This window comes from Phalangium opilio, unplaced genomic scaffold (genome assembly GCF_054372755.1).
Source record: "Phalangium opilio isolate 3A_F unplaced genomic scaffold, DU_Popi_V2 ptg000026l_1, whole genome shotgun sequence".
NCBI classification, from domain to species: domain Eukaryota; kingdom Metazoa; phylum Arthropoda; class Arachnida; order Opiliones; family Phalangiidae; genus Phalangium; species Phalangium opilio.
This window is the reverse complement of record NW_028324157.1, coordinates 555791-627879: the sequence shown is the minus strand read 5'-3', so window position 1 is coordinate 627879 and position 72089 is coordinate 555791. Positions and strand designations below refer to the sequence as shown.

At 37.1% G+C, this 72089-nt stretch overlaps 3 protein-coding genes and 1 long non-coding RNA gene across 4 annotated transcripts; 2 read left to right on the top strand and 2 right to left on the bottom strand.

Moving 5' to 3' along the window:
- The first annotated feature begins 11970 nt into the window (after positions 1 to 11970).
- Positions 11971 to 12581, top strand: LOC149690976 (uncharacterized). The gene is made up of 2 exons (XR_016383575.1): positions 11971 to 12272; positions 12357 to 12581. It is a non-coding gene; the product is annotated as an uncharacterized LOC149690976 (long non-coding RNA).
- An 8535-nt stretch (positions 12582 to 21116) lies between these two features.
- Positions 21117 to 21887, bottom strand: LOC149690975 (uncharacterized protein F54H12.2-like). Its single transcript, XM_089869456.1, has one exon. It carries the CDS (start codon positions 21885 to 21887, stop codon positions 21117 to 21119), a length of 771 nt encoding a protein of 256 aa, XP_089725582.1.
- A 7076-nt stretch (positions 21888 to 28963) lies between these two features.
- LOC149690974 (uncharacterized) lies at positions 28964 to 33619 on the top strand. The gene is made up of 3 exons (XM_089869455.1): positions 28964 to 28975; positions 29039 to 29186; positions 32643 to 33619. Exons 1-3 carry the CDS (start codon positions 28964 to 28966, stop codon positions 33617 to 33619), a joined length of 1137 nt encoding a protein of 378 aa, XP_089725581.1.
- A 30323-nt stretch (positions 33620 to 63942) lies between these two features.
- On the bottom strand, positions 63943 to 64770 carry LOC149690973 (uncharacterized). Its single transcript, XM_089869453.1, has one exon. It carries the CDS (start codon positions 64768 to 64770, stop codon positions 63943 to 63945), a length of 828 nt encoding a protein of 275 aa, XP_089725579.1.
- Positions 64771 to 72089: the final 7319 nt, after the last annotated feature.

Genomic DNA, 72089 nt, shown 5'->3' with positions numbered 1-72089 from the left:
CTTTTAAGAGAGCACTGTTGCAGTCTGTTGTATCTTCGTTACTCAACTGAGGTAAAAGTTTTATATATTCCTGGCAATTATCCGTATCTTCATCTTTAAAACATGATGTAAAATGGTTGATAATCTCGGTGAATAATTCTTTCTGGTTAGTGGTTTCTTCTCCATTTCCGCTTCTGATACTCGTAATTTTTTCAATTTGGTTTTGTTCTAGTCTTAATAACTTTTTGGATGGATATCTGGTTGCGACTGAGTTATTAATCTTTGTCCTGGTAAGTATGCCTTCTATTTTCTTGGTTTCTATTTCCTCGAGTCTTTTTAACAGAAGAATTTTTTCATTTTCTGGTATATAGTTCCCGCTTAGCAACCTTTCAGAAATGCGCCTGGATTCTTCTTTTTGGTTTTTACTATTGCTAGCTGAATACTCTTTGGTCATTCCCTTTAGCAAGAATTTAGTTTTTTCCCACCATGAGACCATATTGTCTTCATGTTGAGGTAATGTTTTTATACGGTTTTCCCAAAAGTATTTAAAGATATTCTCGTAATGGGGGTCATTTAACAGCGAGTTATTAAAGCACCAAGTGTCACTTATGTTATTACTGTGTACTTGTTTAATTTCTAGTTCTAAAATTACCGGTGTGTGATCAGAGTTCGGGAAGTCTTGGATTATTTTTATGCCTTTTACCATTGACCAAATGGTAGGCGAAACATAAAAACGGTCATGTCGAGCTTTTTGGTCTTGATCGGACTGGCTTTGCCAAGTCGTTTCGCGGCCATCGGGGTGCAGTTTGCGGTATACGTCTATTAAATTATAAGCTTCTACCAAGTTTTTTAGTTTCATTACTAATTGTGTACGCCTTTCGGCTGTATTAATTCTATCTAGTTTAAAATCTAATGTACAGTTAAAATCGCCTAGTAAAATAATATTTAAAACGTCGTTGTTTTCAATATGAGCAGTTATTTTCTCTATTAGTTCAATGGCTTTAAGGTTTGATTGTGGCATGTAAATATTGTAAATGGAAATTCTAAAATTTAAAAGTGTAAAGTTTAAAACAGCGTATTGTAGATATCCTTGTATAATTATCTCGGTTTCTATTAGAACAGCTTTGGTATTAAAAAAACTGGTGTTATACGTTGTTGAAACACCTGCTTGGTGGTTTGATAATCCATTAAAATTATGAGAATATTTGTTTAAAAAATAATTTGGGAAAATGTTTCTGGTTAAGTAGGTTTCTTGCCAAAAGGCTAAAATAGAGTTTGTGTTTTCAATTAAATTACATTCTTTAAGGTATTTTAAGTTATTATTTAGTCCTTTAATATTATTTATTTATTTATTTATTTATTTATTTATTTATTTATTTATTTATTTATTTATTTATTTATTTATTTATTTATTTATTTATTTATTTATTTATTTATTTATTTATTTATTTATTTATTTATTTATTTATTTATTTATTTATTTATTTATTTATTTATTTATTTATTTATTTATTTATTTATTTATTTATTTATTTATTTATTTATTTATTTATTTATTTATTTATTTATTTATTTATTTATTTATTTATTTATTTATTTATTTATTTATTTATTTATTTATTTATTTATTTATTTATTTATTTATTTATTTATTTATTTATTTATTTATTTATTTATTTATTTATTTATTTATTTATTTATTTATTTATTTATTTATTTATTTATTTATTTATTTATTTATTTATTTATTTATTTATTTATTTATTTATTTATTTATTTATTTATTTATTTATTTATTTATTTATTTATTTATTTATTTATTTATTTATTTATTTATTTATTTATTTATTTATTTATTTATTTATTTATTTATTTATTTATTTATTTATTTATTTATTTATTTATTTATTTATTTATTTATTTATTTATTTATTTATTTATTTATTTATTTATTTATTTATTTATTTATTTATTTATTTATTTATTTATTTATTTATTTATTTATTTATTTATTTATTTATTTATTTATTTATTTATTTATTTATTTATTTATTTATTTATTTATTTATTTATTTATTTATTTATTTATTTTAGTCAGTCCCGGTGATATTTATTTAGTCAGCATGTATATAAAGTCTAGCCATATTGTTTTTTGATCAATATTATCAATTAGTCATTTTCGTCTCGGTGAAATGTCCTGTGATTAACTAATTTTTTCGTCAATGCTTCCTTAAATATCCCATGTATTTTCGAAATTGCAATATTTCATTTTCGTGTCGATCTCTTCTATATATATATATATATATATATATATATATATATATACAAACACTTTACAATCTTTATCTCATTAGTTCGTTGAAAGTCAAAGTGTAAGGTCATGTATCCTTTCTACCATCCTTTTAACATGGTGATAGCAGGCCCGTCTCAAAGCGGGAAAACTCAATTAGTTTTAAAAATATTAGAGAACAGGGAAGCCATGTTTTCCCCTAATATAAGCGAAATACATTGGTTCTACGGTGAATGGCAACCTTTTTTCGAAAGTTTGAGAAAATTTGTGGTTTTCAAACAAGGTATGCCAGATTTATCAGAATATTCCGGCGGTAAGCCTTGCCTTTTAATCATTGATGACTTGATGACCGAGAACAAAGGAGAAGTTGGTTCTCTTTTTACCAAGGGAACGCATCATCGCAACTTGAGTGTAATTTATATCGTCCAAAACGTATTCCATCGATCCAAAGACTCTAGAGATGTTTCTTTGAACGCTCATTATCTTATTCTTATGAAATCTCCTAGAGACAAATTGCAAAGTTCAATAATAGCTAGACAAATGTTTGCCGATAAATGGCGTTTCGCTGTCGACGCCTACCGTGACGCTACTAGTTTACCTTTCGGATATTTATTATTCGATCTACACCAAAGATGCCCCGAGAATCATAGACTTAGGACAGGAATATTTCCCGACAACCCTTGCGAAGTTTACATCCCCAAATAATTATAATAGTAGCTGGGTGTTTAGCCATCTCTTCATTTAGTCACTATGCCTTATGCCGTTCGGTCACAAAGAAATTTGCTCTCCGTTATTGCCAAATCCCCTCGAAAACAACGTAGGATCATATTACGTAACGCCAAGAAACCCTTAATTGACGCAATCGCAGAGTGTGTTGAAAATACTTTACACGGTAACGTTAAATTAAATAAAAGTCAGAAAGCTAGATTAGCTAGGCATTCAGCAAAACTTAGAAAAATTGCTAATAAGAGAATATCTTGGAAAACAAAACGTGATATACTAGTTCAGGAGGGCGGTAGTTTCTTTTCTTTCCTTTTCCCTCTCGTTTCCTCAATTATCGGAGCCATAACCGGAGGTAGTCAGTAAAAAATGCAGTACGCTCAGAAAATGGTCCTTGTCCCTAGCTCTACCTTTAAAAACGACCCGTTCCCACACCCCCAACAACAAGTAGTTTCGGAATTGGACAATGAGATGAATGTTATTTTAGCTCGTAAAGATTTAGACGAAGCTTCAAAATGGCGCTTATACGAACAGACTGTACAGAGATATAATAATTTACATAATATCGCTAGGCAACCTATACCTACGGCCCCCCCAACCGACCTCCAACTATTATAACTTGGCTTGGTTAGACGATATCCCCCTTAAATATATAGGGCATGTACAAAGTATCGTTGATCAGTTGTCCACTACCCCTGAAAAGCTTAGGTGGACAGATAGTGGGGAAGTTATAGTTAATGATGCAATAATACCCGGCTCGAATATTAGAGATATAGCTTTAGAATTTGTCAAGCCTTCCTCTAACAAAGACCCAAAACCTAGAGGTTTTTACGCATTTACAAACCTACTTTCTAGTTTTTCCCCTCTAGCCTCGTATACAATACCCCAACAAATTAAAATCAAAAGAACTAGAGCTCCTAAAGTTAGTGTCAAGTCAGCAGCTAAAAAACTTAAAACCGAGTCTCCGAGATGGGCAGCGTACGTAAAATCTCCAAAATTTTAGAAGGTATCTACTTTAACCCTTCCCACCCTGCCAGTTTCGGGGGTGCTGAAAAATTATATTTAGCAGTAAAATTAAAGGGGATTAGTAAGAAACAAGTACTAGATTGGTTAAAGGGAAAAGACGCGTACACTTTACATAAGAGAGTTTTTAGAAAGTTTAAAAGAAACAAGGTGGTTGTAACTAACATAGGAGATCAATATCAGGCGGATTTGAACGATATGCGTTCTTTGAGTCAGTACAACGACGGGTACAAATACATATTAACCGTAATAGATTGCTTTAGCAGAAGAGCCTTGGCCGTACCTTTAAAATCCAAAAGCGGTGTTGAAACGGTTGAGGCTTTTAAGTCTGTCTTTAGAGAGAGGGTTCCTAGGAAACTACAAACAGATAAAGGTACTGAATTTAGAAATTCCCAATTACAAGGATACTTGAAGGAGAAAGGGGTTATATTTTTCACAACTGAGAATGACGATATAAAAGCGTGTATGGTGGAAAGATTAAATCAAACTCTAAAGTCACGCATGTACAGGTATTTTACAGAAAAGAATACCAATAGATATATAGATGTTTTAGATGACCTGGTAAATGCTTACAATAACTCGGTGCATTCCGCGATAAAAATGACTCCTTTGGAAGTTACTGGCACCAATGTCCTTCAGGTTTTTAAAAATGTATACGGAAAGTACTTTAGCGAAAAGAAAGTTTACGGGAAAAAATTAAAGGTGGGCGAATACGTCCGAGTAAGTAGAAATAAGATGATTTTTGAAAAAGGGTACGAGCGAACTTAGACAATAGAGGTTTTTAAAATAGTGGGGAAAATTGACAGACGCCCTCCTGTATTCAAACTAGAAGATTTAAACGGGGAACCAATAAAGGGGGTGTTTTACGGGATGGAACTTCAGTCGGTAGCTAGACCCGAGACGTACAAGATCGAGAAAGTAATTCGTAAGCGGACTAGGAGAGGACAAAAGGAGCTCTTTGTAAAGTGGCTAGGCTATCCCCCTTCTATGAATTCTTGGATTCCGGCTAAAGATGCAGTCTCCCTTTTACCTAACGCTACCAAGCAACGCTAGCATGAAAATTTATGACAACAACAAGACGTCTTCGTACACTACCAAGTTGCCCCAGGCTATAGAGCTGATCGGGGATGACTGGGAGGTTGCTCTAGTAGAAGTTTTGTACCCAATGTCCTTTTTTAACATACCCAGTGAGGAAGGTCATGTGCAGGTGGTCTCGCATGAAAATAAAAAAGGTCGGGACGGAAAATCACAGCCTATTGTTAAAGCCGAGGCCTTTATAGTTCCCGGGGGTTATTACAAATCATTAGAAGCCCTACTTAAACAAATAGCTTCAGGGTTAAACGGCTTTCAATACGGTTCAAAGTTTAAATTTGATTCGGATCCCCTCTCTGATTACATTTCTTTAACTATTCAACCTAACGGTATCTTGGCTCTTTCTCCCACTTTGAAAAGGATATTAGGATTTAAAACCCCAAAAGGCCAAAGTACGTCTTTCTCTTGCCCTTCAGACAAAACCAGCCAATCGTATAGAAGCTCTGTTCCCGCTAATTTAAATTATTATATTCCCGACCAATTGTTTATTTATTCCGATATAGTAGCTAATGAATTTATAGGCGATACGGTAGCCCCGCTACTTCGTATAGTAGGCGTAGACAGCGAAAAACCTCACGGTTCGACTATAACTAAATCATTTAACTCTCCCCATTACGTTAAAGTTGCTAAACGTTACTTTGATACTATAGACATTGATATAAGGAATAGTTTAGGCCAAGCCGCGTCATTCGAGTTTGGAACGTCGACCTGTAAACTACACTTTAGACCATGCCAAAACCCCAAACATTAGAGCAGTGTTTCCACTTTGCGGCGAAAAAGTCCGTTTTCGGCGAAAATCTAGTCTCTGAGCACCAAAATATTGAAAAGCGGCGAAAAGGCGAAAATGCGGCGAAAACCATTTAAAACGGCGAAAAAAGCGGCGAAAACTTTATTTAAAATTTTTTTATGGTTTAGTTCTTTTCATCACACATTTTTGCTCAGTTTTTATAATATCTAGTAGGCTATGGGCTCAGGGTCTGATTAGGCTCACATAGGTGGTAGTGATTGGTGAATTTGGTGCCATTGCTTGGCGGTCTTAAATTATAATGGGACGCAACAAGCGTGATCGATTTGGCTCAACTTGGCTACGCTTTGTGTTTCTCTCAAGCACAGCCAACTCCATCGCGCTATAAAAGCCCCTTCAAACAATTTTTCCTATGTAAATGCGCGTATCAGGAATTTTCGGCTTTTTAGCTCGAAAAATAAAAGGAGTCAGCTTTTAACATGATCGTCTATGGGAGGAACACCATTTTTTGACCCTTATTTTAAAAATTTGGTTCATATTTCTTGAAATTTAAATGAGATGTGAAAATTAAAAGCGCAAATTGCTGATCTGGGCTTTTACATAGCGTTTGCAGCCTAACCCTATAGAGTGGGCTGTGGTTGGACCAATAAAAAGAGAAAAAAATTACGGGATTTTTTGCGGCGAAAATCTACTACAGATGGGGCGAAAAACAGCACTTTTGCACCTAAAATGGGCGAAAATCCTAACCTTCGAGTGGAAACACTGCATTAGAGTCTCGTTGCGAGTATAGGAGGTATTATTTAGATCAGGTAGGGGGTGGAGGGGTGTCAAAAGTATTTGTCGGGACACCACACCAAAAAGGACACGGAATAGGAAGCGCCCTGAAAGGGTTATTTAGATGGGCACGCCCCTTATTAATTAGAGGTGCAAAGTATCTGGCACCTAGAGCCATTAGTACGGGACAAAAGATTCTTGGTGACGTAATGCAAGGTCAGAATGTGAAAAGTGCAGCGAAAAAGAGATTGCAGGAAACTTATGAGAACATGACTGCTGCTCAGCAAGGTTCAGGATTAAAGATAAAGAGACGCAAAGTTAAACGCCTGTCAGTTTATCACCGTCATTCAAAGCAGACGCCACGCGATATATTTAGCTCCTGAAAAAATCATGTTTTCTCTCCAAGCTCTTAAGAGTGAATTGGACATTTTTGCCCCTGTGCCGATTCAAACTAGTGTCGAACATGCTCAAGGTGTATGGGCCAAACCCTTGGCGGCCATTGGTGATAGCTCTACCCTCGAATACCTCATCTCGGGCAATGGAGATAACTACATCGATGTAGCCCACACCATGCATTACAACAAAGTCAAAATCACCAACGAAGATGGAAGTGATCTTCCTGATGCCGCCGTGGTAGCTTTCGTGAACAATGCTGGCCACGCATTGTGGAGAACTTGCGATGTTTTCTTGAACAATACCCGAGTTTCTTCAGCCGCTCAAAACTACGCCTTCACTTCTTTTATCGAAACTGTCTCAAATTACGGACCCGCGGCTAAATAATCTCACCTCATGATGGCCGGATGGGAAAAGGACGAAGCCGGAAAGTTCGACGACTTTTCAAATAAAGGTTTCGTCGCCCGAATGGCTAAAACTGCTAAATCGGCCGTGATTGAATTTTTTACACCAGTGTTTAGTGACGTGTTTAATATTCCCGAATATCTCTTAAACGGTGTGGACCTTAAAGTCGTGTTTACTCGCAACAAGGACGAGTTTGCCTTAATGTGCCAAGAAACAGCCACTCTCAAAAACTGTAAAGTCAAGATACTAGACGCAGCACTAGCGGTACGTAAAGTTAAGCTCAGTCCTAAAATATTGTTAGCGCATGAAGCCGCGCTTAATAACGGTACTGCCAAATATAATTTTACGCGCACCGAACTTAAAACTAAAACTATCTCTACCGGAAGTAGCACCGAGAGTTTTAACAATATATATCTAGGCCCTCAGCCTAATCGCGTCATTATTGGAATAGTTTCCAACGCGGCGTTCAAGGGCAGTTACGCTCTGAATCCCTTTAACTTTAAAACTTTTTTGTCTCTGTAAAGGTCAATCGAATTTAATGTGCTTTACTTTTTAAATGCGAATTTGGTAGCTTCTCTAAAACAAATAATGGTCTACTTCACGAATGCAGAGTATTCAGATATGCATCTGATGTACGGATTGGCTCAAGGCAATGGGGTTGAAGCTCGGCGCTTGTACCAGGAGCACTTTCCTGAACGACAAGTCCCGAATCGGCAAACGTTTAGTGCTGTTGACAGACGTTTGAGAGAAACCGGTAAGCTACAACCGTCAGGCCCTGAAGTTCGCCCGCAGATTGTACCCGAGGACATTGAAGACAATGTACTAACTATTTTTGAGGAAGATCCTACAACCAGCACCAGGATCATTGGCCGCCAATTAGGTGTAAATCATGTACTCGTTTGGAAAATCCTTCGTGGACACCAGTTCCACCCATACCATTTACAAAAAGTACAAGCTTTAAACGAAGGTGACTGTCCAAGAAGAGTAGCTTTCTGCCAGTGGTTTTTGGCACAAGTAATAGACTTGGACTTTCCACGTATTTTGCTGGTCTCTGACGAAGCCAATTTTTCGCGTGGCGGTGTAATTAATTTGCACAACCAGCACGAGTGGAGCCAAAGAAACCCACACGCGACACGCGTAAGGGCACATCAGGTGCAGTTTAGTTTGAACGTGTGGTGCGGAATTGTAGGCGATTGGTTAATTGGACCCTTTTTTATGCAACCAAGGTTAAATGGGGAGGCATACTTGAGATTTTTGCAGGACAATTTACCAGACCTTCTCGAAGACGTACCGTTGGACCTCCGACAAAGAATGTGGTTCATGCACGATGGGGCACCGCCACACTTTAGCCTTCGAGTAAGACAGCATCTTGATGTCGAATTCCCTTTGAGGTGGATAGGTCGAGGCGGAGCTATTGATTGGCCAGCAAGATCGCCGGATCTCAACCCATGTGATTTTTTCCTGTGGGGCCATTTGAAAGACTTGGTGTACCGTAGTGAAGTTCGAGATGTCCAGGACTTAAGACAAAGAATAATTGATGGGTGTGATAACATCCGCAACACGCCAGGAATCTTCGAACGTGTTCGCGAGTCGTTTAAAAGACGCGCGCAAGTTTGCTTAAACGTTGAAGGAGGTCATTTTGAACAATTTTTGTAAATGCTGATGTTTTGTAACCGAAGGAACATAAAACAAAAAGTCTAATTAAGCAAGTAACTGGCGTTTAAGGTGCAATAAATTTGTTTGGGATTATTATTTTTGTAAAAACGTTATTAATACGAGAACGAATAATGTTAGCGGCCCTTTAAACCACTTCACTAGCTGTTAATTTCTTCGTACATAAGCTTATGGTAAATTAGAAAACAATTTGTCCAAAGGCATAATACCAGTTCCACATATCGGCAAAATTCCATTGTTTTAAGGCCAACTTTGGAGAGTACATAACTCTGAAACGGGGGGCTTTCACCCAAAAGTTCATAGAACATTTTTGACTTCTTTTGACCCGAAGAACACGCCTGTTAATTTGTGCCAGACTTCTCCGAAACACCCTGTATAATCTGATGAATATGAGGAAAATGAAGTTCGTGGACATGGAGTGAACAATTTTGGTGAATTTATAGTTTTCTTTAATATTAATAGTGAATTTCTTAATTTTCTAATTTAAATAATTTGTAGATAATCCACCATCTGATGAATATGAGAAAAATGAAGTTCGTGGAGATGCTGTGATAAATTTAGGTGAATTTATAGTTTTCTAATATTTTTGCATTAACATTATTAGGAATTTCTTTAAAAATGGTAAATTTGAATAATTTATCTTAAAGGCAATTTATACATGGGTGAACGCGTGGAACCTCAAATTCATGAAGATGCCATTATTGACAAAGACTTTTCATCTCAACTTGGTGATGACAGCGAAGAAGAATCAATTGAAGGTTAGCTTTTGGAAATTAGCTAAATAAATAATGCATTATTGGCTGTAATTTGTTCATTTCTAAATATTTTTAGAAAAACATCGTAAGCTACAAAATAAGTATGAGCGGCTACCCCAGTAGCACTGCCGACGTAGGGCCTACATGGTCGGCTTTGTGTGTTACCGACGAGTTGGTAAAAAGTCACTAATAAGTCGGGAGAGTAATGGTTTGAAAGTCGAAATGTCCGCCTGGAGGGACGATGGCCCGCCGGTTTTCCTACTGTTTTGAGGCTACTATAAAACGACTGTTGGCCGACTATATGTCGGCGTCATTATGCCTACCTAAAGCCGCGCTCAATCCGACGATTTCCCGGCTATTTAGTATAGGAACGGTAAATCGTCGGTAAAGGGCTGGTAGAGTAAGGGTTTGAGAGTCGAAATGTCCGCCCGGCGGGACGACGGCCCGCCGGTTTTCAGACTGTTATGAGGCGACTATAAAACGACTGTTGGCCGACTATAGGTCGGCGTCATTATGCCTACCTAAAGCCGCGCTCAATCCGACGATTTCCCGGCTATTTAGTATAGGAACGGTAAATCGTCGGTAAAGGGCTGGTAGAGTAAGGGTTTGAGAATCGAAATGTCCGCCCGGTGGGACGACGGCCCACTGGTTTACCGACTGTTACGACACGAATGAAATACGACCCTCATCCAGCACGTTTGAGAGTCGACTTAACCGCCTGTCAGCAAGAGGTCCGACGCTTTTGCGACGATCAAACCTTAACTCGAGGCTTGATTCGCTTATAGTAAAGGATACTGATACCAAGTATTGAAATTTCTTTAATACATTTTGCGGAATAGTAAAAGTAAAAAAAACCGTCCCACGGAAAAAGAAGGCCTATACAACAACTTCGTTTTTCATTTTACTCTTTTATAACGTGACCATACCGACTAGCGGGAAGGAGTTGGTAATCAATTGGCAAAAGTGGGTTTCGTGTTTAGGACGGTAGGCAAGCCTACTTCAAACCACCACAGTTGCAACAGCCGGATAAATGTCGGTTACTAAACGGCCTAAGAATAACTTTGCTTTTAATTTTACTCGTCTTAAACGTCACAATAACGACTAGCGCGAGGGAGTTGGTAATCAATTGGCAAAAAATGTGTTGGAATTCTTTAGACGGTAGGCAAGCCTACTTTAAACCATCTCAGTTCCAACTGTCGGATAAATGTCGGTTACTAAACGGCCTAAGCATAACTTTGCTTTTAATTTTACTCTTCTTAAACTTCACAATACCGACTAGCGCGAGAGAGTCGGTAATCAATTGGCAAAAAATAAGTTGAAATTTTCTAGACGGTAGGCAAGCCTACTTTAAACCATCTCTGTTCCAACTGACAGATAGATGTCGGCATTGCCAACTAAAAGAAGTAGTCGGCTTCATGAGTCGGAAATGTATCGAAATAAGCATGGTACAGCTGACTGGACCGTAAACCGACTATTCGACCTTTAACCGACTGTTATGCGGAAGGTTTGTGCTACTGGGGTAATGAAACGTTCTCTTGAAATCAGAAGAGAAGTTTTAGAACTTAAAAAGGCAGGGCCTAGTAAAACGTGCAAGTGCCAAGGTATGTCAACAACAGTATTAATGCTCATTTCATCCATTCATTAAGAGACTAGAGAAATTAAAGTGATAGAAAATGCAGGGACGCTGCCTATACATAGTACTCAGACTAGGAGGATTCATGCCTTTACATTAGGAAGCTACGCTATGTAGTGTCTGGAAAAGCGTTTGCTTTCACACACTACATGGCGTGGCCTCCTAATGTATGAATCCTGCTAGTCTAAGTACTATGAATTTCAAAAGTTCCTTTGATCGAATTGTGCTCTATTTCAAGTGTAATTGAGAATGCACTGATAATGCCACGAAATTCTCATATGCCCAGTTGAGCTCAATGTGTTGAAATATAAATTTGAAATAAGCCCCGCCCTGGCATAAGTTAGTGTACATCCCTTTAAATTCCAAGTCCCTTTTTTCCTGTTTCAGATTGTGAATTCACCCAGTAATATTTATAATAAATAATAACGTCATCCTTTTTTAGAAAACAAGTCCGAGCGATCTTTTCTGGGTGAAGAAAATGGGGAGGTTAGTTACTAGGAAATTTCTTACGAATCGTTGGAATGGCTTTAAATTTCCGTTTTATTTAACGTCTTTTTGTTACATTTTTAATTAAGGTTCATTTGGGAAATAGCGTTATGATTTCAAAAAGCAAGTGGGATGTTTGCTTGAGTCAAACAAACGAGTCAAAGTTTACAAAAACGTTAGCTGTATGCATTTGGGGGACACCAACTTTGGCAATGAAAAGCTTGGATGGGAAGGTAGGGAACCGCACACCAAATGCACCTCCAAGGCCACCTTTAACCCCCGTTAAAGTTTTATCTATAAAAAGTTAGTTATATAACGTTTATTTTAATTTTTCTTTATGTCAACATGTAAAAATTTATAAAAAGCACAACTTAAATATATCTTTAGGTTGTGTGCGTTACTACACTCAAAGGAAAGGAAAGTCATTGGACGTCCAGGATTTGGCAGTTAAAAGAGTTCACCATTTTCTTACAGAAAAGATTTCGGATGCTCGGGGAAGTTTAGGGTTACGGGAAAAAAGTAGGGCCAAAAAAGTTCAAAATCCGAATATTTAAAAGTGCTACTTTATTAAATAAAATGATTTTTAAACAGTTTAATAAATGTTTTCTTTTTTCCATTAAAGTCTGGGGTTATAAATATTGGGTTTCGTCTGTTGGGCTCCTATTGGGTTCATTCTGTTGGCTATCTATTGGGAACCGATTGGGTATAGCCTATTGGCAACCTATTGGGTTGCATTTATTAGGAACCAATTGGGTTTAGTCTATTGTCCACCTATTGGGTTTAGTCTATTGGCCACCTATTGGGTTTAGTCTATTGGCCACCTATTGGGTTGAGTCTATTGGCCACCTATTGGGCTTTGTCTATTGGCCACCTATTGGGCTTTGTCTATTGGCCACCTATTGGGCTTTGTCTATTGGCCACCTATTGGGCTTTGTCTATTGGCCACCTATTGGGTTTTGTCTATTGGCCACCTATTGGGTTTTGTCTATTGGAAATTAATTGGTTTTGTGCATACATCACCTCTTGGAAATCTATTGGGTACTAAATGGAGTTTACATTGGTCGCTTATTGGACTTTTCTATTGGTCGCCTATTGGACTTTTCTATTGGTCGCCTATTGGACTTTTCTATTGGTCGCTAATTGGACTTTTCTATTGGTCGCCTATTGGACTTTTCTATTGGTCGCCTATTGGACTTTTCTATTGGTCGCCTATTGGACTTTTCTATTGGTCGCTAATTGGAACATATTATTGGTAAAACGTTCCAAAAACCAATAGATTTCCAATTAGTATCTGATTGGACCATTCCCAACCAGTTTCCTATTGGTTTTTTCGTAAGGGGAGTGGCGCAGTTGAAACGTGCAAGGACAAAACCCCACATGTCCATGAATCAAAACCACGCTCTATTAAATTAATGAACAAGTTGGGAAACCAAAATAAACCTCTCCGAGCCGAGACGAATTTACTTTTCAAACACCGGTCCGCCAGCCAATGAGACAAACCGGAAATACATAGTTCTAACCGGCAAGATATTGCAATGATCATTTGTAAAGTTTAAAGCGTTTAATAATTTCCTGCGTATCCTCAATGATTCTAAAGAGGACCTAATAAGTAGGTAAAAAGTGGGGCATCCAACTCACCCGGGAGTCGGGAGTCCAGGTTATTTCTATGGGGAGTCGGGAGTTAATGTTATTTCTATGGGGAGTCACGACTCCCGGGTGAGTTGGATGCCCCACTTTGGTATACTATCTCTAAGGAGTTAATGTTATTTCTATGGGGAGTCTTTTTCTATGGGGAGTCAAGAGTTATAATGTTATTTCCATGGGGAGTCACGACTCCTACGAGTTGGATGCCCCACTTAGGTATACTATCCCTAAGGAGAGGAGGGGAGGGGGGGTCAGACGGGGGGACACACAGGTGGTAATATACTTCCGCGTTCTACTAGAGATTGAGTGTCCATAGGTGTATACTTTGCGTACGATCGAACAACATCTGTTTTAATAGGGGGGGGAATGTTGTCTGGAAATATATTTCCCCTGTAAGAGTGATAACAGTTGTTCTAATAAGAGTCTGATGATGGATAACATTATTGAGGGGTGTTTTAATTTGGAAGGAAGAATTTCTAGGGATGTCAAAGTTTTATTATAATGTTTTCCAGTTGATTACAATAGGTTTTTTGATCACACTACATTTTGAATTCTTGAATTTCGTTCTGTTCCTTGTGAGGATGTAACTTGGTGATAATTCGGAATTATTTAGTGCATCATCGAATAACTTTAATGGTGATTTACTGGTTTCATTCGTTTTTCCTGCTTTAATTTTAGGCTTTCGAGACACGTTGAGTGATTTTTTCCCCTTTTTCTTTTTTAAAGCTGTTTCAGATGTCGGAGTTCTTGTTACAGCGTTGTTATTAGGTGGGGTTGCCGTCTGTGGCTTAACATTGGGTATTATGTTTAGATTTGGTGGATGTGGTGATTGTGTTGTAGCGGCCGGAATCTGGGATGGAAGGTTATCGACATGAACTACATCTGGTTGCATTTTGCTTTTATTATGTAGGAAATTTTCTAGCAGGTTCATGTATCGTTTAGCCTTTTCCTGGGAGGACATTCCTGTCTCCCTCAATATATCATACATGTCACGATCTAACGCTGTCATTCGATTATCCAACACACTCTTGTTTGACTCCAATTGTCCATATGGTACTAAAACCATAGGTCGCGAGGATGTCATTTTACACCGAGTAGGGCTGATATCCCGTTTACAATGGAGGGTAACAAAGAGCTCAGTAATGGGAGAAAACCCCCGTTTTGTGATTTAGAAAGTTATTTCCGTTTGTCCTTTAGTGAAACTCTCCCCTTTGACAATTTTCTAATTAGGTTTTTATACCGCTTAAATCTATTTTTTACTTTCACTGGAAGAACAACGTTCCCATTCGTTATATTTAAGCAGATTTCACACACGGATTTTATTTGAGGGTTAGAAAGAGGATGAGAAATATCCCTCAAAGGGTGACCGTCTAAGGTGCTGTACCGTCTCATACTGCTGATTATTTAGAAAAACCACCGTCATTTATGTAAAATATCATCGACTCTTTCTCTAGAAAATTAGTTCTCAGCCTAAGCAGATCGGGTGTTTCTTGACGGGTATCTATGATAAGATAGGAGTAAGGTTTCGAAGTAGCGTGGTGAAATGCACTGGTTAAATGTTTGGGGTTGTGGCTATACATTTGATTCGCTAAATATTTTGTTTGCCCCTGATCCCTAGGATTCCGCATTAAAATTATGTAATGGGAGTTCAAAGAAACATCACGCATGATTTTCCCATTTTTGAATAAATTTTGAGAAAGCAATATGACTGATAAACTATTATGATGACAACCTCTAATAAATAAATTTCCGATGTTAACATTATCTTTGGACTCGTTAATTAAATCATCTATTATTATTAAATTGTTAATAGACGGATCGAAAAAGTCATCTAGATTTTCAGGGAGTCCATTGTGAAATTCTACAAGGGGTTCCACTTTCCTCAATTCCTCGAATTTACTCTGATAGGCCCCGTAATAATTGCAAACTCGTTGTATTTTAGGCGTGATGCTGTTCTCAAGGTTTCTTAAGATTTTGAAAACGAATTCCGACTTCCCACTTTGCGAACTCCCTGTAACTAACCAAGCTGAGGGGTGGATAAATTTCAAATACCACGTATCCATTTCATGACCCATAGACGAATGACATGGATTTGAGAGGTACCTATGCTTTTGTAACCTCGTTACTAAAAATCCAAGAATTGAAAGATTCGGGGTAACCCAACCATTTAACGTATAATTGAACACCATTCTTTGTTTTTCTTTTCCTTAAAACCTTCTCGATTTTAAACGTGCAGTTCTAAAGATCTTTCCCAACTTTCTGAATTTCATTTTCATAAAAAATTCCCTCAATTTTATCCTCGTTTTAATCTTTTAACCGGTATACAGGCGGGGTCCTAGGGATACGTTCAATTATTCTAAAACGTTCTTCTGACCAAAATGGTAGATAGCGCTTATCAAACACCCCTCTAGTCTTACTAATCCGTACAATGTCACCAACATCAAACTGATAATCGGTTGGTGGGGAAAAGTCATGATCGCCGTACAAGTTTAACCACACCTCTTTCGAATTTTTAGAGGATACCATTATTGGCTTCATCTTAATTGCTCTGTGACGCGAGTTATTATAGGCGAAAGTAAGTTTATCTAAGATATGAAAGAATATCCTTGAACCCGATTTCGTAAAATATCTATACGTACGTGCCTTTAACGTTCTTATCAATCTCTCACAAATTGATGCCTTTGTATCTGTACTTGTAGAGTACAATTTCATTTTTCGAGAATGGATGAATTTCTTAAAAGTTTGGTTGTAGAATTCACTCCCCCTGTCTACGTGAATGAGACGTGGGACTCTATTGTTAGAATTGGAAAGTATGCACTTAAATGCCTTAACAAGCGTCACGCCTTTCTTATTTTTCAACGCCTTTAAAAATGCGTATTTACTGAAAGTGTCAACACATACTAAGATGTAATTGTTACCCCTGTTTTCGCGTGATAGGTTTCTTAGATCCATTAAGTCTAATTGCCAAATTTCATCTATTCCAAACACTAAAGTACGATTTCGCTTAAATTTGTGAACAACTGGTTTATGAAGGGTATACACATCATTGTGCTTCAAACAATCCTTCACGTTTTTTAGAGTTACTTTTATCCCATTATCCTTAGCGGATCTATATAGTTGGTTTACACCAGCGTAGCTTCCGGCGTTTGCTATATCATGGTAGAGTTTCTCGAGTTCAGGAAAATTCTTCATTTATGATTTCTTCTAGTTTTATGTAAAATACGAGGTGTTTTTGAACTTAATGTTCTTAATAAGGACTTATAAGAATCCAAAGAAATACCCTTCACCCCTCTACGTTTTCTAGTTTTTCTAGCTGCTTCTAACCTTTCCACGACTTCAAGAGGAATGACTAACGTTCGCCTCATGCTCCTCCCATGAAATGCGTCCCACAACTAATTACTATCACATTATATACAAGATTCCTAGAACTAATTACCATAGCGTTATATACAACTACATTAAAATATGACAAGTGATTTTTTTCTCAAAACAAGAAATAAACCATATTTTATTAATGATCCATAATTTCATATATTTTCCTTTAACCATTTTTTTTACATTTTCCAGCGAATCATCGCAATCAGAATTTCGCCATTCATGACAAGGACACTCGCCCCTAATTGTATATTTGAACCCTCCACAGTGTTCGCAAACGTTTCTCACATCCAACAGTCGACGGGATGTAGCTCGCGTGGCCATCCAAACCACCTTTTTCGTCTGGCTTAAAACGCATCGTCGAAATTTCACGCAGTTCCGAGTGGTGCAGAAATAATCTAACTGGCCGTCACCAGGCATATGTTTAAGTCCCCCCTCGCAGTGAGGGCAGAGGAGACTACCTGTTCGAGGAAGAGGCGCGAATCCATGTTTTTTCAGGGTTTCAAGAGTGTCATTATCATTTTCCATGGTCCTGAAACTAGATTAATAAAAATTCCAACACCACCACCACCATCAGAAACTACAATAACCTGGTCAAGTTTGAAATAGTGTTATTTCTAAAGAGGGGGGGGGATTTAGTTTACAGAGAAAATGGGACTAAAGGTGGAGGAATAGCGAATGAACCACCTCCGAATTAATAATCCGCGAATTCATCCGTAATTTTATAATGGCCAAATGCTAACGTCGTAATTCCGTCCTTTAAAACATATCGTTTTGAATCAAAGGAATTTAAGCATTGTTTTTTTTGATGGATTGTAAAAAGTTTGTTTTTGGCTCGTTATGCGAATAATGTCCGTCGTAGTGTTTTTTCTTAAAAAGAAGCACTTTTTGTAATCCTCTTGACGTACATGCCTTTGAATCATTCTTTTACATATACCTTTAGCTGTTTTCTTTTCACCCGCGAGGGATTTAATGCTATACATTTTTGGTGTAAGACCGCAGAAGGAAATTATTGGGATGGAATTTAATTCATCTTTAAACACACCCAACCTCTTCTTATTAGACTCACTGAATAAGAAGTGGTTTTTTGGATAATCGGAGGTGTCCAATTTATCCATATGTTCCTTAAAATCCCGATATACATCCTCAGTTTGAATAGAATACAATAAGGAATCTGTATTTAAGTTTTTGATTTTCCACCCTGACCCCTGATTTTCAAACGCTTCCATTGAGTTTAAAATTTTTAATATACATCTCGTTAATTGACCGTGGATTGCATCCATCATCATAGTAGTTTGGGTTAAACTGCGGAAATATGGTTCACACTCTACTTCATCAGTCGAGTTCGCTAATTGTCTATAAAATTTGACTTTAGCAACTAAATACCACTTAATTCCCTTTTTCTCCTTTAAATGTTTTTTTAGATAGTTAATTATTTCCCCTCTGTACTCGTTTATCAGAGATGTAAAGTCGAGCGCGTCATTACCGTCAAAACGCGCCAAGAAAGCAGCACCCCCTAAAACGTTCATTGTTTCTATTCGAGGGTCGGTGTTCAGCTGTGTATTCGAGTTTTGTTGGGAGGTACTAGGAATAGGGGAAGAGGGGTGGGAAGACGTTTCTGTTACAGGTGCATCCGCTGTTACCGACTGTGAAGTTCTCGATGTAAATGGTACCGAGGGTGTTGCAGGGGTAGATAAATTTGAGACTTCGGGGTGTTTTTTCATGTGCCTTGTAAAAAGATAGTGCCGTTTAAAAGTTTCCCCGCAAATTTGGCAAACTAAAGACGTCTTTTGATGAGTTTCTCGCTCATGCCGTAGACGGTTACAGTTTTTGGTGAAAGGTTTCCCACAAATGGTGCAGGCGAATTTCTCCATTTTTTTTCCTCCAGTGTTTTGAATACAGGCTTACCTATATCCATCCATTATAATATCACGTGGTTCATTTCTATTTTCCCGGTTAGGGCGATTGTGGAAACAGAGGGACTAATGAAAATGTGAGACATACCTTAGGTTGGATGCTGTGGGATTCCCGGATGGTTTGCAGGATATAAATAATTAAGGGGAGCTGAATTCGATTATATAGGAAAAACTGATTAATCAATCAACGTCAACTACATCAAAGTACTTGATTCACGTGTGCAATAGACAAAGTATTGGATTATATCCCCACCCCGTATTAGTATATACACCCAAACTCCCCCTTTCATTAAACGTCTGACGTAATTATTACCCTGAAAATAAACGATCGGGAAAAACCAAAAAAAAATAATAATAATAATAAAACAGATCCACAAAAATGGCTGGTTCGTGTAACACCTGACAAAATTAGGTTGTGTGAGTATAGAAGAATTAGGATACTATACAAGATGAAAATTAAGTAAAACGGGATTTGAAGGGGCCATGTTTACACGCAAAACATATTTGTTTACTTCATATAACTATGTTAAGGGAAACAACGCGACAAAATTTGGAGGATTGATGTTTAGACGCGGAAACATATTTGATTCTTTCATATAGCACCTGGCAAATTATATTAGGTTACTGTAGAGGGAACAGAATTAAATGAAGCAGTGAAATACAATTCGAGAGGGGGGGTTACTAGCAAAACATGTTTGGTTCCATCCTATAGCTGGTGATAACGTGTTACTATAGAAGATGGGAATTAAGAAAAAGAACAAAACAGAAATTCAACGTTCATTCTTTCAATTAGCACCTGTCAATTTTGTTATAAATATACAATAAAGACATCGAAAGTTGGGGAACTTCGAATACACCCATCAAAACATAACATCCTTAGTATAATTTTTATTTAATTCAATCCTTAATAGTTACTTAGAGCCTCAATGTTCGTGAAACACATGTGGGGATAAATAATATATCATATTATACAAGCCGTGGATATTTTGTATATAAATACGGAACTTTGGGTAATAAAATCATAAGCGCAAAATGACTAGTACGGAGACGAAAGCCAGTTTAATCTACTCTTGGTTCGGGGCTAAGCGTCCCGAGTTAAATTTCACCTACCAGGAAATAGTTAACACCATACAGGTCATGCACAACATGTTCTTCAATGAAATGGTATGCATGGAGGAAAGAGGTGTTGTGGAGGTGCAACTCCCATACTTCCCGAATGTAAGGAAACTGAGGGAAAAATTCTGCAATTGCGGCGGGGTGATGGAGGTGAGTAATATAAGAAACTTTTATTTATAAATAAAGAGAATGAAAATTTGATAAATATGTATGTGTGTGTGTGTGTGTGTGTGCGTGCGTTAGGTGCAGTTAAGGGACCCGAGAATCTCCACTGAGAACCGAGCGCGCGGGGAGATGTTCCTAAACCTTTTCGGAGGATCGATGGATGTAGCCACATCATCCCTGTCCGTAGTTCCTGTTGCACCTCCCCAACCTCAGGAATTCGCAGTCGCCGTACCACCAATGGCACCACCACCACCAACTCAACCGCCACCCCTAAGACGGTCTAGGGCTCAAAAAAGGCCAAGATTCCAACAACCAACGGAGGACTCTAGACCGTCCCTTGAGGATGGATTGGTGGACGGTGACGGTTTTTCAAGTTTTTTTTTAAAGAAAAATTAAATAAAATAAAAACAAATTAAGAAAATAAATATTTTCCCGATGGGATAAAAAATCAGTACTTGTTTAAGAATATTTATTTACTAGAGGCATACATTTTCTTTTCCTATTTAATTCCCGGTAAATATGCAAAGTTATCATAATATCATTTAACATAGTATTATTACAATAGGTATTAATAATTTTTTTAAAGGCCACCCTTTAGACATTAGTAACAGGAAATATATTACGTGTAAACCGCAGACTTTAGTAGATACATTTTGCAGGTGATATTTCTGGTATTCGAAATGTTTGGTTAGTTTTCTTATAAAGCTTAGTTCATACACTTCAGGTGATAATCCGAAACTGTCGAAGAAAGTTGTTTTCCCATTTTTTACGTATAGTCCTAACCAGTGACTTCAGGGTTTCGCGCAATCCTCGTTGTTAAGACACAACCCGTATTCTTTAAGGTTACACTTGGGTATATGATTAGAGGGAAAAACACCGATCGCGCGTTTACCGACAGTACATTTTAAAATGTTTCTTATTTCATTTGAATTCATCCCTGTTCGTAAATAACACCACGATCCCGAGATATTTGTAGGAGTGATTCAAATTCAGCGAAGAGAATGACGGATAGGTTATGAGCTACTGGAGAGTTAAATTTCATATGCAAACGTAATTTCCCAGTTCGAACTGGTTCTCTATGACTTTCGCCCGATAATTGATCTGGAGTTAAGTCGATAACGTAAAGGGTGTTCCCGTTTATATAGTCATCGAATGTTATATTATTGCCACTGTCCTTCTTATAATTATTCAATCCCTCAGTCAAGCTCAAGTACTCCCTCTTACACATATTTTGCGCGAATGATGGTCTGAAACCCTCGTTAGGGAATCTCTGATTACCGATAGTCACCTCTAAGTAATTTAAACCTAAATGTTCAAATGCGAGAGGGTTTTGATGGTAGTGACCATTGAAAGCTGATGAGCGCCCAATTCCTATGGTCAGTCTTTGAGGGAGTTTACCCATATATAAATTGTCACGTAGGGTCTCCATGGAACCGGTGGGAATTGTAAACAGTTTACATTCTATTCGATTCAACAGGTATTTAGCTGTTGTTTTCTCTAAGGCCATTAAGTGGCCGAGTACTATATCCGGATTAATTTTAACCCTTCTGATATACAGTGTGCTGTCTATGATATTTATTTTATAACTCTTTGTATTATTAGTTGGAGTTAAGAGTGCTAATGCGGGATTACTTCTACTGAATTTCAATCTCAATGATACCCCGTTCAATAGAAATTTATCAGAGTTAAAGATTATCACCATTTTCCTCGGTAACTTTAACAACAATTTCTATTAAAGATTGAGCTAAAGCTAAATAATAATCCGAGGTGCCATGAACTAAATACTCGATGGGTGCACCTGTTGTCGATAAATTACCTAACGGTTTGAATAAAACAGTCTCCGATTGTTCAATGCAGTGATTGGTAATCGGTTCGTTGAAAAAATCTAAATTAGACATCAAAAGTGCCATTGCTTAATCTAAGTAATCTTTTTTCCGTCTGACCCGCTCTTGTTTCACGTTAGAAATGTACTCCTTAGTCTTTCGTCGTCTCTTTAAATGTCTTCCTTTCCCTGATTGGAGTCCACTGATTATTTTGGTTCCTGCATTCTTGAGTCGAGTTTTAGCGCTCTCCTTAAAATTAGCACCTTCAGCCAAATCCGATAATACGTTTGCTGAAGCTTTCAGAGCCTCGTTTTTAAGTAAACGTCCGGCGGGTGCAAATATTGGTTTCAGATAAGAAAATATATTTTTGAAAATGGAACCAAACCCGGCACCGGAATGTGTAGGTGGGGAGGAGAAATTAGGTAGATCAACCCCGACTTGGGAGAAATGTATAACATATGGGTTATTTTCCATCCTTGTTCCGTCTCCGTATGTGCACTTTTGCTATGGTCTGTCCGCGGTGAAATGCCAGGAAACTCCCATCGCTAGTTCTTATATTGACTTCAACCGATTCAATTATATTCGACTTGAGTTTAAAATAATCAGGTTCATTATATTCCAAAGACATGATTTCACGATGTTTCCCCACATTATTAAATGGGATGATTTTTAATATTGGGGCATATGTATCGCCGACAGGTGTTTCCTCAACTAATGATGAATAGACGAATAAATTTTGAACACCTTTCGCGATGTCGGGGATACCTCTAGATTTAACAGAGCCGGTTAATCTTATACCGATTTGGTTCCCTGTAAAACCTAAAATATTTCCTAGCTCGGGAGAATCCGCGGGAAATTCAATAGAATAATTTGAATTAACTCTCATCAGTGTTCGTCCGTCCAATTTTTTCTCGAAGTGTATCTGATTTTTGATATTGTCCGGTAATTTACTCTTAATATTATTGAACAGATCTTCAATAGTTCTATAGTATCCCTTATCAATATTAAGGTTGATTACTGTTGCCTCCTCTTTCTTTATACTATTAACGTGAATAACGTTTGACGCTTTCATAAAGTCATATTTCTCACCGAATGGTTTTAAAAACATGAACTGTAAGTGCTTTGATTTGGAATTTCCCGTTAGCAACTCCTCTCTGAAACCTATGAAGTCGGCTAGTTGTTTGTCTAATTGAAGTTCTATATTCGGCTTTAACTCAATCTTCAGTTTCCTCTTTTTTTCATCACCATGGTCAATTATGTTAACGGTTCCGTCATCCCCCAAATGGAAAACCAAACTATTTGCGATTAAATAATAAATATCTAAACCTTGATGGTGGTACGCTATCACCCCACTCGGAATAAGGTAACTCGAAAGTCCTTATTTTCCTACGATTAACAGGGTGTTTATTATTTAAAGATATTTAAATCATTTTATTTACTTTCACTCGCATTAAGGTTTACAAATTTACAATCAGGACTTTATATGATTTACATAGGAGTCGATAATTCTAGGGGAAATACCCCACTCAGTTGATTCCTGATTTAGGATATCAGCTTTAAGTTTACCAGATGAAAGAAAAGTTTTTACAATAGTCGAAACATCTACGAATGAACGAGCAGCTTCGGCTGTTCTATTCAGGGCATGCTGATAAAAATATATAACGTCGTATATTCCCTCTAACTCTAAGGACTCTTTGGCTGGTTCGAAGTAAAGTCGGACCTTAGTAGCCCAATCATTGGTGATACAGGGGTGTCCAAGTTGATTCCCCATCTGCAGTTGACAACCATTACACTCGTTCGACGCGATTTTATTGATAGCGGCCTTTAAATAATATGTTAGAGTTTCCCTAATCTCAAAATTCTTCATGAGACTGCCATGGTTGTAGAGAAATTCTATGGTGTTGATGGACTGAGAAAGGGCTTCCCACTCTTTCAGAGTTAAAGTTATCCCGGAAACACTTGATGAGTCCTTCTTACGACGTAGTAATAGCACCTGATCTTCCTCCAATTCATCGAGTACAGTCGCCCACGCATCGTTTGATAGAAAATTTTCCGACAAAGAAAACATTCTCTCCTTTGGGGTTATACTTTGACGAAACCCGAAAGTTTCAATGGACAAACTACTCGTCAATTTAACTAGACCATTGACATGAAATTTAGTTAACACAACCCCCTCCATAGTTGGTAAATATTTTTTTAAGGGGAGTGAATATCTAAAAACTCTTATGTTCAGAAATAATTCATTCGTGCAACGTCGACTGTTGATAGTTATAAATTTCGTCGTAGTAATCCACCTTTTTGTAGGGGTCAACAAGAGGTTCCTTATATATTAAATCAAACCCGTTTGCCATTGGAGATGTGTTAGCTGATACGTCATTACTAAAAAGGTGTTTCTTTCAATGTAATAATAACTTAAAAAATCGCGAATAATTTCAGCAGGCTAACAAACTTACCTCTCCATTTCAGCAGTGTTTTCCCCGGATTCTGACATCTTTTCAACAACTTATCCGACTGTTAAATGCAAAACTAGTCACATTTTCACTCTTTTATATACTAACGGTGATGGGATTATTTACCTCGAATTAAATGAAAACATTTCATACACCCTCCCCCCTTATTATTAGGTGAAACAAACGACATTCCTCCTCAATGATTTGGGATCATCCCCCCCCCTATTATAACAGATGTTGTTCGATCGTACGCAAAGTATACACCTATGGACACTCATTCTCTAGTAGACCGCGGAAGTATATTACCACCTGTCTGTCCCCCTGGCTGACCCCCTCCCTATCCTTAGGGATAGTATACCTAAGTGGGGCATCCAACTCGTAGGAGTCGTGACTCCCCATAGAAATAACATTATAACTTTTGACTCCCCATAGAAGAAGACTCCCCATAGAAATAACATTATAACTCTTGACTCCCCATAGAAGAAGACTCCCCATAGAAATAACATTAACTCCTTAGAGATAGTATACCAAAGTGGGGCATCCAGCTCACCTGGGAGTCGTGACTCCCCATAGAAATAACATTAACTCCCGACTCCCCATAGAAATAACCTGGACTCCCGACTCCCCATAGAAATAACCTGGACTCCCGACTCCCCATAGAAATAACCTGGACTCCCGACTCCCCATAGAAATAACCTGGACTCCCGACTCCCGGGTGAGCTGGATGCCCCACTTTTTACCTACTGCTGTGGCATAGGAGCTAGCCAGCCACCACCCCTCTATGCATTGTAAAGGGACCCACCTATAAACAAGCCACAGGCTTAGTGTGGAAAACCCTTCATAGACAAAGCTTAGTAGATCTAGCTAATTGAATTCCCCCTTTCCCACAGAGAAGGTCTGAAATTTAAATCACTTGGCAAGACTAGAGGTCGTTAACGTTTAGTTACAGACTCTCAATGGGTATTTTAAAAACTAGGTTTCATTAAAATTGAAATTCCAAATTATAATTAAATACTTTTTGTTTGATACGTTCTGGGGTTGGCAACCAGTCTGGTTGAGTATGGGGCTAAACTTTACTTTAGCTCGCGCATTTTAAATACAGTTTTTTCAATAAATATCATTTATTCAAGGTTATTTTTAGGCTAATTTAGTAATTTGTTAAAATTTAGGTGCGGAAACTAATTAAAATATCTAAACTTTACTTTAGCTCGCGCATTTTAAATACAGTTTTTTCAATAAATATCATTTATTCAAGGTTAATTATAGGCTAATTTGTTAAAATTAAGGTGCGGAAACTAATTAAAATATATATTTTCCATGTTTTCTAATATTTTACCCTTTATCTTTTGGTTAGATTATTTGAGTTTTCCAAATAATATCACACCTTTTTCATAATATTGTTGTTTATCTTCATTTACTTCCCAAATAATATTACGCCTTTTTCAAGATATTGTTTATTTTCATTTACTTACCAAATAATATTATGCATTTTCCAAAATATTGTATTTTGTTATCTTCATTTAAGTTCCGAAATAATATTGCCCCTTTTCCAAAATTTTGATTTGGTTTAGGTTAGGTTAGGTTAAGGTTTGGTTTGGTTAGGTTCAGGTTTGGCCATAATTTAAGGGTTATATTTTCAGAAATCCTTCTAATAAACTCTGCCGATATGTACGACAAAAGCTATGAAAATATTGATTAAAATAGTTTCCGCAACTTAAATGTAATTAATTAACATAAAACTGGGTGCTACGGTCCATTACATTCAATTCTGGCCGTGTCTGGGTACATTTGTCAACAGAAAAATTTGACATGCTAATATCGCACATCCTGTGAACGCTGGCCAACATTTCCTATAACTGGTTCATTTTCAGCTTCAGAGCAAATCTCTTCATCTAACAATACATCATCAGCTTCAGATGTAGAGTCTAAATTACGAAATACCAAAGAGTTTCAAAATAAGCTAATAATATATAACAAAAATCAGTATGGAGTAACTGATCTTACCAATAATATTTATTATGAACCAGTCTGGGTGAGTATGGTCAAAAAGTGTTGAAGGACAACCTATCAAATGAATTTTTATTTTAATATGTAACATCATGACCAAAAATATTATTCTAAATTGGTATTATCATAAAACCATTCTACTTACCCGAGACGAAATGCATTGAACATATTCTAGTATGTTCTCTTAAGGGCTCAGGTCCAAGGCCCAACTTTTTTAACCAAAGGTTACGTCGCTTAGCGGGTAATTTGTACGATGCTTCTCCATGGTTTTTTAAAATGCCCGGTATTCGAAAGAAGCGCGTTATCTGTTTTACTTGAGCAGCTTCTACAACTCTTCAAAGAACAAATTCTAACCGTTTTTTTTCTTAAAAACTGGGTACACAACACGTTAAACGGACCAGCCTATATCTACCAAAATGGCACAAGACGAAGGGGAATCGGACCTGGTTCAGTGTTAACGCAGATTGTTAAACCGAACTGAAATGACTCAGTTTGGGTTGATAGTGACTCTGTATTTATGACATCTCATGTTGCCCTCTATTGGATCTCTCAACAACTATCGTTAAATTTATTACTTAAATAATATAATTTTTTTAAATATAATCATATTAGCTAATTATAATTATTTAACTTTAAATGAGTATGTTTCATTGATTTAAATTACATTGCTAAAAATATTTCGCGCACGCTACGCATCCTACGGAAAATTCTCTCTCCCGCTTGCAAAATCCAGTTGCAGCTGGTTTTCGCGCGTCGGAAGGGGACGGTGGGTGGGGATCCACATTTTCTACCTCTCTCTTCTCTAGACTCTAACTTAACTCGCAATATATCCTAAGCGAGCGTGGGTCGATTGGTAGAGTGTTTGGCGTCTTCACTGGCGTCATAGTATGGATCGGGACGGCGCAGGTTCGCCTCCCGGCACCGACAGGAAAATAATTTCAATTGAAATAAAATACGATACGCCACCTATGAGGTGTAACGTGAACTACGGGTGAATTTCGAGTTGAAAATCCGCGGGAAATTTAAAATTCGAAATATTCATTTATGTCAAAATTCATCAGGTCACAACATTTCCAGTCACAACATATCCAGCCAGCCGTCCAGCCAACAGAGGTCAGAACAATACGTTTTCCACTCTAAAGAGTGGCAAAACGTAAAAACGAGCCGGGTTTTGGAGGTGCAGTAATGTTTTTGTGCTTTCCATCCATAGCACCGATACAATTATCAAACTGCCACTTGTTTTTGAATTTTTTGGCTATTTTTAACCAATCGTCTTTGGACTGAGGTACGCTAGGTGCCTGTTTAGAAAACGTTTAGAATCACAACATATTTAGATTTATAAATAAATTTACTTTGGTGCAAGTTGCTGAAATATTGCGTTGCATGTCTCGTAAACGATTTCGTGAATGGTGCTCACACCCATACGGAATTGATTTCGTAAAGAATGCAAGCTACAATAATTATAACAATTTTAATTATAAGAGTCTAGTAAAACGTCATAATGAATTAGTAACAAAGTACCAACCTGTTGCCAAGAACCGTAGCGTGAGCGCCAATCGTTCTTCAGCAGGAATAGATTCTCCAAACAGTGTTTCTTGTTTTTCAATATGAAATTTAACAGCTGTAAGAATATCGAGAAAGGCATCTTCAGACATTCGAAGATAATTTCGATAATCATTCGCCTCTTCCTTCAGCTCCAAAATAAAAGAGTTTTACGCTCCTTTTTCATTTCTCTTCGCTATCCAGTTCTTAACCCACATCGACCTTTTCTTCGCTTGTTTCTTTTTTTTTCGTTCGATCTATTAAAGTCACTATTCCTATAAGGGCAATGTTTCTCTTTCTACAATAATCCTCGTCCAAATCCATAATGTGGTTTTAAAATTGACAAAGTTCGAACAAAAGAGAAGCTTAACAAGCTAGTTTCGTATTTCCTTAAGCAGACGACAATAGGAGACGATAAGAATTTCGATTGGCAATTTTTAATATTGTAGGCATCTGGTGGCGAAGAAGAGAACTAAAAACCTTCTTAAAAGCGCACTGACTAGTCAGGTAATGTGAATGATTGGACAGACCTGACTGGTCGGCCGGACAAGTCAAGCCAACTAGTCGGGGTTTTTTTCAGCTGACAAAAGTTGGATAATCTGAACGCACCTTTAAGTTAGTTAAATTTAAAGGGAAGAAGACTAATACCGTCTGGGAATTACTTGAGGGTGTTGTCGATGATCAAAATTACACTTAATGTCTATTGTGAGAACGATAAACTAACAGAGTGTGGAAATACTAGAAAATCAATTCCCAATTACTCGATAAATACTCGAAACAAATTCTCCAACTACTCGATACTCGATTCGAGTTCTCGAGACGGCTCGATGCTCGATAAGGCAAAATTTCTATACTCGAGACTCGACTCGAAACCAAAAATTCAGGGCTCGCACAGCCCTATCATATTGTTAGTGGCACCAAAATTGTCACTGTCAACTTCGCTCTCATTATTGTCAATGGATTTGATGGTACTTCGTGTCAAGATTCGCGCTCATGTAACTCCATAAACTTCTAATTGATTTCATTTCCAGTCTGTTGTCGGCATTTGTCTTTTCGTCATTGTTACATCACTATTATTGACTCAAAAGGAGGAGAAGCTCGATAACTGGAACGAGAAGATTTTTTGTGATCCTTATGATCTGATCTCGCCAGAACTGTACGAGAAAATTATAGATGGCCGTAAAGCATTGAAATTGAACGAATTAATATTATCTGCTTCGTTAGGCTTGCCTGCCAATTCATCCTTTTTCAGCAACCCGATCTTTCGTGAAAATTACGAAAAAGGCTATTTTATATCCGCTCCATTCGCAAAATGTTCACTGCAAACTAATTTGGTTTTGATTATAATTTAGAATGCTAATGTTTTTAGAGACGAGAGCGTTAAGTTATTTAAATTTCCCAGCGGAGTACGCCATGGATTTCGTCAAATGGGAACGTCCAATTAAGACCGCGTGAGACCTGACGTTATTCGCCGTTTGTAGCGTTTTTACCTCACTTCGGCTTTAACCGTTATTGCTCGGAATTTCTGTAACTTTTTGTAAAGGTTTTCTGTAAAATTTCTGTAAAAAATTGTCTGGTAACTTTACTTTATCTTTTTTATTTTCCAAAGCAATTTGATATTGCGACAAGGAAAGTGCCTTTCGTTACATCTCCAACAATATCAAAAGTGATGCCAATATATCATTGGCTTTTGGAAAAGCTTAATGACTCAATTGAACGCAATGATGGTCCATTAAAGGAAGCTTGCAAATTAGCTAAAGCCAAAATGGAAGTATAAAAAGAATTGTCTAATAACGAAGCAAAATGGATTGCCGTAGGTATGGATGAGGGTCTCTATTAGCGGATTCCACTGGGGTGGACTGAGTTCAACTCCGAAATTCGACAATCTTCCGAGCAGTGAAATATCGGTATTATCCCATTGGACCGAATCCCATTCGACCGCAACCGCTTTTTGGTTTTTTATGGAGAATATATTTAAATTTCCAGCCCAATGGCGGGTTTCTGCTGAATGGGAATTTATTTGAAAGAATTAGTTAATTAAATGTCTGTGAGGATTTCGAATCACCGCAGCAGCATGGTAGAATATCAGGCTTTTAATTCAGAGGCTCGGGTTCAAACCCAGAGAAGGAAATTGTAAGTTAGGTTAGGTTAGGTAAGGCTAATAATATTTTATAAATCATTTAACTATTCTACGCCTTTTCTAAAATATTTATGTTTAGCTTCATTGACTTCTCAAATAATATGCCTTTTCCAAAACATTACTGTTATATTTGGTTAGGTTTGGTTTGGTTAAGTTAGGTTAGTAATATTTTATAAATCATTTAACAATGTTACGCCTTTTTCAAAATATTGATGTTTTATACCTTCATTGACTTCTCAAATATTATGCCTTTTTCAAAACTTTACTGTTATGTTAGGTTAGGTTTGGGTTCGTTATGTTAGGTTAGTAATATTTTACAAATCATTTTACTATGGTACGTCTTTTCCGAAATGTTCATGTTTAGCTTCATTGACTTCTCAAATAATATGCCTTTTCCAAAACATTACTGTTATGTTAGGTTTGGTTAGGTTAGGTTAGGTTTGGTTTGGTTTGGTTTGGTCAGGTTTGGTTAGGTTAGGTTTAGGTTAGGTTAGGTTAGGTTTGGTTTGGTCAGGTTTGGTTAGGTAAGGTTAGGTTTAGGTTAGGTTAGGTTTGGTTTGGTTAGGTTTAGGTTTGGTTTGGTCAGGTTTGGTTAGGTTAGGTTAGGTTTGGTTTGGTTTGGTCAGGTTAGGTTAGGTTAGGTTAGGGTAGGTTAGGTTAGGTTAGGTTAGGTTTGGTTAGGTTAGGTTAGGTTTGATTAGGTTAGGTTAGGTTAGGTTTGGTTAGGTTTAGGTTAGGTTTGGTTTGGTCAGGTTTGGTTAGGTTAGGTTAGGTTTAGGTTAGGTTAGGTTTAGGTTAGGTTAGGTTAGGTTAGGTTAGGTTTGGTTTGGTCAGGTTTGGTTAGGTTAGGTTAAGTTTAGGTTAGGTTAGGTTTGGTTAGGATTGGTTAGGTTAGGTTAGGTTTAGGTTAGGTTTGGTTTGGTCAGGTTTGGTTATGTTAGGTTAGGTTAGGTTAGGTTAGGATAGGTTAGGTTAGGTTAGGTTAGGTTAGGTTAGGTTTGGTTTGGTTTGGTTTGGTTTGGTTTGGTTTGGTTAGGTTTAGGTTTGGTTTGGTCAGGTTAGATTAGGTTAGGTTTGGTTTGGTCAGGTTTGGTTAGGTTAGGTTAGGTTTGGTTAGGTTTTGGTTTGGTTTGATCAGGTTTGGTTAGGTTAGGTTAGGTTAGGTTTGGTTTGGTTTGGTCAGGTTTGGTTAGGTTAGGTTAGGGTTAGGTTTAGGTTTAGGTTTAGGTTAGGTTTGGTTTGGTTAGGTTAGGTTACTTCTATTATTCGAACCTTACAGGAGGGATTTCTACAATTATAGTAACTAGTTTTATCCTTTTTCTTATTCAATTGAAACAAGTAGCCATTATTAATATAAAGAAAGCCGCCTTTATTAGCAATTCTCTCAGTTATCAATCACTCTTAAAGTTAAATTTTACATTTCAAACATCAATATATATATACAACGAAAACTGTAGGGAAAAAAAAAGCCTTAAAAAAAGCGAAAACGTTTGCTTTTTAAATTTTGATATATATTTTCCCCAAACCGCACATTTGGGCTGTTTTCGGTTGAATGGGAAACGCGTTCGGTCGATTGGGATTCGATCGAATGGGACACAAGCGAAATATCAAAGAGAAGTAAAACGGCAACCTGGGGAAATTTTTTCGATCTTTGCCTATCTACTTAAGGTATGCGCGCTCCTCTTGTTTTGCCCTCAAAAAGGGTTGAAATATGGTGACCCGTAAGATACAACCATATTTAATCGCGTAAAGGCACAATTTTAGGGAGAAATTCTAAAATAGTTTTCCTAAGCTCCATACATTCCTGATGGCATGTATAAATATACTCGTACATAACAATGTACACATACCGCTTCGACTTAACTCAACCAGTCAAAAAACCTCTTACATTGGTGTCACTCATATGCGCCTTTAATGAAATGAGAAAATGAAAACCTGTACTGAGTAGTGTGAAATTACTCTTAAGCCCCCTCAGTGGAATTTGGCTGATTTGCGCTCCCAGAAACCTTGCACTTTGCTGTTTCAGTAGGCTTTATAATCAAATACTAGAAGTAATATCTCGATTAGTTTGCATTGCAAAGCAGACGTTCATAATATTCAACGATGACTTAGTAATTAAAATAGTATTGTTATTTACAGTTTTGGACCTAACTTTAATGCTAGATTTTTTTAAAATTCTTAGCAAAAATGAATTAAAAGAAATCAAGGCTACTGTTCTTCACGTTTTCAACTAGTTCTACGATTCGAAAGACGAAACAACAGTGGATGTGGCCGTTGAGCCCACTGACGAAATATTTAGTGTTTACCTTCGCTAAACCTGGTGCATGTCGGGCAACCAAGTTATTTTGTGATACGATATTAGACTTCTCATTGACACAAATTGTTAATTTTTCTACGCGCGACGGGGGTGCTCGTTGTACATATATTATACCCTGGACCTAATCTTTCTAACTGACAAAATGTGGCTCATTCTCCATCATTGTTACCACTCATAGGTACGAGTGACCACGAAACCATTCTATTTAACGTTGCCCTATCAGCCTCCAAGCCTACCCACGTCCCTAAACCTAACTTCTTCAAAACTGATTATGTTCTGTTTAGTAACTTTTTATCTACCATCGACTGGTCCCTAGTGCTCAGTCAAGGTGACCCTGATACTAATTATTCCGCCCTCCTTGCCCAACTGCAAACTGGGATACGCTCCTTTTCCCCACTCACCAAACCTCGTGCCACTCTCTCCATTGCCCAACGTACTCAAACTAGTCTTAATTTCAAAAAGAAGGCCTGGCACCGCTTGTGCAAGGCTAAGTCTAAGTTAGCCCCGTCCTCCACCCTCGCTCGACTTCGGCAAGATTATAATAATGCTCGCAACGCCCACACGACTCATTATCGTAATACTAGACGACGCTATGAAACCTCACTCACGACACTGTTTAGTACCAACCCTAGAGCTTTTTATTCCCACATCAATAGTTTTCGTAAGTGTCGCTTCAATATCCTTCAACTTAAGCTCCTTGGCGGTTCACTCACTACCACACTCCAAGACAGTGCGTCCTTATTAAACACTTGTCTCGCGGCCACTGTGCAACTCTCACCACTTACCCCTTCACTGCTCTTGGTACCTCCCTCTGTCGTTGATCCGCCCAATACCTTTAGCCATTTCATTTGCGACCTACCTGAGATTCATCATCTCCTCTCTCACTTAAATGTCAATAAGTCCCCTGGTTCTGATGGTCTCCACCCCAATCTTTTGAAGATGCTAGCTCCCCTTCTAGCTGTACCCATCCACCTTCTCATATCCCAGTCTTTTGCCTCGTGCACCGTACCGGCTATATGGAAGGAAGCGAATTTAACGCCGATTCATAAAAAAGGCTCAAGTGCTGACCCATCCAATTATCGGCCCATAAGCACTCTAAATCAGATAGCCAAAGTGTGCGAACAGTTATGGCCCATTCAGATTACCCAACTTTAGTCAGCTGACAAATGATAGAGTTGTCAGGCCGACTTGTCACCCAATTGTGTCAGATCGGGCGACGCGTTCACACCACCCAGGTAGTCGGGCCGACTACCTTTGGACCACAAGAGGGCGTACATAGCGAAACGAAAACTTTTAACCAATAGGAGTGATTCTTTGATAAACGTCTGCTTAGAATTTATTAGTTTGCGACTGGTTTTTGTTTATTGTCCTTAGTAATTATTAATTATCTCAAAGATATGAATCTTGAGGAAGATTGTCGTAAGAAAAAGATAGTGGCTTTGATGAGGATTGCGCTTTTAAACGATAGAGAAAAGAAAAGGAAATGAAGAAAAAACGTTCGGTGTGGGTTAAGGTCTAGTGGAGTCGAAGAAAAGAAAAAGGCGCGTTTTCTTTGGTGAATGAGTTACGATTGGAAGATGCTTCTAGCTATAGGGGTTATCTTCGAATGTCCGAAGACACATTTCATTTAATATTAAACGCCATTAAACATGCTATCGAAAAGCAGGATACCATGTTCCGGGAGGCAATCCCTTGTGAAGAGCGCTTAGCTGCAACTCTTTGTTTTTTGGCAACAGGTTGGTATTATCTAAATATAAGTGTGATAGACATAACTAATTGAATATTTTATTTTAGGAGAAAGCATGCATTCATTGAAATACCAATTCCGAATTGGTTTAAGCACAGTTCATAGCATTGTTTATGAAACATGCAATTCAATTTTCAATCAGCTGGCGCCTAAGTAATGTTTAATGATTATATACTTTACTCTTTATGATTTTTCTTAACTTCCCATAAACAGGCACCTTGCGTTTCCGCAAAGCACTGAAGAGTGGTTAAACATTGCGCAGGATTTCAAAAGTAAATGGCAATATGATAATTGCATCGGTGCGATTCATGGAAAGCATGTAAATGTAACTGCTCCGCCAAATTCTGGCTCATACTACTACAATTACAAAGGCAGCTTTAGTATTGTTCTCTTGGCCCTTGTTGACGCTCATTGCAAAGTAAGTATTGAATACTTTCTGGTTTAATAGGTTTTGGCAAATGTCACGCTTTTCAGACCCATTCTCATTGCGTATTAAATCCATTTTGAGCAATGCCGTTGAATATGGCAATACTTAACAAATATAAAAATTGGTATCTTTATTTGGCATTGAAAGTTTCAATTTTTTAAATGTAGGCAATATTTGTGGATGTTGGAACCAATGGAAGGTGCCATGACAGTTCTACATTCATCAATTCCAAGCTCTACGAAGCTTTAACACGAGATGAAGAAAAGCTACCGAAACCCCAACCACTACCAGGACGGATAAAAAATGTCCCATTTGTGATAGTAGGGGATGAGGCATTCACATACAAACCCAATTTTATGAGGCTTTTCTCTAAAAGCGAGCTTACTTTCCACAAAAGAGTTTTTAATCTTAGGTAAGATAGGCTCATTATTTTTTTCATTACAATTATCTGTTTGTTAATTAAGTTTTGCATATTCGTAGACTTTCAAGAGCTCGTAGGGTGTCAGAAAACTTCTTTGGGATTATTGTTAGTCGCTTCAGAATTCTGCTTGGAACCATTCAAGCAAAGCCTGACAATGTTGAAACGATAGTCCTAGCTATTTGTACGCTTCATAATATTTTACGCCAGCAAAGTATAGACAACCAAGAGAAAAATGAATATGATTCAGAATCAAGCGACGAAGATTGTGGGGATAAACACGTAAAAGAAAAACCGATGCTAAGGCCTCTGGCCCATCAAGGCTGCCGTGCATCAATACCAGCGAAAGAGGTTCAGGAGGAATTTATGGCTTATTTCTGCAATGAAGGGGCTTTAGATTGGCAGTGGAATAGGGTCCGGGAGTACTGATATATATTTTAGTACTTATTGTAAACAAATTTTCTACTTATTAAAACCAAACAAAACAAACATAAACCTTTCCCTATAATGTCACTGAATAAATACTTATATTAAAGCCATTTTGTGGTGTTCAATCGCATATAAATTAAATAGGACAAGTATATTTTTCCGAACCCAATATTTAATCAATAGTTCTCCCATGTTTTCTTTCAAATATCATCTCCATGAATTTGCATTTAAGTTCATCAGACTCTCTAATTGATAGCAACCTCAGTTGGGAAGCGATAAAAGAACCAAAGAGGTCGTGTTCATCACGAACATCCTCTTTCTTGCTGGGAGTTTTTAGGACTGTCAAAGCTTCAGCTAGAAATTTCTCTGTTGTTGGTGTACCCTGTGTTCTTCTTTTCTTTCTAATCGAGCTGCTATTATATTCAGAGTGCCTAACGTCAGAACTTGAACTACCAGATGTTGATAGACGAGACGTTGGCATATCTGTTGCAATTTCAGGATTGTCATTAGAGCTTGGGTTTTCATCAAAATGAGGTTCAATAATCTCATCTTGGAAAAATCCTACGCTTTCCTCATTATTTAAGGAAATGTCTTCTTCATTTTGCCCCTATGTAGGTGAAAGCACATTTAGCAGAGAAAATAATGGAAATAACGTTACATTTTTTTCTTATACCTTTTCAATTGTCTTCGGCTCTTGATGTACAATTTCCAAACTGGAGCGGGCCTTTCTAGGCTGAAGAAAGGTTTGGAGAAAAAGCAAATCAGGGAAAAATTCCCACTTAGGTTCGTAGATATCGTCTGTCCCAGAACCACTTTTCTTCGATGCCGTAACTTTGGTCATTTCACGAGAAAAATATGTTCTTAGACCCTCCCAACGGCTTTTAACATCGTTCACTTAAATTTTATTTCTAAGATAAGAATAGCCATAACTATAATTACGGTTTGAAATAAGTGCTTACCTGAACAGCCAATTATATTCGACGCATCCTCAAACGCCTTGTCTCGAATTCCCGTTTTTTTGTAATTCATATGTTTTGGGTTATAAAGAAACTCATATTCTCGAATAAATTCGATTAATCTGCGAGTATCCGTACTATTCCAATTAAATTTCTGCAGTTCAGGACATAATAAAGATCAATAATACACAATGAGGAAAAACCATCAAACTTAATAATTACCCCATTTTTTTTATTAGACGCCATGTTAATAAATCACCAAGGCCCGAAATCCTTTTTTTTAATGGCCGCTACTGTCGGTTCTCTCTCGCGTTTAAAGAAAAAAGACACGTGCCCCGTGACGTAATGGTTTCGCCTATTTTGATTGGTTCTCTCGCCTTTTCTGACTTTAGTCGGCCCGACTCCAATCGCCTACCTACCCGATTAAAATCCGAGCTTCGGCCCGACAATAGTACAGTTGGGTGAAACGTTCATATTGCCTGACAATCTCGCCTGACTGGTCAGTCGGCTTTGTTAGCTGACTAAAGTTGGGTAATCTGAATGGGCCTTAAGTCCACCGGCAATTAAGATCCTTCCTTGAGATTAATAAATTCTTTTCCCCAGCCCAACATGGCTTTCTCCCTCGTCGGTCTTGTTTAACTAACCTACTCTTAGCCACCAACGATTGGACAACTTGGCTAGATTCTGGTCAATCAGTTGATGTCCTTTACCTAGATTTCAGTAAAGCTTTTGATTCCCTCCCCCACTCGGCCATTCTCGCTGCCCTCCACTCAGCGGGTATTGTAGGTAATGCGTTTAAGTGGCTTTCCCACTATCTTTCTGGCCTTAAACAGCGTGTAGTCCTCCAAGGAGTCACTACCGCTTGGAAACATATAGAACAGGGCGTGCCTCAGGGTTCTATACTCGGTCCACTCCTCTTTAACATCTTAATAAACTCAATGCCATCAGTAGTCCAAAATTCTTCCCTGATCCTCTTTGCCGATGACGCGAAACTTTATCGTCGGGTTAGTGTTCCGGCTGATCGCGATGCCCTCCAGGCTGACCTTGATGCTATCGTTAGGTGGGGCTAATCTCATGGGCTCAGTTTTAATATTGGCAAGTGTAAGATACTCCACCTTGGCCGCAGGAACCCCTCTTTCGATTACTCCATTAATTCGGCTCCCTTAACTAAGTCTCTTTGCGAACGTGATCTAGGCATCCTAATAGACTCCCTTCTCAAAATGTCAACCCAGTGTTCAAAAGTCGCCAAGCGCGTGCGTAGCATCACGGGTATGATTCGCCGCAACCTAAATTTCCTGTCCTTACCCCTTATCAAAACATTATACAACTCTCTGGTCCTCCCCATATTCGATTTTTGCTCCCCAATTTGGTCTCCCCATCTTAAATTGGATCTTAATGCCTTACAAAGGGCACAAAACGCTTACACTAAGCTTCCCAACAAACACAGTTCCTCTCCTGCAGAATATGCAGACATGCATCTCATGTATGGACTGGCACAGGGCAATTCAGTGGAAGCACAGCGGCGATACCAGGAACAATTTCCGCAACGACGCATACCAAATCGTCGTACGTTCGAGGCTGTTGACAGGCGCTTGAGGGACATCGGACAAGTACAACCCAACAACGTTCGAGAGCGAGACATTCCAGAAGACATGGAGGAAATCGAGGAAGACGTCCTTGCCATGTTCGATGAGGACCCCTCGACAAGTACCAGACAAGTTGGACGACAATTACATGTTAATCACGTTTTGGTCTGGCGAATTCTCCGCGGACATCAGTTTCACCCGTATCATATTCAAAAGGTGCAAGCTCTTAACCCGGCAGATTATCCAAGACGCATCGACTTTTGCGAGTGGTTTTTGGCCAGAGTAGAGGACAATCAATTTCCACGGGTCCTTTTAGTAACCGACGAGGCACATTTTTCCCGGGATGGAATTCTGAACTATCACAACCACCACGAATGGCGCCAATTAAACCCACACGCAACTAGTGTTAGAAGTCACCAACAGCAATTTTCTTTAAACGTATGGTGCGGCATTGTCGGTAATCATTTACTAGGTCCGCATTTTCTTCCACCCAGACTAAATGGTGAAGCATATCTCACGTTCTTAAGAGACACTTTACCTGAACTACTCGAGGACATACCGTTAGCATTACTTCGTGACATGTGGTTAATGCACGACGGGGCACCCCCACATTTCAGCCGTGCAGTTAGAGAACATCTTAATGCTACGTTTAATTTGAGGTGGATTGGGCGTGGAGGACCAGTTGCGTGGCCAGCCAGATCTCCGGATTTAAATCCGTGCGATTTCTATCTTTGGGGTCATCTCAAAGACATCGTGTACAAGAATGAAGTCCGTGATGAGGAAGACTTGCGAAGACGAATTATTGAAGGTTGTCAAACAATCAGGAACATGCCAGGAATCTTCCAACATGTCCAAGAATCTTTCGAAAGACGGGTTCATGTTTGTCTTAACGCCGTTGGTGGACATTTTGAACAATACCTGTAACGTCCATGTTAGCTTGTTAAGAATAAAAGTAATACCAACCGAAAGGTACCATGATACTTTGAATTTACTTTACTAGAGTAGGCATACTTCTACTCATTTAATACACTTCTGCCAGGTGAAAGTTCAATAACGATGTTAGAGGGAAACTATTGAAATTGTCTCATTATTTCTAAACAAGTTGATAAGGCTGAATTTGTTTTAGTCTACATATTCGAATATTTTCTTGTTTTAGGGGCCAATGTTTGGGGGGCCATATCTTCGTTGCAAATTCTTGTACACCCCATGTTCTTTGACACTTTCCACTCAGTTTGACCCAAAGAACACGCCCCTTGATTTATGGCAGACTTATCAGAAACACCCTGTATAGTATAATAAAAGATTCTATCTATACACTACATAACTATTTAAGTCATCAGTCAAAAATAATGTGTGGTAGTTATTTCGAAGAAAAATTGTCTATGTTTCATATTATCACCTTATCTAAACAATTAATTAATATATTTGGATGCTATAATGTTTTCCGTCTCCACTTGTCGAGCATACAATTATTAGACACGGTGCATATAAGCGTATAACATTTTTTTCATGTTATCCGTTTCAAGTGAAATCGATTAACATTTGATATGCTTTGCCTGTAAGTAAACCATCCGAACTTAAATTGTCGATTAAAAAACGGTTAAAATATGATAATGCGTATCCGATTCTGACCCCTATTATTATTTGAAGTATAATTTTTTTAGTATTATTTAAAATATAATTTTTTAGTATTATTTAAAATATAATTTTTTAGTATTATTTAAAGTATAATTTTTTTAAGTAGTATTTGAAGTATAATTTTTTAGTAATATTTGAAGTATCATTTTCAGTAGCTTTTTTACATTTTAACTGTAAGCGTATATCAGTAATTCAGTTTGTGTAATTCTTAAAAAATTAGTTTGAAGATTTTAGTTTTATAACTTGTATTATATTTATTTATTCACCAGATGGAGTAAAAACCTGTGTAATTCTTGTTTTTACATCTCCGAGTGACGTATGTCACGGAGAGGTTCTAATTTCGACGTGTCTGTCTGTCCGTCTGTCTGTCTGTCCGTTGTTACACCCACGTGACCGCGTTCGCAGTTTCCAAATCGGAGCAAACGTGTATTCAATTTCCAGACCGCATTTACAGTCCCGGAAATTGTATTCCACTTACAGGCTATTACTCCATTAGCCTGTCTAACAACACTGTTCATTTGTCCACCCCACATGGACACCAGTCTGAACTTACTGGCTTCTAAACACTATCATCTTCTAGTCTTTCGCCCATTCCACATGGACACCAGTCTGTACTTACTGGATTCTAAACACCACCACCTTCTCGTCTATGTCCATTCCACATGGACACCAGTCTGTACACCTGGCTTCTAACACCACCATCTTCTGGTCTTTGTTTTTGTCCATCCCACATGGACACCAGTCTGTATACCTGGCTTCTAACACCACCATCTTCTGGTCTTTGTTTTTGTCCATCCCACATGGACACCAGTCTGTATACCTGGCTTCTAACACCACCATCATCTTTAAGGTTAAGACATACGCGGCGATCGGCTAGGGTTACGAGAAACGTCTAGCCTTCCAATGGAGTGGTCTTCCTCCAAGGTTCACGCAATTGCGAAGTTCTTATCTACAGCTGCGATTCGAATCCTTTATATACTACCTATTTGGGTAAGGCGAAACAACAGTCATATCCTTCAATTCAAAGGTCAATATTAGTCAAGTCTCTCAAGGTTGTTTAATTATTCTTTTTTAAAACGATGTAACGCTCAATAAGGCGAACAACTAACGAAGAAGATATTAAATATTAATTATATTTATTTTAATATTTAAGATAATCTCTTTTCTCAATTCAAAATTAATACGGAAAGAGTTAAAAAGCAATCCATTTTTTGTCTGTGTGTGTCTGTCCGTTGTCACACTAGTGCGCCGAGTTAGCAGTTCGCTTTGTTTTGATGTGTTAAGAAATCCTACAGAACCTTAATATTCACTTTTTCCATAATATAAAGTGAATATGTGGAAATCTTTTTCGTAATTACGAAGCATTTAGTACTTTTGTAGCTTTAAAGCTCTGTTTCATTTTGATATTCCAACGATGTTTTTAATATTATTATGTGAAATTTCTGTTTATATATTACTTAAGCTATACTACATCTGTATATAGAATAATCCTTGGTTTAGTTATTTCACGAAGAAATCTAAGGCCTGGATTCTGTCGGGTAAATCAAGTTTGATCCGCAATAGGCTTAGTGAACCAAAGAGTAAATAATTGAGACCTGAGGTGGAGTAAACTTTGGGTTTTGATTATCGTGTCTGTAATGAAGGGACATTAACGGTTCACAGTGAGCCGAAAGTTAAATACACGTTTAAATAATCATATTTAGATATTATAATAGAAGAAAGCATCATGGTAGCAATTAGATCAGTGAAAGAGCTAATCGTTATCAGGTTAGTGGTATGCATCAGAGAATAAAATTTAACATAGAACTTATATATTCTTTGAAAGTAATGATTTGAAACCTAGGATTAGCGGATGATTATATATTTTGACAATGTAGAGAAAACTATTCATTGACTGAAGCCTCGTTAGACAAAACAAAGCGAAAAAATGTTGCTGTAGTATTTCTTTATTGAGTCGTATACTAGTCTTTTCCCCGACTCGAAGAGGTATTATTTTGGTTTTCCCAACTTGTTTGTGAGTACTATAGGTACATGTTTATGCCAATATTTGAAGTATAATTGTGAGCAATATTTGAAGTATAATTTTAGAAGTATTTGTAGCATCATTTTTAGTAGCATTGGCAAATTTTAACAGTAAACGTATATCTGTAATTTATAGCGTATAGCGCGTATGAAAAAATATTTTTTCGTCATTCCTTAGCTAGATTTCAGTTTAATAACGAGCATTATATTTATACTTATTCATCAAATCGTGTTAAAACCTGTGTAAGTCTTGTTTTTTATGAGTACTGTAGGTGCATGTTTATTTCAATATTTGAAGTATAATTTTTAGAATTATTTGCATATTTTAACTGTAATTCTGAAGCAAATTAGTTTGAAGATTTTAGTTTAATAACTAACATTATATTTATAACAAAACGTATCGAAACCATTGTCGTTTTTTATGAGTAATATAGGTACACGTTTATGTCAGTATATGTGCTTAATCATCCTGTAATTAGTAATATAATATTTATATACTGTATTTTCTATGAAAGTACATGGGTATGTAAATATATGCGCTTAATAGTCCCGCTTGTAGGAATTTAGTATTTCTATATTTTCTATGATAAGAAATGTGCTCAATCATCTTGTAATATACCTATAAAAGTAAGCTTTTTTTGAATTTGTGTTAATTTTGCATTTTAGTCAATTAGCTGGGTATCAAAACCAGTGAAATTCGTATTTTCTTAGTAATGTCGCTCATTTTCACTGTAATCGTATATCAGTATTTTAATGTGCATGAAAAAATATATTTTCCAGTCAATCCTATGAGGAATTTTAGTTTTATAACTAGCCTATTAATTGTACAGACTCTTTTTATATAAAAGTAGTATAATATAGCTTTGCTTTCTATGAACGTACAAGCGTAATAACCACGGTTAATCATCTCGCTGTTAGTAGTACAGTCGCCGCAATTAAAAACTTTCTCTCTCGCGACGTCTTGTTTCAATCATAAGCCGCAAATTATTGATCTGATACAATGGGTATAAAAAAACGTATCTTATATTGTTGTTTCAATAAATTTTTTACTAAGTGTTTTTTTTTACACTCTCCACTTTCCATTTCCAACTGCTAAATAGGGGGTTTTGAATGATTGGGATGATTTTAAAGAGAAGGTGAACAGTTGAGCATAGCTCGTCCGAATTACCGAATGACATTCCAGTAAAGGGAAAGTGATGTTAATTGCAATTTTCTGAATACACGTCCTCCACGGAATCAATGCCCTGAGCCATATTCTTATGGATAGAGATACCCTTTAATGTTGCACAAAGATATAATCAACAATTGTGGAATGAAACTTCAAATCTTCCTAGGGTGAAGAAAACTGAAGATATGGCCACGGATGCGACATTCTGTTCCACTATGGTTCGCAAATGCCAGGGGTGGAGAAAGATTTATATCTAGATTAGTGGGCGATTCTTGACGTCAGATTCAACATAAGTCTGCACGAACGTTTGGTTGAAAACGGCGCATTTCGGAGAGAACCATCTAGAAATTCAATGGCCAACCAATTCCCTCAATATGTCACCCATTGAAAACCGCTTGGTGGAGGAAATAAAGGTTCACTGAAAAGGAGAATACCCACATTCAAAGTATAGCATGGGTCACAAAGTGGTGCCTACATTTGAGAAAGTGGTTGTGTTCATTGTCTTCAACTAATTGGGATTCGCCATAATCAAGATGACGAACCTTTCTCAAGAAACCCTTTATTTACAATTCCAAATTAGTATTATACTAAAGTTCCACTTGTCTTAGCAGTGTATCCGATGGCAAATTATGGTTTTTTTGACAATCAATGAAATCTGCTGAGCTGCACGAAGTATTAAATCCTTGAAGGTTAAGTAAGGACGCAATTAATGCAGAGTGTGTATATATTTTATTTAGAACAACCCAACCAACTTAACAAGTTAAATAAAGAATAAAGACACTTTGCTAATTACTATCCAACATTTATTCTTAATTATGAACATGGTTAGGATAAATACATTTATACGTTTTCATTTTTAATTTCATTATGCGATTAATATTTGATCATTTTACCGTTGGCGTTTACAACCTGTTGCATTCTCTGCGGCATTGATGAAAACAGATTACTTATATAATCGGGCCGCTCACCAACCTCTTCCCATGCGGCCTGGATGATGGTGAATAGTTCGTCCTTATCATTGGGAATTATATTGTTCTGGGATACAATCCTTTTCATAATCGCCCAGACGTTTTCGATTGGAGATAAGTCGGGTGAATTTCTTGGCCAGTTCATTACATCTATTTCCGGATGATTCTCATTCAAATACGCCATGGTTGCACGTGACTTGTGTATACTCGAATTATCTTGTTGAAATTTACCGTCCGGAAAATGATTGTCTACGACATGAGGGAAAAACGTATGTTCCAATACATCAATATATTTATCGGAATTAAGGTGCCCTTCTATTCGCGCTAAGGTGCGAATTCCATGTTTTGAAATATAACCCCACACTGGCACAGAAAACCGTCCGCTCTTCTGGATTGAATGAATGTTAGCCGCATCATATCGGGTCCCTTTCTCTCTCCACACTCTTACGTGATGGTCCGTAGATGAACAAAATGTTGATTCGTCGCTGATGACAACTTCATTCCATTCGTTCCTCCAGTGAAGGTAAGCGCGCGCAAATGCTAGGCGTTCTTGATCGTGCTCTGGTTTCAGATATGGCTTCTCCGCGGCGATACGATTGTGTAGCCCAACGTCACGTAATCGTTTTCTAATCGTTGTTTCCGACGCTTCTAATTCCATGATGGATTTTACAGATCGAATAGTGGTGGTAGGATTATTCACAACAAGAGCAGCAATAAGGTCATCCTCTTCTGTTGTGGTAACGCGTGGAGTTCCAGGTCTTGGTTTGTCTGTCAATCGTCCGTTTTCACCATAAGCGGCTAGCCATTACCTCATGGTTGGCTTTGAACAGGCCAGTTGCTGCGCAATAAAAGGAACACCCCGACCAGCCTCATGTAACGCAACGAGCCTGTTGCGTTCTTCCTGTGATAATCTTGGCATACTGACTGGTGAGAGAGTGAGACAAACTGATAGTCTTTATATAACAATTTAAGGTAAGAAATATATTCTAACATATATTTGTTCTATCAGTCAGTATGCCAAGATTATCACAGGAAGAACGCAATAGGCTCGTTGCGTTACATGAGGCTGGTTGGGGTATTCCTTTTATTGCGCAGCAACTGGGCTGTTCAAAGCCAACCGTGATGTCATGGCTAGCCGCTTACGGTGAAAATGGGCGATTGACAGAAAAACTAAGACCTAAAACTCCACGCGTTACCACTGCAGAAGAAGACGACGTTATTGCTGCTCTTGTTGTGAATAATCCTACCACCACTGTTCGATCTGTAAAATCCATCATGGAATTGGAAGCGTCGGAAACAACGATTAGAAACCGATTACGTGACGTTGGGCTACACAGTCGTATCGCCGCGGAGAAGCCATATCTCAAACCAGAGCACGAACAAGAACGCCTAGCATTTGCGCGCGCTCACCTTCACTGGAGGAACGAATGGAATGAAGTTGTCATCAGCGACGAATCAACATTTTGTTCATCTACGGACCATCACGTAAGAGTGTGGAGAGAGAAAGGGAGCCGATATGATGCGGCTAACATTCATTCAATCCAGAATAGCGGACGGTTTTCTGTGCCATTGTGGGGTTATATTTCAAAACATGGAATTGGCACCTTAGCGCGAATAGAAGGGCACCTTAATTCCGATAAATATATTGATGTATTGGAACATACGTTTTTCCCTCATGTCGTAGACAATCATTTTCCGGACGGTAAATTTATATTTCATCAAGATAATTCGAGTATACACAAGTCACGTGCAACCATGGCGTATTTGAATGAGAATCATCCGGAAATAGATCTAATGAACTGACCAAGAAATTCACCCGACTTATCTCCAATCGAAAACGTCTGGGCGATTATGAAAAGGATTGTATTCCAGAACAAAATAATTCCCAATGATAAGGACGAACTATTCACCATCATCCAGGCCGCATGGGAAGAGGTTGGTGAGCGGCCCGATTATATAAACAATCTGTTTTCATCAATGCCGCAGAGAATGCAACAGGTTGTAAACGCCAACGGTAAAATGATCAAATATTAATCGCATAATGAAATTAAAAATGAAAACGTATAAATGTATTTATCCTAACCATGTTCATAATTAAGAATAAATGTTGGATAGTAATTAGCAAAGTGTTTTTATTCTTTATTTAACTTGTTATGTTGGTTGGGTTGTTCTCAATAAAATATATACACACTCTGCATTAATTGCGTCCTTACTTAACCTTCAAGGATTAAATACTTCGTGCAGCTCAGCAGATTCCATTGATTGTCAAAAAGACCATAATTTGCCATCGGATACACTGCTAAGACAAGTGGAACTTTAGTATAATACTAATTTGGAATTGTAAATAAAGGGTTTCTTGAGAAAGGTTCGTCATCTTGATTATGGCGAATCCCAATTAGTTGAAGACAATGAACACAACCACTTTCTCAAATGTAGGCACCACTTTGTGACCCATGCTATACTTTGAGTGTGGGTATTCTCCTTTTCAGTGAACCTTTATTTCCTCCACCAAGCGGTTTTCAATGGGTGACATATTGAGGGAATTGGTTGGCCATTGAATTTCTAGATGGTTCTCTCCGAAATGCGCCGTTTTCAACCAAACGTTCCTGCAGACTTATGTTGAATCTGACATCAAGAATCGCCCACTAATCTAGATAGAAAACTTTGTCCACCCCCTGGCATTTGCGAACCATAGTGGAACAGAATGTCGCACCCGTGGCCATATCTTCAACGGAGGAAGATTTGAAGTTTCATTCCACAATTGTTGATTATATCTTTGTGCAACATTAAAGGGTATCTCTATCCGTAAGAATATGGCTCAAGGCATTGATTCCGTGGGGGACGTGTATTCAGAAACTTGCAATTAAAATCACTCTCCCCTTACTGGAATGTCATTCGGTAATTCGGACGAGCTATGCTGAAATGTTCACATTCTCTTTAAAATCATCCCAATCATTCAAAACCCCCTATTTAGCAGTTGGAAATGGAAAGCGGAGAGTGTAAAAAAACGCTTAGTAAAAAATTTATTGAAACAACAGTATAAGATCCGTTTTTTTATACCCATCGTATCAGATCAATAATTTGCGGCTTATGATTGACACAACACGTCGCAAGAGAGAAAGTTTTTAATTGCGGCGACTGTACCATAAGTTTATAATGCCTCTAAGTACTGATATCGCTTCCACTTCTATGGCAATAGTGTTTGTCTGGCTCCCTTTAATGAATAGGCCAGGACAGATAGGCCAAAAAAGGCTTCACCTAGAACATTTGAACATAAAGATGAAAATTGGTACATGTGTGGTTTTTGACCCAACAAAAAATATACTAAAAGTCCCCTGCTGTAGAGCACGAGCTTTCGCCGCCATCTTGGAAAATGGCCGTTGGGAATTACAGCTACAATGTATTCCACGTTCTTCCTCAAAAATTATGAAAATTGGTACACATTATGATTAAAACCACATGAACACCATGCCAAAATTTTACAGCTCTGTGTTCAATAGTTTGGTCGCCATATTGGAAAATGGCCGCCGTGAATGCTAGGTATGTACAGTATATTTCACCATGTTATTGGAAAATTATGAAAATTGATTGGTATTATAACCAGAGCTGTGTGAATCTCATAGTAAAATATTGAAGCCATTAGTCAGATAATTTGGCCACCATGTTGGAAAATGGCCGCCATCAATGCCATTTAGATACAGTATATGGTTCAAAAAATGTGAAAATTGGTAATTATTATGTTGTAGACCGTCTAAACATCATACTTGAATATTGAAGACGTGCTTTTGATAGTTAGGGCGCCATCTTCGAAAATGACTGCTTGAAATGGCAAATATAAGAGAGTATGCAGCCAGTATGGCGTACAAGATGGCGGCCGCTGCTAAGTCGGAGGAGTCGTGTTTTTTTTTCGCTCTCGTCTTTTTTGGTGGGGAGATTATTTAAAGATATTTTTTTCATAAATTAAGAAATTATTTCACAGTAATGGTAAATTTTATTCTGAGTGTAATAAAGCTAATCACAATTAATATTAATTAAACATATTTATTAAAATACAAAAAAGATTATATATATACACACAAATCAATTTTATCGAATTTAAATTCAATTGGTTTGATAACCATATGGTGTGGTAGTATAATCGGGGAAAACTCTGACTTTGTCGACGACTACTTGATATATTTTTGTTTTATCTATTGTAATGAGGGCATGATTGGGCAGGCGACGCATTTGGGGGCCAATGGGTACTTGGATAGAATTCATTTCAGGTTTCCCCTGGTTGTTTACGCCTAATAATTTTTTCATAATGTCAAAGTTTACATGATTCTCGGTTGATGAATTTAAGTAGAATCCCTTATCTTTAATTATATTGGTATTTTTTCTGTTGCGGGATCGTAAATGTTCAAGGAATAATTTTTTGCGCCTGCACTTACGAATTCACAAATATATGCGTCTTTTCCGTAAGGACTTTCCTACCTCCCCCTTTTTTTACCTCCCCTCTCACATTCTAAACATTCCTACCCCCCCATTCCTTAATATATGAAATAAAAGAAAACAGTATTATACAAGTTGGGAAAACCAAAATATTACTTCTCCGTGTCAAGAGGTCCACTACTACAAACGTATTTACATAGATATGGAATTATTTCACTTTTTTGAAGTAAAAATTTACGAAATATTGAAGCAGTATTCCAAACATAGCGAATGCACAGTAAAGCAGACGACATTTCACATCCAATAAGGATAAATCTTGAACACATGGAAATCAGTCAATGGGGAAAAGAACAGGAAATTAAGTCTACGCTTCAGCTGTTTACCCTATATTCTGAAAGCTACATTCACAACTGGTTTGCAGTGTAAACACTATCGTCTTGTCTCACCTCAACAATATTCTTAGTTTGCCAACATGAATGTTAACGTTAAATAACACCAAAGCTAAATTGTAGCTAGACGCACTAATAGTCAATGCGCACCATAAAGAGAATAATAAGTCTGTAGTTACTACCCGTTTACCATTAGCCCTTTTACTAATCTTATTATTATTATTTAAGAGTGTATTTAACTTTCGGCTCACTCTGAACCGTTGATGTCTGTTCATTTCAGACACGAAAATCAAAGCCAAAAGTTTACTTCACCTCAGGCCTCAATTATTTACTCTTTGTTTCACTAAGCCTATTGCGGATAATACTTGTTATACGCGCCGGAGTCTAGGTCTTAGTTTTCTTCATGAAATCACTAAACCAAGGATTATTATATATATACAGATGTAGTATAGCTTAAGCAATATATAAAAAGCCATTTCAAATAACAATATTAAAAAAATCTTTGGAATATCAAAATGAAACAGAGCTTTAAAGCTACAAAAGTACTAAATGCATCATAATTACGAAAAATACTTCCACATATTCACTTTATATTATGAAAAAAGGGAATATTAAGGTTCTGTATGATTTCTTAACACATCAACACAAGGCTAACTGCTAACGCGACGCACTAGTGTAACAATGAACGGACACACACATACAACAAGAGTAACAAGGAGTTACCCATTAGTGGAAGCAGTATTTGTTTTCCGAAACAATCTCGCTTATGTTTATCCTCTCTAGACTTCGCTAAAAACGTATTACTACTACGTAAAATATTAATAGACAGGCAAGGATTGATACCATTAAAGAAGGAGCGCAATATTATCCATATTTTCATTTCATATACAGAGAAAAGAAATTATTATGTTACTGAGAGGAGCTTCCCATTTTGGTTGTTGTTTTGAAATATATATCGCAATGCACGGGCCTTGATAGATATAGGAGGCAATGAATGAAATATATCGCATGCACGGGCCTTGGCAGATATAGGAGGCGATGATAATCTGTCTCTTTGCACGAGAGGTTTATCTTTAATATTTAAATAAATATAATTATTTTTAATTATTTTAATCTTCAGTAATTAGCATTAATAATAGTTAAATCGTTTAAAATAACGTTATACCTATTATCTTCTCAAACTTTGCTAATATTGACGTTTAAAGTGAAGGGTACCCCTCTTGCCCACTTTCTTCAAATTTTGGGGTATATATACGATTCGTTTCCATTATAATAGTAAGGAAAAAGCGCAATTGCGAAAACCTTTGGTGGCGATCCCACCTTAGGGAGGCTAGACGTTTCTCGTAACCCTAGCTGATCGCCGCGTATATCCTAAAACCAAACGATGATAATGGAGTAGAAGCCAATGATACAGATTGGTGTCTATGTGGAATAGACGGAAGACCAGTGGATGGTGGTGTTAGAAGCCCATGATACAGATTGGTGTCTATGTGGAATAGACGGAAGACTTGTGGATGGTGGTGTTAGAAGCCAATGATACAGATTGGTGTCTATGTGGAATAGACGGAAGACCAGTGGATGGTGGTGTTAGAAGCCAGTGAAAATGCAGAGTAGTGTTAATGTGGGATTGACAAAGAATAGAAGATGGTGGTGGTGGAAGCCAGAAAAGTACCAGACTGGTGTTCATATGGGATGGACGAAGATCAAACATGGTGGTGTGAGAACTCAAGTATAGAGTAGCCAACGGAGAGAAATACAATTTTCCAAATTTCTGTGAACTGTCAATGCGGTCCGGAAATTGGGAACACGTTTGCTCCGAGACGCAAACTGCGAACGCGGTCACGTGGGTGTAACAACAGACAGACAGACACACAGACAGACACACACACAGACAGACACGGCCGTTACAGAACCTCTCCTGGACTACGTCGCACGGAGAGGTAAAAAGGTAACACATTTATATTTAAAGATGCAAAAGAAATTACAAAGAGTATTTTTTAACAAAAGGATTAAGTTATTCTTTACGGGCTCGTTTCAACATGTTTGTAACAATGATGTCATTTTTCAAATAATCTCGACCAAAACGCTTCATGAATGATTCGTGGCTCTTTCTTTTTGTTCTTTGTATTATAAAGGCAATACAGTATAGTCCACATGTCGAACTTGACAAGTTTTGAAGTCTTCTATCTACGCCTAACAGTTTCGGCGGCGTATTTTGGGACCAATGGGTACTTGGACAGAATTTAGTTTTTGTTTACCCTGATGGCGTACAAAAGTCGCGGCCACTGTAAAGGCGGGGAGACGGGTTTTAACGTTCTCTCTACACTTTTTATAGATAACAAAGCATGCTTTTGTAGGTTTGTACGTTTATAGTGAAGACCATAATATAAAGTAAAAAATTATAAGTGGCAAATTTTATTCTTATTGAAATAAAACTAATTATAATTAACATATTAAAAATTTTAAAGGCAAAAATCTATACAAATATATATAATTTTACACACTAAAATATATTTGATACGTACGTAATTTATTTTATTTATTTATTTATATAGTGAAACTCGAGGGATAGGGTTGTGAAGCCACCAGGGCTTGGGTACAACCCACCTCCATGACAAAAACAAAAACAGCATCGTAGCACATAAAAAAGAACAATATGAACAGACAGAAAACAAAAACAAAAACCAACAGAATAAATTAATTAGAAAAACACTAATGGACACACGGGCACACGGGAACTGGCGGTTAGGGGACGGAAGAGAGCCAGGTCGAGACGGCGAGTCGAAACGACTTTCGGCCAGGAGAGTCGAGGAGGGTGGGGGGGAGCGCGTTCCAGTCATTCACCACACGGGCAGTGATTAGGTATTTGGGGGACCGGTGGGCGCTTGTACTGAGTTTATTTCTGGGGGGGGGGTTTATTGGGGGTAAACATCTCAAAATATTGGTTTGCGGGGAGGGAAGGGGTAGTAAATACCTACGTATAACGGGTAGATACTATAATAGCTTCAGTACCTATCTCAGTTCCATGGACTGCGAGCGAGAGAGAGGCCACTGATCTAAGATCTTTAAGTAATGCAAGGTTTTATTCTCTACCTGACAATGTGTAAGGTCTATCATATAAAGGAACGTTTCCAGCATGGGAATCTCTATAAGAGCCGCTTGCCGAACGAAAAACATACAATTCAGCATTGATGTCCATGGAAAATACGCTGAACCAGCAAACAAACCTTTCGATGTCAACGCCGAAAAAACAAAGAAATATAGGAAAATGATCAATTGAATTGGTAATTGCTTTTAGTTTCGAAACCAAACATCTCAAAAATATTTGACTTAGCATTTTAAATGGAAAAATAGCTTATTGCCTTACACTTAATTTAATGATAGTTAATATCAACTTTCTTTTGAAGATAGAAGAAGTTAATTTAGAATAAATCAAGTACTACTTATTATGAGAGTCATAAAGAATGGTAAACTATGGCCTATACTTCAAAATAAATTTTATACAACGCAAATTTAATTACCTTTGTATTAAGAAGTTAACTCTGCTTAAAGGGCTAACTGCATAGGTAATACAGTCGAGACGAGAGTATACGAACTTCTCCCTCCCCCTCCACTATGACATAGATGTGACAATCTAGGCTCAGATTTTCTTTAGTGAAACTGACTTGTATTGTTACTTGTTAATAGTATATAAATTTATACCGTAGTTACGCAGATTGGAGAAATTAGTTTATATTATATCAATTTCAGTTTAAAATTAGATCTTTTGCTTTTATAGCAAAATAAAAAAGAGGAGTAAATTTATTTTATATTATAATGTTTATTCATGAAAAGCTCTTTTACTTTAAATTAGGGCCTAGCCCTAGAGATATGAAAGGAGGAAGTGACAGATGAATGGGAAATATTACGGAAGTTTTTAATTTCTACTTAAATTCGTCAACTGAGTATCATATAAATTTGGATTGTATGCAAAAAAATCTATAATAAGCAATAAGAACCAGAAATGCACTATATTCAAGTAGCCACTGGCCTCCAAATACTTCGCTAACTTACCCTATTACAATAGAACAGACCAAGACATAGTCTTCATTCTTGTCTTATTTACTTTATATTATGATCTTTATCTCTAATCCTACGTACACCGAATGTATTAAATTGTAAAGAATACGAAAGGGGTTACCTTCCTTTTTACGAAAGAAAAAAGTATTGAACTCCGTCCTTTCACACCTGCCGTAAGTATAACTAGCGAATTTAATTACTTGCAAAACTTAATGCCGTAAGTAAAATTTAAAAAATAATATTCAGATTTTTATCTTCATTACGGAGATTGAAGAAATTATTATAGAATAAATCAAACACTTAATCAAATGGCTTTTACTTAATTCATCTACCGAAAATCAGGTTAATTTTAATTCCATGAAAAAACTGTTAGGTGTAAACAATCAGGGCAAACCAGAAATAAACTCAGTACAAGCGCCCACCGGTCCCCCAAATACCTAATCACTGCCCGTGTGGTGAATGACTGGAACGCGCTCCCCCCCGCCCTCCTCGACTCTCCTGGCCGAAACTCGTTTCGACTCGCCGTCTCGACTCGCCGTCTCGACCTGGCTCTCTTCCGTCCCCTAACCGCCAGTTCCCGTATGCCCGTGTGTCCATTAGTGTTTTTCTAATTAATTTATTTTGTTGGTTTTTGTTTTTGTTTTCTGTCTGTTCATATTGTTCTTTTTTATGTGCTACGATGCTGTTTTTGTTTTTGTCATGGAGGGGGGTTGTACCCAAGCCCTGGTGGCTTCACAAACCTATCCCTCGAGTTTCACTAAATAAATAAATAAATAAAATAAATTACGTACGTATCAAATATATTTTAGTGTGTAAAATTATATATATTTGTATAGATTTTTTTCCATTAAAATTTTTAATATGTTAATTATAATTAGTTTTATTTCAATAAGAATAAAATTTGCCACTTATAATTTTTTACTTTATATTATGGTCTTCACTATAAACGTACAAACGTACAAACCTACAAAATCATGCTTTGTTATCTATAAAAAGTGTAGAGAGAACGTTAAAACCCGTCTCCCCGCCTTTACAGTGGCCGCAACTTTTGTACGCCATCAGGGTAAACAAAAACTAAATTCTGTCCAAGTACCCATTGGTCCCAAAATACGCCGCCGAAACTGTTAGGCGTAGATAGAAGACTTCAAAACTTGTCAAGTTCGACATGTGGACTATACTGTATTGCCTTTATAATACAAAGAACAAAAAGAAAGAGCCACGAATCATTCATGAAGCGTTTTGGTCGAGGTTATTTGAAAAATGACATCATTGTTACAAACATGTTGAAACGAGCCCGTAAAGAATAACTTAATCCTTTTGTTAAAAAATACTCTTTGTAATTTCTTTTGTATCTTTAAAATATAAATGTGTCACCATTTATAATACTGTTTTCTTTTATTTCATATATTAAGGAATGGGGGGGGGGGTAGGAATGTTTAGAATGTGAGAGGGGAGGTAAAAAAAGGGGGAGGTAGGAAAGTCCTTACGGTAAAGACGCATATATTTGTGAATTCGGAAGTGCAGGCGCAAAAAATTATTCCATGAACATTTACGATCCCGCAACAGAAAAAAATACCAATATAATTAAAGTTAAGGGATTCTACTTAAATTCATCAACCGTGAATCATGTAAACTTTGACATTATGAAAAAATTATTAGGCGTAAACAACCAGGGGAAACCTGAAATGAATTCTATCCAAGTACCCATTGGCCCCCAAATACGTCGCCTGCCCAATCATGCCCTCATTACAATAGATAAAACAAAAATATATCAAGTAGTCGTCGACAAAGTCAGAGTTTTCCCCGATTATACTACCACACCATATGGTTATCAAACCAATTGAATTTAAATTCGAAAAAATTGATTTGTGTGTATTTATATAATTTTTTTTGTATTTTAATAAATATGTTTAATTAATATTAATTGTGATTAGCTTTATTACACTCAGAATAAAATTTACCATTACTGTGAAATAATTTCTTAATTTATGAAAAAAATATCTTTAAATAATCTCCCCACCAAAAAAGACGAGAGCGAAAAAAAAACACGACTCCTCCGACTTAGCAGCGGCCGCCATCTTGTACGCCATACTGGCTGCATACTCTCTAATATATTACCGATATATAAATTTTTTCGATATTTTTTTATTGAGTAGGTGATTTTCATGAACTTATAAAACGCCATAAAAGTAACTATTTTCGAGTCTAAATTATCGACCCATCTTCAAACATGGTCGCAGAAATATTACTATCCTAAAATCTGGAAAAAAGGAAAGCCATATTACTCGGATTTTGATTAGGAAAAACCGTTTTATATGGGGTATATACATTCTAGTGTCGTTAAGGATTAGGAAGGCATATTTTTAGCATTTCGTTCATATTTCTCGTCATCCTGAAGATTTTTTATTACGGCTAATACCTTGACAATGACCACACATTGCCCAGCAAGCTAATCCAGATCGTCTACATTCACAGTTCTTTATACAAGATGTTCTGCAGACTGCAGGTACGAATACTGAGTGTTACAAATTCATCTGATGCCGCAAGGAAAATAGTGTGAATGGGTCTTCGACTTTCGCGATCGCGAACCAATCCCCACTGTTCGGGATTAAATCGTTTCCTAGCTATTGTTGGACTTGAAGATACGCTCGGAATAAATGTAGTTTTGCGGCGTCGGTTGTTGGATGAAGCTTAGCGAGATCAAATTAGGACTTGACAGTATATGTGGCAACGGTTCCATTATACGTGTAATATCTACATAGTTGAAGCGTGACGTGTCAATTATCACCCTAAAAAAAGCGAAAAGGAATCTCTCTTCGGCAGCAGCTATGGTTTCCATAGATGCAATATGGTCATTAAAAAAGCGCAACAAATTTGTAAGATGTTGATTATCTGTCATTACTTTAAACCACGCCTTATCATAACCACACCCAATTACAGCACGTAAATGAGAGAAGTGTTCTCTTAACCTTTTTAACTCAAAGGACTAGTCGTGGCCCGAGTTCGGTGTGACGGTTCTGGAGTTCCTTGGGTTCACCCTTGGTTCAGACCGTTCCTTGCCCCATTCCGTGAAGGTTTTGCTGGGCCGCTTCGCCCCCGCGCAGGTGTTGCCATGGCTCGCCCCCGCTATTGGCAACCCTCTAGGGGTCGCGGATACACTATTTGTTTGGGCCGTATGGCACTGTTGTGCTTGAAGAGAACTCCCCCATCCCCTCGAGTCTTCTGCTGCCTTAATCCTTCCCTGTCACCGACCACCTCCTGACTGGGCTCGCCGCTGACGGTGTCAAGCTTCTGTCACCTGCTCAAGTGGCGTTTGTCGGCCCCGCTGGCCGATTCCGTGTGCCATTACGGCGGTTCCGCAGGTTCAATTTCGAATATGTTGGGGAGGGGCGCTGATAAGGCCCCCAACTAGGTGTAGCGCCTAATTAAGGGTTGGGAAATGCAATTATTATGAACAGTCTTCAGAATGACGATGAATATGTATGAAATGTCAGAGATTAGTCTAAATTCTAATCTTAAACAACACTAGAATGTATAAACCCCATACTAAATCATGTTCTCTAATCAACATGTTGAGAATAACAGCTTAGAATAACTTTTCTTTCAGAATTTAGGGCAATGATTTTCGTGTGGCCATTTTTAAAGATGGTGTCGATAATTTCGACTTCGAGATATCCATTTTTTTGTTTTTTAATACGTTAATGAAATCATCTATTCAAAATTGGAATTTCAAAAAGATATATTTGAAATATATTTAGCATTTCCAGCAGTCATTTTCGAATATGGCGCCCAAACTACCAGTTGCACGTCCTCAATATTCAAGTATGATGTTAAGACGGTCTTCAACATAATTATTACCAATTTTCATAATTTTTGAACAATATACTGTATCTATATATGACATTGATGGCAGCCATTTTCCAACATGGCGGCCAAGCTATCGTATTAATGGCTTCAATATTTTACTATGAGGTTCACACAGCTCTGATTATCATACCTATCAATTTTCATAATTTTCCAAGAACATGGTGAAATTACTGTACCTAGCATTCACGGCGGCCATTTTCCAGTATGGCGACCAAACTATTGAACACAGAGCTGTAAAATTTAGCCATGATGTTCATGAGGTTCCAATCATAATGTGTACCTATTTTCATAATTTTTGAAGAAGAACGTGGAATACATTGTAGGTGGCATTCCCGGCGGCCATTTTCCAAGATGGCGGCGAAAGCTCGTGTTCTACAGCAGGGGACTTTTAGTATATTTTTTGTTGGGTCAAAAACAACCTATACACCAATTTTCATCTTTATGTTCAAATGTTCTAGGTCAAACCCTAAAAGTCCTGGGCTAATAGGTTATTAATTTTATGTCGTAAAGTGATAGAATCAATATTTAATAGGGAGAGTCGTTGGGGAGCCGGAAGCTTACTAATTTTGTGTGGGAGTTTCGAATATGCGTTTTGAGCTTTTTGCAAAGCCTGTAGATTAGTTAAGAAATGGGGGGACCAAATTGGCGAACAGTAATCAATTATAGGGAGGACCAAGGAGTTGTACAGAGTTTTAATGAGAGGTATACAGTTAAAATTTAAGTTACGACGAATGATACCCGTTAAGCTCCTAATACGTTTGGCATTTTTATTGGAATGGGCTGTATATTTGAGAAGGGGATCTATAAGGACACCTAAGTCCCTCTCACAAGTGGACGTAGTTATAGTGGTGTTATTAATTGAATAATCAAACATGGGATTACGGCGTCCAAGGTGAAGAGTCTTACACTTAGTAATGTTAAAAGATAACCCATGGTCGTGACCCCACTGAACGATGGCATCAAGATCAAGTTGTAGGACAGTACGATCAGTAGAATCACAAACATTCTACAGAGACTTGAGAAGAAGAGCACGTGAAAGCCATTTCAACGCAACACTGAGGGCTATTTTTGACGAGGAACGAACACGGTAATTTATGTTTAAAATAATTAAAAAGTGATCCACTTTCTTGTTTAAAGCCTTGCCCCTCCCCCCGTTTGTAGTGGCTATCAAAGAGGGTATAAAGTGGGGGAGTAGAAGGCTTGGCTGGAGTGTTCTCGCTTTGATAGTTTTCATCTAAGCTTCCGGTGTGCGCGCGCATGTATCTCTGCTCTCTTATTGGTTGAAATACGGTGAACCGGATATTAGGAGGAAAATATAACAAATAAAGAAAAGCGAGAACACCCAAAATGCCTTGCTAAAGCCTCTAACTTCAACTCCCCCTCTTTCTACCCTCTTTGTGGCTATTTCCAAGGAGAACACCCACCTCCTTAAAAATAATACAACCTATCCCAAATAAGTCTCATACGTTTTTCTATTCAAATTATAATGCCTGGATAAATAATTAACATTAATAAATATAAGGAGGGTCTTCCAGGGGCGCTGTATGGTGGCTAGAGCGGTTGCACTGAGGAGCGTAGGAAATAGACATGACGGGTTCAAATCCCTACAAAGAAATGTATATATAGTGGTTATGTTCAACAATACAAGAGAAGGCCGTAAATTATGTTAATAATAGTGAAATTGGGATAGTTAATTTTACAATTTTATATTGTGGGGCACCAAATAGAATAAGTTGGGGTTAGATTAGGTTCGTGGTTTTATTTCTCAATCGTGTTTAAATTGCGCACCTTTTCCACAAAAAAAATTACTTCTTTCATTTTCATTTTCCGTGTAGAATTTTTACACCATAATTTTTCTTACCGCACATGATGCCAAAAAAAGAAGGTGGAGGGCTGTGCCCCTAGTGATTTTTTGGTTTCGGCTCGGGTATGGATTTTCTAAAAATATCAATTCGGGTATCGGGTTGGGTACCTACATTTTTTCGTGTATTTTAATTATTAGTCTTACCCATAAAGCAAACATTAGGGTCCTTCCTGAGAAACAAAAATTCCTCTGGGGTAGGAAAAATACTTTTATTTTGGAATTATCATATTTAGTTAACTGTTTGCTATAGACAAATTCGGTTATTACAAAAAGAGACCAACACACAGGGGCAAGACCACCATTGGGGTATTCTCCCTGTCGCCAAGAAGCACCGCAAGAGGCAGCGCGAGTTGGTTAGCCTCCGGCGTGTAGTGAACTTAGGCTCCGTCTGGGGTCTCTGTTTGCAATAACCGAATTTGTCTATAAGTGTTAGCTTTTTCTGGCTAGGCCTATGGCTGATATAGCTTTATTATATTAATAAAAGGAAAAAGTAAGGCTACTTTGGTTGATACGCTTAACTTCGAACTATTTTCCAAAACCTTATATTGAAACCTACACTTTATATTGCCCCAGTTTTTAGTAAATAAAGCTGTAAATGTTTGATAAAGATATTCCATTTTACAGCCATGGTATTGAGGGCACAACATATCCACAGCATAAGGGTATGATGAGCAGAGCCAGAGCTGCTAGGTTTCAAACCGGACCTCAACCTGCCACTCCGGGGGAATTAGCTGAATTCTTGGAAGGATAACTAGGAGGTAAATTCAGAAATGATTTGACGGAGACTCAATTTTATAAAGCTTTTTTACTTCTTTTTAACTCTATTGTTTTTGTTTCATTTTTTATGTCCCAACGACCTTTAATGGGTAAAGCGCTGAACTCAATGTAGAATATTTAAACTTCCTCAAACGTTCGCTCAACTCTTCACGACTCACTCAACCCGGGAGGAAATAGAATTGCCCGCAACTACGTAAGTTTAGGTTTAATTTTAATCAATATTACGTGTAGAATTTTATATTTCAAACAATGTACCAAATGTGTACTATTTCACTAAGTTTTTTGGCTGGGTTTATGCCTTGATGACTGGCAAAGCGAAAGCTGCTTATGAAGAACTTTTTGGATATGTCCACCAAGAATATCGTTTGTTGAATCCAACGCACATTATGACTGATTTTAAAAATGGACTTCAAAATTTTATTGGACAATATTTTCCACTCTCTCATCTTACTAGGTGCTGGTTTTATTGTTCACAGGTAACCACCTTGATTTAGTTTTTATATTGGCGTTTTGTTTCATAAAGATCTTTGTCAACTGCTTCTGTGAGAAAAACCTTTTGAGTTTTGTCTATATTTATATTGAATCTCCGACTCTTTTCATAAATTCATATATTTTTGATAAAATCTATATGTTGGATTTGTTTATTATAATTTCATTTGGTAAAATACTTGCCATCTCATTGACAGGCGATCTACCGAAGGGTAAAAACACACCAACTCTACTAGCTCTATACAACTATAATCCACGTTTTGTACCAATACCAAAAGGATACGACCAACAAAGAGCTGATAAAGCAAGAGAGATTATTAAAATGACAATGGCACCTCCACTTTTACCATCGAATCATATTCAAGATGGTTTAGACCATATTGCTGCAAACATCAACTTACAACTTTTGGTTTGTATTTATTTTAATGTTGTGTTTTCCATTAGTCTTGAACTTTAAATACGTGGACGTCTGCCGTTAACCATCCATTTAATCTTAATTATTTTACCTTTTTTTGGTGTGGTTCAATATGATTTTGGTGTACTCGGATTCATTGCAGTTACATCAGCCAGAGATCAAAGGTGTTACATCATTAACAAATTACGTCCAGGCTTATTGTATCGACGTTGTTCGACCTGAGAAAATGTCTGTCCATGGGCTTGAAAGGTGCACTAACAACGATGTGGAAGCATTTCACTCTCAGCTCACCTAAATTTTTCCAACAAAACAAGCAAACATTTGGGCATATTTCGATTAGAATGTTTTACAGAAAATCCTAAATATATAGAAATTTCTACATATATTGGATATTATATATCGATATAGTTTTTAACACGCATAGACCCTTAATAACTGAATGCATATTCTGCAATTGTGTTTGTAAAAACCATTATCTTCAGAAAACTTAATACTTATTGAAGATGTTTCAAGAAGGGAATACATGCTTGCTGTTGATGAAGGGCAACGAATCAGACAGTATCCAAGTAGGAAATATACAATTAACAAGTGACAGGTAATTAATTTTTTATGTCTTTAGGCTCTAGGCGTCTGACTGTCGGTTATAAATATACACATTTAGAAATATTCTAGCAGCAACTGACAAGCTAGACAGACAACAGATAACAATTCCTCAGTTCCTCAATAGGGCTAAGTATTATGTTAATCCCTAAATAAATTATGACAGAAATGCTAATCCCGCTGACAATCAGGCCCCTCAAATCGTTAAGCCCCTCTTCAAGTCTTTCAGCAGCCGCCTCAAATCGTACAGCCCCCTCACATCGTTCTGCCCCTCGAATCGTTCAGCAGCCCTTCATATCGTATAGACCCAACAAAACAATACAGTGTAGGTGCAATTCCTTATAGGTAGAAGGCCATTTTAATACGTGTTTTAAAACATTAACAGAATCATTAGCCAACTAAATGAAAATGATCAAAACTTAAATATTATTGTGTATGAATGCTGCCTATTTACGGGTAATGTAATAATTCTATGTACACCGCGCCAACGACCGTCATCTTAAAGATTTTCATATTGCCCCTGGATTGAGTTATCATGGATATTAGGCCTGATGACACATTCTTTATAACTGCTGAGGGGATATTCGCAACGCTCGCAAAAACGAAGTCATCGTGTCATGACGTCTTGGGTGGCTTGGAACAGACAACTTTTAGGGCTTCTTCAACTTTACAGTCTTTATTTTAAGTTTTTGTTTTATAGTAATTTTGCATTTATAGTAATAAGTAATAATAAGTAAAGGCATTTTTATTCGGGAGCTAACAATTTCAGATAAATCTGATTTACAAATTGGTCCCTATTATTAATCAATAAATTAATGAAGTAAAATTATGTATTATGTTGAATAAGTTGTCGGTAAATTAAAATTTAAATCTATTATGTTGAATAAGTTGTCGGTAAATTAAAATTTAAATCTAAGAACTTAGTTAAAATAATGATGATTAAAAGGCTTGTTATATTCTTCCGACCGACTTTCAAGGGTGATTTTTAAAAAGCGTACTAGATTTCAAGCGTTTGATATCTGTATTTCGTGAGTTCTGTAGTGTAATGCCACAATGCATAACACTCTTTTTACGTAGTGAATTATCGCGTAAAAATTGCTGCAAAATGATTTATTTCAACCTCTACGCTGCTTGGAAGAAATATTCTCCGGAAATATGAGACAAAGCTCGAGCTTGAGCTTACTAAACTGAATGAACACGAGCTCGAGGTCAGCCTTAAATTTTATCGATTTCGAGCCCGAGGTGAGCGCTCCAAAGATTTTAGATCGAGCTTAGCCCATCAAAATTAAGTGAATGAACCTGAGCCCTGGGTGAGCTCATTTAATAAAACTAACTGAGCTTGAGCTCACATTGAGCACATTGCTTCATTTTTGAGCTTGAGGTGAGCTCGTTGTGAATTTCTATAAAGTAACGTGAGCTAAGCCCAAGCGATTGTGGACCGTTATGCTATCAAAGGCCTCAGTATTTTAACTAAGAAAGCTGTACTTATGTTCCGAAAGCGCATTAAAGGAATGGTTCACCCATAAACCTTTTTTGTCTCTTAGCGTCAATAGTATAAAGATAGTGGTACTACTGAAATTAAATTATTAGCTATAGTTTTCATTTTATAATTAAAACAAAATTTTATATGGACAAAACCCTTAACCCCTATCTCTAAACTTCACTGTCGTGCTTTTCCAGACCTGCCAGATGACTGGCTGGTTTAAATAGCGTTTAGCCAATGAGATTTTAGCACTCTAAGCAGAAGAATTTAGGTCGGGTTTTTTTTTGGAGTCTGACTCTGACAATTTCGTCTTCAAGTATGTTTAGCTCTCGTCGCTAGTCGTTTCGTTGATCAATTTGAATCAAAATTAATTGCCAAAATGCCAAGTTGTATTAAAAAGACTGTCAGTGTTAACTCTAGGTGTGAGGTTAGTTTTTATACTGTTCCCGATCACTGAAAGTACCCTTATAGTGCATTAAAATGGTTACGATATGCCAGATTCCCTAGTGTACTAGCTAGGCCTTTGCTACGGGCTTGACTACGGCTCTCTCTACGGGCGCTGCCAACGTACCTTGTCGCCGGTCTAACGCTCAACCGCGTAATAGTCGAGTTTACTTTTTAGTAAAAGCTTGTCCTATAGATACCTCGGCCAATAAGATGGAGGACTGAATTAATATATGAGAGTGACGTATCGTACTCTCTCTGGCTTTGCGGAAAAGCACCATACAGGCGCTATAGGGTCCTCAATGCAATTAGTTTTTCTGATTTAATTTAAAATATACTTAATGTAAAATTTTTTCAACTCTCGAAATCTTGGTTTTGGGTGTAATTAAAGGGATTACCGCAAAAAACGTTTATGGGTGAACCATTCCTTTAAGGCTTCCCAGAGAAGTCCACACTTCTCTCGGAACTTCATACTTTCACTTCAATTGAATTTTATCAACTTAACCTCACTTTAATTAGAATATAACCTAATTTCAACCCAGGTTAAGCAGCACGGTCCACCAAGAGATGAATTGATGAACTGAAAGGCGAGAATCGGGGATTCGAGGAACCGCGATTTTGACAGCGTGTTTGCCAAAGCAGGGGTATTATAGAAGGGAAAAGACGCATTAACTGGAAAAAGCATTACCCTTCTTGTGGCTTTAGGAATAATAAATTTGATTTTAATTAAAAAAAAGTAGAGTTGGCGAATTTTAGTGTTTTAAAATAAACTAAAAGATATGTAATTAAAAACCGCATTTGAATTGAATTTAATTGAATTTTAGGCAAAATTGAAGAATAGCCCCTGCTCGCGTTTTTTTTTTGTTTCCGATGTAGTTTGATGTGCGAAAAAATATGGTGCCAAATTTTTAGAGTCGAAATTTCAAAAATACGAACCTAACCAAACCAAACCTAAACTAACCTTATCTAACCTAGACAACGAAATAAATGAGATTTAAGGCAATTTTAACAAAATTTATTTTAAAAAAGAAGCAAAGAATTGGTAGGAAAAATATTATTTAATAAAAGTTTCAAAAAAGGTTCAAAATTCAATCCTTTGGAGCTGGCTCGGCAGCTTGTAAATCCTCTTCTGATGGTTTCGCGGGATCATACAAACGGGCGGCTGCCTCCAAAAATGACAAAAAACATTTTTTTCTCTTCGCGCCCACATTCTAAACATGTACATGGCAAAATATCCGAAATAGAAATGTTTCCTGCGCCCTCCTCTCGGCATTGCAGCTTTGGCATGCGCCCAAGCGCCTTCAATTTTGTTTGTGTGTACGCCGGACACTGCCACACTGGATCTTTAAGTTTTTTGAATTATTGACTGTATAGTGCTGGAATCCTTCCTGGTGTAACAAATCATACGATTTCCAACAATCAGTGTGGATTATAGTACCAGGAAGGATCCAGTTCTTCAATATCGGAACCAGTGTCGCGGCGTCTCTCTTCTCCACAGGTACCATAAAGAATCTCTCACTCTCCCTCTCGACTCCTCCTAGGACCCACTGTCCCTCCACTCTTTTTCCTCTATGGTACTTTCTTTTACCAAATTTTGATTCATCCACCTCAACTGTTTTTCCAACACCGCCAATTACCTCATTCCGGCTAAAAACTGCATCATATGCCACTTCTCTACAAAAACTTTGCCAGTCTATTAATGTCTTTGCAGAGACGTAAATTTCCTGCGACACATATGTCTGAGGATTGACGTTGTAAACGTAATAATGCACAATGAGAAGAATTTCTCTTAGGTTTAGCTTAGATCTTTCAAAGAAAGGGTTTTTTCGAATTGAAACTTCGGTGTTACAGATCCTTTTCTCCTTTCTCTTTTCGACTTTTCTTTTCCTTTGGCATGTCCAAGCATATTCGTCAATGTTTTTTTCTCTGGCCGAAAATACCATAGGCTCGTTGCAAACGGTGCAAATTCTTGAATCAGCAATTAATTTTTTCTCTTTTAACCACTGAATAACATCTATTTTGTTTCTACACATATCGTGTATCTCGAAAGCGGTTATAAGGTCCGCTTCTGGAACTAAAACTTCTTCCTCCGAAGATGAAGATGAACCCGAATCCGAAGAATTCGACATTTTTTTTTGAAATAGGCGCCCCTTCCAAAAAGTTTTGAAAAAATGTTCTTAGTTTCAGTCAGTTCAGTTCTTCCTACAAACAGGAAGTAGTTTCCCCGCATAGCCTAGTTCACAAATGGCCGGTCAAATCGTCATTTGGATAGCTCTTTTTCCCATTTTCACCCCGTTTGTGGCCGCCATTTTTTTAAGGGAAAAGAAATTTGAGAGTGGGTCCTTTTTCGTTGTCATTTTCATATTTCTTTTGAGGATTTGCACATGGCTGGATTTTAAACATAATATAAAGTAGGTTTCAAGCTTTAATATAAGCCTAATTTCATAATTTTCCACCTTTTCATTGTCCCACAATCTATTTCTAAACTTGGCACTTTTTTAAGGCGGTGAAATGAAGCTAAGCCTTGGCTTACCGTTGATTTTTGGCATTTAATTAAAAATAATTTTTTTTGCCCCTCGTTTTAAGCCCGGTTACTTGTCCATCTCGTAGCGTCGTATTTTTAAAGTTTAGATCTTAAAATGAGTGCTTTGTTTTCTTAAATATTACTTAATTGTATAAAATTTCAATATTATAATTACTTAATTGTATAAAATTTCAATATTATAATTGCATAAAACGTCCGTATTCGTAGGAATTCAATATTTTTCGTCGAGGGGCTAGTCATTCGCCAAAATTTTGTACACCTGATTACTGATTTCTGAATTTTTATATGAATTCCTATGATTACTGGACGAATTCCTTGATTTCTGTGATTATGATTATTTTCGGTGATTTCCATAATCATTACACTGATTTCCCGTTATTGCCGCGGATTACTTGTGATTTCCGTTTGAATTCCAATGAATTGCGGTGATTATTTGGTGAATGCCGTGATTACCACTGGATTCCTCGTGAATTTCGATGAATACAGTGATTATTTCTATTTCAACTGATTATGATTTTTATTTTGGATTATCGAATTCCTCCATTGATTATGCGTGATTATTTCACGAAAGGCGTGATTACCGAGGTGATTACAAAAGATTACTAGTAAATCATGTGATTATTTCTAATTTTCTGAAGATTTCACGTGATTTCCAGTGATTTTCGGAGATTTCTGATTACCTTTGATTACCCGCAGAAATTATTTTGATTACTGATGATTTTCAAAGAATTCTAGAAATCAAGTAATCGATTTCTGCGGTTTTGTACACCTGATTATTCAAGTGACTAACCCCTCGTTTTTCGTTGAAAGGACGCGCCTTGCATTTGAATTTCGTTCCCTCGAAACTACCTCCTTTTAACGGGCTGGAGAATTTTTCTTTATCGCCGTCTTTCGGTCGCTTGAGCCCCGAAAACAGCTGTAGTGAGAAATGTTATTTACTGAAAATGTATGCGCTCAGTGTGTTGATGTGTTTGCATTTTAATTCTTCTAATCGTGATGCGCGTCGAGGTTTACGAATCCAACGTGTGTTGCGAAACGAAAATCAAGGGTGGATACTTTATGATCTATGCTTTCAAAGGAATTTGACAGCGACAGTCAAGCAAAACGGTATTTGGCCTTGCCAAAAGTTGACTGAGCTATAGTGAACCTACGTCAGATTATAACATGTCAATGATATAAGAAATTGACGCTCGTATATCTTGTGATGAGGAGATGGTTATAAAGTTACTAACTCTCAATTTCGGAGGTAGATACTGTCTAGTGACACTTAAAGTAACGATTATAAACAGACTACCATCATAAGCCCATATCGTAAATTAACCGATGTTGATATATAAGCTTAATTGAAATACCAATACCAATTTTTTTTCTACTGAAAGAGATATCAAGAGATATCTACTTATATTCCATTCAAATTTCTCTCGCAACAATTCAAATAGAAATGTGCAAATGACCTTCAAACCCATTAATATAGCTTCTGCCGTTACCGATCACAGATAGATTTGCGTCCTTCAGTAGTGTTTATTATGCTTGTGAAATGGTAAGCGAAATCTGTGATTAAAGTTTAAAATAGACATGAGCAAAAAGGGCTTTATTCATATCAACTAGATTACCGGATATCTAAATTTGACCAAAATTAACCAAATATTCTCTTCATGATTAAAAATCTTGTTTGAAGCAGCAAGCCATCTAATCCTTATTCACCTTATTTTGAAAAAAAGTAGGTTGATACCTCTTTCAGTAGATGATTGATTGATATTTCAGTTTCGATCATTTTTCAGAAAAAATTGGTTCCACCATTGGTTAAAATACAATACTGACCAATCGACAATCAGAAATTTTACTAACTAAATTACATCAAACCTTATTGGTTTAGAAACGAGTTAAATTCTAATATTAAACATATGTACTAATTAATTCCTCGTAGGTAATTAATTTATTGCCTTAGTGAAATTAATTATGAATTTTATATACACAAAATAAATGTTTACTTCCAAAATGCAAATGTAATATGTGTGCATTATTTCCCAATTAATAAAAGATATCCACCTATTTTTCATTCAAATTAATTTCCTAATTAATATTAGTTAGGCCTAATAAGCTTAAACTATCAAATTAAGAGGTTTCTTAATTGTACAAAAATATTACAATCTAACATGCAAAAATCCAAGGCTTAAAAACATTTTACATTTATATTAAACGACCCCGATCCAAACGTTTAGATTTGGATCATCGTCCAAATGATTTAGATTTTTAGAGAATACCCTTACCAAAATGAGAGTCTTATTTTAGTATAAAGTAAGTCTAAAATAAGGATCAAGGATATTTGGGTACCAAACTTGTCTCAAAAATTGTTAAAAATTATAATGGTTTCATATTGGACTCCTTTGAGACTAAATTTAGTCTTACATAAAAGAGCTCAGTTTTAGAGACTGTAAAAGGAATGCTTCTAGACTTGATTGAGAACACAAATCTGCGACTTATTATAGGACTCCTATAAGACACATTTTAATCTCACCAAATAAGGCTTAGTTTTTGAGATTGGAAAGCGATTCTTTCTAGACTTCATTGAGAACACAAATCTGCGACTTATTATAGGACTCCTATAAGACACATTTTAATCTCACCAAATAAGGCTTAGTTTTTGAGATTGGAAAGCGATTCTTTCTAGACTTGATTGAGAACACAATTCTGCGACTTATTATAGGACTCCTATGAGACACAATTTAATCTCACTAAATAGGGCTTAGTTTTTGAGATTGGAAAACGATTCTTTCTAGATTTGATTGAGAACACAAATCTGCGACTTATTATAGGACTCCTATGAGACACATTTTAATCTCACCAAATAAGGCTTAGTTTTTGAGATTGGAAAGCGATTCTTTCTAGACTTGATTGAGAACACAATTCTGCGACTTATTATAGGACTCCTATAAGACACATTTTAATCTCACCAAATAAGGCTTAGTTTTTGAGATTGGAAAGCGATTCTTTCTAGACTTGATTGAGAACACAAATCTGCGACTTATTGTAGGACTCCTATGAGACACAATTTAATCTCACTAAATAGGGCTTAGTTTTTGAGATTGGAAAACGATTCTTTCTAGACTTGATTGAGAACACAAATCTGCGACTTATTATAGGACTTCTATAAGACACATTTTAATCTCACCAAATAAGGCTTAGTTTTTGAGATTGGAAAGCGATTCTTTCTAGACTTGATTGAGAACACAAATCTGCGACTTATTGTAGGACTCCTATGAGAAACAATTTAATCTCACTAAATAGGGCTTAGTTTTTGAGATTGGAAAACGATTATTTCTAGACTTGATTGAGAACACAAATCTGCGACTTATTGTAGGACTCCTATGAGACACATTTTAATCTCACTTAATAAGGCTTAGTTTTTGAGATTGGAAAGCGATTCTTTCTAGACTTCATTGAGAACACAAATCTGCGACTTATTATACGACTCCTATAAGACACATTTTAATCTCACCAAATAAGGCTTAGTTTTTGAGATTGGAAAGCGATTCATTCAAGACTTGATTGATAACACAAATCTGCGACTTATTGTAGGACTCCTATGAGACACATTTTAATCTCACTATATAAGGCTTAGTTTTTGAGATTGGAAAGCGATTCTTTCTAGACTTCATTGAGAACACAAATCTGCGACTTATTATAGGACTCCTATAAGACACATTTTAATCTCACTAAATAAGGCTTAGTTTTTGAGATTGGAAAGCGATTCTTTCTACACTCTAAGAAATGGAAGTGTTAAAAAAGTGTTAAAATGGTGTAAACAAAGTAAAAACACCCAAAAGAGAGTTTTATTACGTTGAGTTTTTAGGGGCCAATTTAAAGTGTAAATTCGGTGTAAAATAACACCATGAAAACACCGTTTTGAAATTAAACATGTAAAATTATAGTATACTGCGGGTTTTTTAAAAAAGGTCTTTCATTTTCATTAATGTTTTAATATTAAAGTCAATCCGAACAGTAAAAAATTATTGAAAACCTTTATTTTTAAACGTTTTTTTAAAGATGATATTCATGAAAGAATATATTTTTATCCATTAAATAAAATTAACAAGGAGATTCTTAATCGAACGGTATTGTTTATTCATAAAGCACTGCTAAACGTGTTAGGTGACACTCTTAAAAGTGTTATGTGACACTCTCGCAGTGGCGTCGCTAGGCCTTTTATGGGGGCTATAGCGCCCCCAAATTTAAAAGTTAGCCCCCTCAAAATAATCCGTAAACTATACCAAAAAATTGCTCGTAGCCCCCTAAAATTCTTTAACAATATAGTGTATATAAATTATAATGAAAAGTTCGTTAAGGTTCATCTTTGTAGAGATGAATTTCAATATCAAACAGTAGTGGGGACTAAAAGCAAACGAAAACTAAACTTAAAAAAGACGAGCGAAATTCTTTCATCTACAATTGTCTCATAGTCAATAACTCTGTTCCGTACTCTTTATCATAAAAGTTTGTATATCTTTAATATACGAATAATAAGATTAAGCCCCCCCCAAATTTCAAGCCCTAGCAACGCTATTGCACTCTTGAAAGTGTTACGCGATACTCTTAAAAGTATTGTGTGACACTAAAAAAAGGAGACTAGGTTAGGTACTGGCCTCACAGTAGGGCGACTATTATTATTATTGTTACAATTGGGGAGAGGGGACTCACATCCTTGCACCAATGTCAGAGGCATATTGTGCACCCACAGATTCAGGCCTTGAAGAGACCTGTGGCCACGGTGTAGCGTAGAATTCGTTCCACCGTTATGGACTATAGACGCCAGCTTGAGAGGCCAACATGTGGGGCACATGCTTTTGTGACATGTCTTATCTTTATTTTGAGTAAAATTAGAGTAGAAAATGGTTTTTTTTTAAATATTTTAGAGTAGATTCGGTCAAACGCGTTTCTGGTGTTCGGAAAACTCTTCGTGAAAAGAGATTGTTAAATTTAACGAGTTCGTCTGTATCTACTGCTGGGATATTATAGCCTCCAAAACCAATTTAACACCCGATGCATTTTTACTAATTTAAAACTTTCTGCCTTTTCAGAAGTTATTAAGTCGGTGAAAATGACCAACATATCATGCAGTTTCACGCTGGATTTTGTGCAGTTTCACATTGCATGAGAGAACTACCCTTGCCTAAAGGGTTATAGCTCTGCATGTTAGAACTGTCCTCTTAAGTTCTCTGAAAGTGGAACCTTGCTATGAATATAGCGCTATTCGCGAATAAATCAAACACTCTGAAAGGTGTTATGCGACACTCATATAGAGTAAAAAATTAACTTTTAGTTCGATATAAGAGTTAAAAAGGTGTTAAACTACACCTCTATTGCACCATTTTATTCTTATCTTTGACACCAATCGCTCAAATAAGTGTTATTAAACCCTTTTAGGGGTGTAAATGAACACCTGTAACGGTGTCAAATTTGGACCCATATAAACTACTATTAATGGTGTTAGGGCACACCCCATATTCTTAGAGTGTACCAGCATAGTTTTTCCTTGTTTTTTTTTGCAATTTGCAATTAAACAACAGAAAATCGAGGGAATCTTGCAATAGTATACAAGTAAGAGACTCGAGGGAATCTTACAATAGTATACAAGTAAGAGACTCCAGGGAATCTTACAATAGTATACAAGTAAGAGACTCCAGGGAATCTTACAATAGTATACAAGTAAGAGACTCCAGGGAATCTTGCAATAGTAAACAAGCAAGAGACTCCAGGGAATCTTGCAATAGTAAACAAGCAAGAGACTCCAGGGAATTTTATAATAGTATACAAGGAAGAGACTCGAGGGAATCTTACAATAGTATACAAGCAAGAGACTCCAGGGAATCTTATAATAGTATACAAATAAGAGATGCGAGGAAATCTTACAATAGCATCCAAATACGACACTCCAGGGAGTCTTACTACAGTGTCCGAAGTAGAGACTAGAGGGAATCTTGCTATAGTGTCCAAATGAAAGACTCTATGAAATCTTACAATAGTGTCCAAAAAAAAAGACTGCAGGAAATCTTACATTAGCATTCAAATACGACACTCCTGGAAGTCTTACTACAGTATCCGAATTAGAGACTAGAGGAAATCTTACTATAGTGTCAAAAAAAGAAACTCGAGGGAATCTTACTATAGTATCCCAATAAGACACTCCTGGGAATCTTACTATAGTGTCCGAAAATGTGACTCGGGGAGTCTTACTATAATGTCCAAATAAGGGACTCGAGGGAATCTTACTAAAGTGTCCAAAAAGAGACTCGAGGGAGTATTACTCTAGTATCAAAATATGAACACCCGATGGAAACTTACAATAGTATCCAAAATAGAGATTCGAAAGAATCTTACTATAGTGTCCAAAAAAGAGACTTAATGGAATGTCCAATTAAGAGACTCGAGGGGTACTGCTACAAGTCTTGTAAATTTAGAAATCCAAACTCAAATAAGTCTCGTTTTTGGACTGCCGGTGTACCTAGTGGGGACTTATTACGGTACTTAAATAAGTCTTGAAATTCGAACCGCGATTTTGGCAAGGGTAGGGTCCCAGGTCTAATCTCGTTTATACGTAAGGACGTATCTGTACTGGCCTCGCAAGTAGGCTACATTGAACCCCTAGTTATATTGCCAATGGATTGCTCCCCCATATTATATTCCATGTTCATTCTGTACTGGCCTCACAATTAGGCCACTGAAGACGACTACATAAAAGATCAATGTACTACTTCCCAGATTCGTTTTTCCTGTTCACGAAAGGCTTTGTATGAGTCTCTTTTCACGGTAGAGAGACAGTAAAATAGCATAATTTTGGAAAAGGCGGCAATTTATGAGGCTGATCATAACAAAAATCGGGGCGTATTTACCTCTGGTTAGTCA

Excerpts from the sequence above, each read along its gene's own strand:
- LOC149690975 (XM_089869456.1), bottom strand. The coding sequence starts at position 21,887 with ATGGTGATAATCTTTAACTCTGATAAATTTCTATTGAACGGGGTATCA.
- LOC149690974 (XM_089869455.1), top strand. Across the intron at positions 29,187-32,642 it reads CGAGAAAATTATAGATGGCC|GTACGAGTGACCACGAAACC; the intron begins GTAAAGCATTGA and ends TACCACTCATAG.
- LOC149690973 (XM_089869453.1), bottom strand. The coding sequence starts at position 64,770 with ATGTCGAATTCTTCGGATTCGGGTTCATCTTCATCTTCGGAGGAAGAA.